Source organism: Cryptomeria japonica, chromosome 5, assembly GCF_030272615.1.
Source record: "Cryptomeria japonica chromosome 5, Sugi_1.0, whole genome shotgun sequence".
Taxonomy (NCBI): domain Eukaryota; kingdom Viridiplantae; phylum Streptophyta; class Pinopsida; order Cupressales; family Cupressaceae; genus Cryptomeria; species Cryptomeria japonica.
In genome coordinates, this window is record NC_081409.1 from 402676281 (window position 1) to 402748369 (window position 72089).

The window sequence follows — 72089 nt, forward strand, 5'->3', positions numbered from 1 at the left end:
TGCCTATCAAATAGCATTAAAGGTTGAAGAAAGATTAAACAAGAGGTTTAAAAATAAGCAAAAAGGGAGAGGACATGGAGGTAATGTAGGAGGAAGAACCTACAAGAATGAAGAGAATCAGCAAAAGGGATTAAAAGGTGAAGAAGGTGGCAATAGGACAACAAGGAATGATGAGGGACAAAGTTCAAGAGACCAAAATTTCAAAGGTAGAGGTAGAGGTTGTAGTTATGGAGGAGGTTCATTCAAAGGCACATGTTTCAAATGTGGAGAAAAAGGGCATTGATCCTACGAGTGCCCACAAGTAGAGGAGAAACCAAGGAGGAAACAAGAGTATCAAGGAAGGGCAGCGAATGTCAATGAAGAGGAAGAGGCACCTTCCTCACAATCTGAAGATGCAGAAGAAGGGGAAACCTTGATGAGAAGAAGAACACTTCTAAATGATATCAGTGAGCCTATGCAAAGGAAAAATTTGTTCAAAACAAGGTGTAAGTGTGAAGGGAAGGTATTTAACATCATTGTGGACAGTGGAAGCACGAACAATCTTGTGTATGAGGAGATGGTAAAGAAGTTAAAACTTGAAAAGATAAAACATCCTAACCCATACCGGATAGCTTGGGTTCAAGACACTCAGAAGTTGCTTGTGAATGAGCAGTGTAATGTGAAGTTCAAGGTTGGAAACTATAGTGATGAAATCCTATGTGATATCATCCCCATGGATGCTTGTCAAATTTTTCTTGGAAGACCATGGAAATATGACAGAAAATCCATACATGATGGGTGTGCCAACACCTATACAATTGTGAAAGATGGAGTGAAGCATAAGTTAAAATCTTTGAAGGAGGAAAATATTCAAATTTGTGGTAATGCTAAAGTTTGTTTAGTTGATGCTAGAAAATTTCTTGATGGTATGAAGCATGAGAAATTTTGTTTTGCTATTATTCCTAAAACTAACAAAGATGTGGGTGACAAAATTCCTACAGAAGTTGTCGATTTATTGTAGGAGTTCTAGGACATAGTGTCTGATAATGCACCAGAGGGACTCCTAGTGCTGAGAAAAATTATCCATCAAATAGATTTGGTTCTAGGAGCCAGTTTGCCAAACAAGGTAGCTCACAAAATGACTCCTACTGAGACAAAAGAGCTCAATAGGCAAGTGGCAAAGTTATTGGAGAAGGGCTTGATTCGAGAGAGCTTGAGTCTGTGTGCAGTGTTTGTGGTGTTATCACCAAAGAAGAACGAAGAATGGAGGACATGCATTGATTCCAGAGCCATCAATAAGATTGCAATCAAGTACCGATTTCCAATCCCAAGGATGGATGATATCATGGATTGTTTGAGTGGAGCTCAGTACTTCACTAAGATTGACTTGAAAAGTGGATACCATTAGATTCGAATCAGAGAAGTAGACGAGTGGAAGACTGCATTCAAGACAAAAGAAGGTTTTTTTGAATGGTTGGTCATTCCTTTTGGACTAACCAATGCACCCAGTACTTTTATGAGGTTAATGAATGAGGTATTGAAAGAAATCTTGGGCAAGTTTGTGATAGTTTACCTTGATGATATTTAGTAAGACTATGGATGAACATTTGATGCATATTCGATTAGCATTTGAAAGGCTTAGAGAAGAAAGATTGTTGATTAATCTCAAGAAATGCAGCTTTGCAAAGAGAGAGTTGGTGTACTTGGGGGTACCTGCAAGAAGTTGTGTCCACTTTTTGGCCAAAAAGTGGAAGTTTTTTCCCATTTTTTCAATTTCATCATGTTTGACCTAAATATTTGAGGCACTTAAAGAATGAATCTTGAAAAAATTCATTAATAGAAAATGTAGTGCTCAAAGTCTACTTTCCAAATATGTAATGTATTTTAATACCCAAATCTTAAAAATGAAGTTTGAATAGGCATTACTAAAACCTATAGTTTAAAAGTCACTTTTCAGAACCATACCATGCCTGTGTATGACAAGTATAATTTGACCTAAATGAAATTATTTTTATACATCATTTTAAAAAAAGATTTGTAGCTCACTCACCTTTGATGAGAATATTTTTTTATAATTTTTTTCTACAAATTTTTTTTTTCATTAATTATTTATTGGGCATAATCATTGTTTTGAAAAGTTCTTGTGTACGGCAAGCATAATTTGACCTAAACTTAACATTTTTGGGTTTTTTTTTTTTAAACTGTATAGAATTGTCTCTAGTTTGATGTCATATAATGTTTTTTTCAAAAAACTTAGAAACAAAAAAGTTATTAAAAAACTAAAAAACCATGTTATTTCAAGTTTATGGACCTCTTTCATTAGTAATTATTTTAAAAATTAAAATATTGATCCATTTTCTTAAAAAAATACATATTTCAAATCTAGACAGTCTCTACTATAATGGGTTTTTATTGTTTAAAAAATTCTGAAAATTTGGTGTTCAGATATATTTTTGAAGTCATTATTTTATATGAAGATTGATTTGGCCTTCAAGTTGTAGGTCAAACTAGGTCCAAGCCAAAGGGTCGGCTCTCCAAGCCATTTCCCAAGCCAAAACCGAAGCTACAACCAAACCAAAGTTTGAAATTTTTAGAAACGGGATCCCGTTTCATTTTTTAAAATAATTAAAAACACATTTAGCAAACGGGATCCCGTTTCCCTTTTTTTTAGTTTTTTTAGTTTTTTTTGTTAATTTTTTGTTATTTTTTATTTTTTTAAAACAAACTATATATACATGAAATACAACATTTAAGTTTAAGTTACATTTCCCTTTGTCTTTTTCCTTTCTTATACTTTAAGTTATATTTCATGTATATATTGGTAGAACGTTTGAGAGTGGTTTCAAATCTCTAGAAGTTATAATACAAATTCTAGATTTTAGAAGGTCTTGAAAATTGTGACGTAATAGGACCTATAATGTCATAATACAACCTATTATTTCATAATAGGTCCCATTGTGACATAATAGGTCATAATGTGTCATAATAGGTCCTGTTGTGACATAATAGGTCTTATTGTGTCATAATGGGTCCTATTATGACATAATATGACCCCTCAAAACGACCTATTATGACATTATACCTCTTACTAGGACCTATTATGACTTAAGACCCCTTAGTAGGACCTATTATGACATAATAGGATCGATTATCACTTAATAGGACATATTATGACATAATAGGTCCTATAATGTCATAAGACCCCTTAAGAGGGCCTGTCATGTCATAATAGGTCCTATTATGTCATAAGACCCCTTAAGAGGATTTATTGTGACATTATACCCCTTAGTATGACCTATTGAAGGGTATTATGTCATAATAGGACTAATTATGACATAATAGGACCTATGATGACATAATAGGTCATATTATGTCATCATAGGTCCTATTATGATATCATAGGTCATATTATGTCATAAAAGCCCTTAAGAGGACCTATTATGACTTTATACCCCTTAGTAGGACTTGTTAAGGGTCATTATGTCATAACGGAACCTATTGTGACATAATAGGACCTATAATGTCATAATAGGACCTATTGTGACATAATAGGTCCTATTATGACATAATAGGTCATTTTGTGACATAATAGGTCATTTTGTGTCATAATAGGTCCTATTGTGACATAATAGGTCATTTTATGTCATAATAGGTCCTATTATGTCATAAGACCCCTTAAGAGGACTTATTATGACATTATACCTCTTACTAGGGCCTATTATGACATAAGACCCCTTAGTAGGTCCTCTTAAGGGGTCTTATGACATAATAGGTCCTATTATGTCATAATAGGTCCTATAATGTCATAAGACCCCTTAAGAGGACATGTCATGTCATAATTGGTCCTATTATGTCATAAGACCCCTTAAGAGGACCTATTATAACAGTATGCCCCTTAGTAGGACCTATTAAAGGGTATTATGTCATAAAAAGACTAATTATAACATAATAGGATCTATGATAATGTAATAGGTCCTATTATGTCATCGTAGGTCCTTTTATGACATCATAGGTCATATTATGTCATAAAACCCCTTTAAAAGGACCTATTATGACTTTATACCCCTTACTAGGACCTATTAAGGGGTATTATGTCATTATAGGACCTATTATGACATAATAGGACCTATAATGTCATAATACGACCTATTATATCATAATAGGTCCCATTGTGACATAATAGGTCCTATTATGACATAATACAACCTATTATGTCATAAGACCCCTTAAGAGGACCTATTATGACATTATACCTCTTACTAGGACCTATTATGACATAAGACCCCTTAGTAGGACCTATTATGACATATGTAGAGAAAGATGAGTTGGTTGGAAGAGAGAGATGGTACATTTAGAGAGAGTTGAGGGGCATTATGTCATAAAATGACCTATTGTGACATAATAGGACCAATAATGTCATAATATATAGGTCACATTGTGACATAATAGGTCCTATTGGGACATAATAGGTCATGTTATGTCATAATAGGTCCTATTGTGACATAATACGACCTATTATGACATAAGACCCCTTAAGAGGACCTATTATGGCATTATACCTCTTACTAGGACCTATTATGTCATAATAGGTCCTATAATGTCATAATAGGTCCTATAATGTCATAAGACCCCTTAAGAGGACCTGTCATGTCATAATAGGTCCTATTATGTCATAAGACCCCTTAAGAGAACCTATTATGACATTATACCCCTTAGTAGGACCTGTTAAAGGGTATTATGTTATAATAGGAATAATAATGACATAATAGGATCTATGATGATGTAATAGGTCCTATTATGACATCATAGGTCAGATTATGTCATAAAACCCCTTAAGATGACCAATTATGACTTTATACCCCTTACTAGGACTTGTTAAGGGGTATTATGTCATAATATGACCTATTGTGACATAATAGGATGTATAATGTCATAATACGACCTATTATGTCATAATAGGTCTCATTGTGACATAATAGGTCCTATTATGACATAATACGACCTATTATGTCACAATACGACCTATCATATCACAATAGGTCCTATTATGTCATAATAGGTCCTATTATGTCATAAGACCCCTTAAGAGGACCTATTATGACATTATACCCCTTAGTAGGACCTGTTAAAAGGTATTATGTCATAATAGGACTAATAATGACATAATAGGATCTATGATGATGTAATAGGTCCTATTATGTCATCATAGGTCCTATTATGACATCGAAGGTCATATTATGTCATAAAACCCCTTAAGAGGACCTATTATGACTTTATACCCCTTACTAAAACTTGTTAAGAGGTATTATGTCATAATAGGACCTATTGTGACATAATAGGACCTATGATGTCATAATATGACCTATTATTTCATAATATGTCCCATTGTGACATAATAGGTCCTATTATGTCATAATACGACCTATTATGTCATAATAGGTCCTATTATGTCATAATAGGTCTTATTATGTCATAAGACCCCTTAAGATGACCTATTATGACATTATACCTCTTACTATGACCTATTATAACATAAGACCCCTTAGTAGGACCTATTATGACATATGTAGAGAAAGATAAGTTGGTTGGGAGAGAGATGCTACTTTCAGAGAGAGTTAAGGGGTATTATGTCATAACAGGACCTATTGTGACATAATAGGACCTAAAATGTCATAATACGACCTATTATGTCATAATAGGTCACATTGTGATATAATAGGTCCTATTGTGACATAATAGGTCCTATTGTGACATAATGTGACCTATTATGTCATAATAGGTCCTATTATGTCATAAGACCCCTTAAGAGGACCTATTATGATATTATACCTCTTTCTATGACCTATTATGACATAAGACCCCTTAGTAGGATCGATTATCACATATTAGGATCGATTATCACATAATAGGATCGATTATCACATAATAGGACCTATTATGACATAATAGGTCCTATAATGTCATAAGACCCCTTAAGAGGACCTGTCATGTCATAATAGGTCCTATTATGTCATAAGACCCCTTAAGAGGACCTATTATGACATTATACCTCTTAGTAGGACTTGTTAAAGGGTATTATGTCATAATAGGACTAATAATGATATAATAGGATCTCTGATGATGTAATAGGTCCTATTATGTCATCATAGCTCCTATTATGACATCATAGGTCAGATTATGTCATAAAACCCCTTAAGAGGACCTATTATGACTTTATACCCCTTACTAGGACTTGTTAAGGGGTATTATGTCATAATAGGACCTATAATGTCATAATGCGACCTATTATGTCATTATAGGTCCCATTGTGACATAATAGGTCTTATTATGACATAATACAACCTATTATGTCATAATATGACCTATTATGTCATAAGACCCCTTAAGAGGACCTATTATGACATTATACCTCTTACTAGGACCTATTATGACATAAGACCCCTTAGTAGGACCTATTATGACATATGTAGAGAAAGATAAGTTGGTTGTGAGAGAGAGATGGTAAATTAAGAGAGAGGTAGAGATGCATATATAGAGAAATATAGGTAGGTATGGGGTAAGGGGAGGTGTATAGAGAAAGCGGAGATAAAGAATAAAGAGTTAAGGACGTGAGAGAGAGGTAGAGACATAGTTTTAGATTTTGGGAGAAAGGGGACAAAGTGAGATAGAGAGGTAGAGAGGGGATAGAAGGGACATAAAATTAGAGAGGGAATGAGGGAAGGGTGAAGAGATAGAGGGAGAGAGAGATGTTGGTAGGGAGGGAGTAAAAGGTGTGTAGAGAGATAGATAGTATATGTAGAGAAATAAAGGTAGGTGGGGAGTAAGGGGAAGTGTAGAGAGAGATGAGATAGATAGTAGAGAGTTAAGTATGTGAGAGAGAGGTAGAGATAAGTCTATATTTTGGGAGAGAAAGGAGAGAGTGAAATAGAGAGGTAGAGAAGAGATAGAGGGGAGATAAAAGTAGAGAGGGAAGGAGGGAGGGTTAGAGAGAGAGAGAGAGAGAGATCTCAAGTGGAAGAGAGATGTATGTGGAGAAAGATAAGTTGGTAGGGAGAGTAACAAAGGTACGTAGATGTCGTCTACATCTACAGTTGTCGTCGTCGTTGCCCTAAGGTCGTCCACTGCTAGTGATTCCGTCCAATCCCCTGGTTCCCCTAGTGCGACTGGTGTGAATGGGAGCTCTGCGGGGGTTTCCTCTATGGAAGGTGATACGGTGCATCCAGTGCCCTCTGTTGTTGATCAGGGTATCCGTGGCTTGGGGCCTATGGCTGTTTTTGTTTGCAAACCTCTGGTTTTCAAGGTGTTTGTCGATACTTATATGGAGATCATCCACACTTCCTTTGTGTTTGAAGCTCATGGTCTGATCTGCAGGTTTCGGGGTTTTTTGCCAAGCCTTCCTCAGCTACACACTTGGATTTCCCAAAGATGGGAACCGATCATAAAAGGTTCAGTTAACATTTTTCCTTCAGCCAAGGGTTTTTTCATTGCTAAATTTGAATATATAGAGGACAAATCGAAAATCTTAGGGATTAATCCTTTCAGCTGGGAGGACAAATATGTTTTGATGGTTAAACCCTGGTTCTCAGGCTTTAACCCATCTACTGATTCATTTAATGAGATTCCTATTTGGGTTAGGCTCCCTAACCTTCCCCTTCATCTATGGACGAACTCTCTGCTAGAGGAAGTGGGGGAGGCTTTAGGCAAATTCCTAATGATTGATAAGGAATCTTACCAAATTTATCATTCTACTTATGCTCGTATTTTGGTTAACATTGATGTCTCTAAAGGGCTTCCAACTGAGTTAGAGATTGAATCTTCCTTGTGATATTGGGTCCAACCACTCGACTTTGAAGGTATCCCCTTTAGATGTCGAAAGTGCTTCCAGACTGGACATGTTGCTGCAGGGTGTGAAACAAATAAAAAGAAAAAAAGATCTGCTTCTTGGTGGAAGGGTGCATCGTCTGAACACTATTTTGTTAAAAAGAAAAGCTTCTCCCAAGTGGTGGCACAGGTTCCTCAGACTGAGGGTACGCCTCTTATTTCTGGTGTTGCCTTGCCTCAGGAATGTGTGGATGTCTGCGGTGGCATCCCGAGTGATCATTTGAAAAGTGATGGATCTTCCTCTTCGATGGATGACCCTCCCGTATCTCAGATTGTGGTTGTCTTTGCCTCTCTGGATGTTGGCTTTGTTCCTCCTAATGATGGGAGATCCTCTATTCTGGACCCATCCTCTTGGCAAAAGGTTGCTGCTAGGGTTGAGGAGGGATGGATTACTGTTAAAAGTAAAAAATCTAAATTGTCCCAGTCCTCTTTTGATATGACCCTTTGATCCCATAAGGGTAGGTCAAATTCTTGATCCTTCCTGGTTGGGTTAGGGCTGCTGGTTTTTTACAACCTGTAGGTTTTTGGTGGGGGTTGATGCTATTCCCTTTCTTTTGATTGGCTGGGCCAAATCTCTTTTGTGTTCTGTTTCTTTGAGTGGTCTTTCAAGTTTATCTTTCGGTTCGGGTTGCAGGTCCTTCTAAAACCTGTCTTGTAAAGGGTTTCTGGTCCCTTAAAAACTTGTTTTTCCTTAATCAAAAACAAAGGTATGTAGAGAGAGAGAGGTATATATGTATAAAAATAGAGATAGCTAGGGAGTGAGGGGAGGTGTAGAGAGAGAGGAGACAGATAGTAGAGAGTTATGGAGATGAGAGAGAAAAAGTAAGATATAGAGGTAGAGAGGGGATAGATGAAGAGTGCTATGGAGAGAGATGAATCTAGAGCTCAAGAAAGATAAAGAGAGTTAGAAAATGTTGATAGGAGCCTATTGATTACTGAAATTTGACTAAGTATAAAAATTTATAAGATCTTCTAAAATCTAGAATTTGCAAAAATCACTCCTCAAGATTTGAAATCACTTTCAAACATCTTGCCAATATAGATATGGAGGGAGATGAGTCTAGAGCTCAAGGAAGATTAAGAGATTGAGATAAAAAGAGTTAGAACTGTTGATTACTGAAATTTGATTGTCTAAAAATTTATAAGATCTTCTAAAATCTAGAATTTGCATTATAACTCCTAGAGATCTAAAACCACTCTCAAACATCATGCCAATATATACTTGAAATATAACTTAAAGTATCAGAAAGGAAAAAAAAGACAAAGAGAAATGTGACTTAAAATTATATTTTATATTTTATGTATATATAGTTTGCATTTTTTATTAAAAAAAAATTAAAAAAAAAGGAAACAGGATCCCATTTTGTTTTTGAAACGGGATCTCGTTTCTTAGATCTAGGCTCGGGATCCCGACGCTAAACGAGATCCCATTTTAAATTTTGGCTCGGGATCCTAATGTGAAACGGGATCCCGTTTCGTTTCTCATGCGCTCCGTGCGATTTGCCATTATTTTTTTTAGTGTAAAACTTTCACACTAAGTGGACACAACTTTGTGCACTTACCCTTGGGTTTTGTTGTATTAGGTGATGGTATCATAATGGATCCTGAGAAGGTGAAGGTTATCCTAGAATGGCCAACACCAAAAACCGCAACAGAGGTGAGATCATTTCATGGTCTAGCTAGTTTTTATAGAAAGTTTATTATAGCTTTCAGTTGTATATGTTCACCACTAACTGAAACAATGAGGGGAGATAAGAAGGAGTTCAAGTGGACAACAGGGGCAGCAAGAGATTTGAGTTATTGAAGGCAAATGTGACAAAGCAACTAGTGTTAGCACTCCCAGATTTTAACAAGGTGTTTCAGGTAGATTGTGATGCAAGTGGAAATGCTATTGGGGTTGTTTTAAGCCAAGAAAGTAAACCCATTGCCTATTTTAGTGAGAAATTGAATGATGCAAATAAAAAGTACTTTGTTTATGATCGAGGATTTTATGCCATAGTTCAAGCACTTAAGAAATGGAGGCATTATCTTTTACCCAAGGAGTTTGTTTTGTACACTGATCATCAAGCACTACAATATTTAAGTAGTCAAGTTAAATTGAATCAAAGGCACATGAAATGGGTATAGTTTTTACAGAGCTATACATTTGTTTTAAAGCATAGAAGTGGGAAATCTAACAAGGTTGCAAATGCTTTAAGTAGGAGGCAAAATCTGTTGATTGAAATGTAGGTTTAAGCTGTTGGTTCTTATGAGCTCAAGGAGTTATATGAAGAAGATCCTGATTTTAGAGAGGCGTGGAAGGCTTGTAAGGAGCCTATTGCAACAAATAGAACAAGGTGGTTGGTTTATTTGATCCAAGATGGTATGTTGTTCCGCGGTAATCAATGATGCATTCCTAGGAGCTCTATGAGATTGAATTTGATTAAGGAAAAACATAGTGGAGGTCTTGCAGGACATTTTGGTTTTGATAAGACCATAGCACTTGTTGGAGAAAAGTATTCTTGGCCTCAAATGCAGCAAGATGTAAAGAAATGTGTTCAAATTTGCAGGATTTGTCAAGTAGAAAAGGGTGTTAGTCAAAACACTGGATTGTATCACCCACTATCTATACCTGAGAGGCCATGGGAGGAGCTTAGCACGGATTTTGTTCTTGGATTACCAAGAACACAGAGGGGTTATGATTCCATCTTTGTGGTTGTTGATAGGTTTTCCAAAATGGCACATTTTATACCATGTAAAAAGACTAATAATGTTGTCCATGTTGCATAATTGTTCTTCAAATAAATAGTGAGGCTCCATGGTCTACCAAGGAGCATAGTTTCAGACAGAGATACAAAGTTTGTTGGCTACTTATGGAGAACATTATGGAAGAAGATGAAGACTGACTTAAAGTTTAGTTCAACGTACCATCCACAGACAAATGGACAAAATGAAGTTGTAAACAGAATCTTGGGTAATCTGCTGAGAAGTCTAGTTGGTGGCGGGCCAAAGGCGTGGGATTTGATCCTACCACAAACTGAATTTGCATACAACTTCATCAATAGAAGTACAGGAAGGTCACAATTTCATATTGTTTATGGCAGCAATCCAAATGTTGTTTCATATCTGAAAAAGTTGGAGAGAAGTGATAGAAATAGTGTGAAAGCGGAGGACTTTGTTAAACATATGAAGAACCTACATGATGAGGTAAGAAAGCATATTGATAAAATGAATTTTCAGTTATAAGTCTAAAGCTGATTTGAAGAGAAGACATAAGGAATTTTAGGTTGGAGATGATGTTATGGTTCATTTGAGGAAGGAAAGATTTCTAGTGGGTACTTACAATAAGCTCAAAATGAGGAAATTTGGTCCATGTAAGATAGTAATTAAACATGATTCAAGTAATGCATATGAAGTAGAGTTACCTAAAGGATTCAATATATCTCATATTTTTAATATTTCAGATTTAACAAAGTATTATGAAGGTGAATTTCAGGGAGACATCACAGAGTCATAGTTGAGTATTCCAGAACCCACTTCAGAAAGGTGTGAAATTGAGACAATTTTGGATAGCAGAGTGAGGAGGAGCACAAGAAACAAGAAATATTTTGAGTATTTGGTAAAATGGGTTGGAAGGCCTATGGAGGAATCATCTTGGTTATTAGAAGCAGAGGTTGAGGACCTTGGTTTTTCCCTTGATGAGTGACAAGGTCACTTTTCTTTCTTCCATGTGAGTCTGATGTAGGGGCATCCACGTGGATGGATTCCCAGTTTGAAAATTAAAAGTATTATTACATTTTCGACAAATGATATCGGGAAATATGCCACTTGCTGCTATTCCATCCATTGGTGCTCCTTGGCGTTAGAGTTTTAAATGGTGATGCTTGGTAGTGGGGTTCTCGTAAGAGACTAATTTTAGTGAATATGTAATGGGTTGCAGGTAACGGAAAGAGATGATGGTTAGCTTTCATTGGAAGTTTTGGTGGTGGTTCTAGAATGAGGATTGTAGCATTGAAGGCAACAGTTTTGAGCTAGACAGAGGGGGGTTGTTTTGGGGGAGAGGGTAGTATCTTTGGGAGTTTTATTTTCTCAATTTGGGGTGGGGTGAGTGTAGGGTTCTATTTTCTAGAACAAATAGGAAGAAATTCCAGATTTTGGAAAGGAAAGAGTTTTGGAAAGGGGAAGAATGATAGAGTTGTTTTTGGAGGTTTTTGGTTGTGAGGGTAGAAAATAAGGCATACTAGTTGTAGGTCTAAGGATAGCTTTAGATTTGGGTCAAGTGCTTGTTTTGGGAAGCCAAGAGGCTGATCCCTTTTGTTATGTAAACTCATTCATACTGCGATAAGTATTTCTAATATTGTTGCATTATTTGGTGTCCCAAAATTTGTTTTCTTTTCTGTTTTGTTTTGAATCAGATTTGCAAAGGTATTGAAGGTTGTTGCAAGTATTGGTGTGAAGGATTCACTATGTTGTGGCATCAAATAATCAATAGCTACAATATACTTACAGAGCATAAGCTTTAACAAGAGTATCACCAGCAAGAGATCTAGAGCAATGTTGGTAGCATAGCAATACTAGTAAAACTCACTATGAAACCTCAATTTCAAGCACCTAATAAATAGAAGCAATACATGAAACCGTCATATGATAATTAGGAAACCATGACCTAGAACTACTTAAATGTGTCACCTAATTCCTAATAAAAAATTTAATATGAATCCACATGTTAAAAATGGCACATTCCTTTCATTTACCATAAGCTTGCCATAATCCATTCAACAATTGGGGTGTTTGATTTTGGCTTTATTATCTCCATTCACAGATGGCCTTGTGACATATAATAACATGCATCAAAAGTTGGCTGAGAAATATAACTCTCATACAACTCCCTTATACACCATATATGCTTTTACATATCTAATGTGGGAGGCTCAATTTCCAAAGGCCGTAACTTTTGATTTGGGAACTTGATTGAGCATCTCCCTTTTTTTTCAAATTGGAGATTTTGAAGAGGTCTGTCATTATAAGTGGCTTGCTTCAATTAAGGTCCATTTCAATATTTTTTAGACAAAAATCGACCACTAGAGCTCTACAAATTCTTTTTTTTTATTTGTAATACTAAAATGCAAAGTTGAGACATTTTAACAATGGTGTAATATAATATAAAAATCTTGATACATATAACTTTCCTAGATACATATTATTTGGCACTCACCCTTTGCTTTTGCAAATATCTTTATTTCACTTATCAAAGGGTGGAGCTTGTGGTCAAACTTAGCAATTTTGTTTGTTAGTTGAATCTCAAGGGAGGGCTTACCATCATTGATTCATTACTATAGTCCTATGTTACCATGGTTAAAGATTTGATTGTGTTCTTTTTTCATTGTTTTCCTTGTACAATGAGCCCCAGGATAATGAAATAAAATAAGACCTCATGGGGACCTTTAGTTGGTCAAGGGTCTCAAACACTTCAAGAGTTCACCTAGGTTCAGTAGGCTAGTTTATCTTTTTCTTGTTGGTTGTCCTCTTTTGTAGCCACAACTTTTAGTGCAGTAGGTACCATTCATGTACTCTAAGGAAGGAATGATAAATCAAAAGAGTTGGAAGATGAAATGTGGAGAGACGCTTGTAATAATTGGCTTATTGAATAATAAACAAAATTGAGGTACGGTGCTCCCTAATGGTTTTGCACAAAGTGTGACACTAATTGAGAAACAGTTATTGTTTAAGATGATCATTTTAGTTTTGATTTATTATACTTCCATTTTCCGGAACAATAATACATGTGGTTTTTGTAGGGAAGAATGAGCCTTTTTTGTATTTTGATAGCCATATAAATTATGACAAGTGTACTTTCTTGATTAAGCTCCTTTCTAGTAGTGAGCTTCTTTTCTTTGTTTATTGTCAATGAATTTTTTTTTTTTCTTGAAGGTTGGAATAAGGCAAAAATATGCTTTAATAAAGCCTTTCAAGTTGACTTAAAATGATGAAAAACAATAATTTTGAAGAGTTTTTTAATTTGTTTTCCTTCCAAAATGAGGCATGGGATTTTGGACATCCATGTTTGGGTTGCAACATATAAAACTTGTAACAATTATCTCATACTATGTCAATTTATCTAGTGAAGCACTTTGTGTTCAAGATACTTCTATGAACAAAACCCATAAAAGATTGCAAACAATGCATAAAAACCCATTGGTTGCAAGTATCAAAAGTCAAACTCTTTAGTGCATGAGGGTGATCTCATTCAAAGGTTAAACAAAACTTATGGAGTACTACAATTTAGTTAGTTTGATTTTATGTTTGTTAGCAAGTTTAGAATTGTTATGTATTACTAATGTACAAGGCTGCTTGTTCAATTAAGTGACTATCATAACAATCATATTTAATGCAAAAATCATATTCATATCATTATATTAAGTTGCAAGCATTTCAATGTTTTCGGTGCAATTTTGGTGTTGACTAGTTACTAATGTGCCAAATTTGTTAAGTTGTAAGTAATTTGAACAATTTGATTTATGCAAGTTTTATGTCAAACTAGTAGCTCAAACATTGGCGAAATTGATGAAATTTGTGGACATTTCAATTTAAGTTAGAAGTAATTACACATGTTAAATATCATAATTTGCATCAAATCTTGTTGTTGTTATTTAATTTATTTAATTTGGTAAGACATTTCATCGGGGATATTACAAAAAATCTAGGGGTTAAGCTCACAAAACCAAGACCACAAGCACAAGGGAAAATCATACCCTTTTGAGCAAAATAATCCTTATTTTTAAACCTTATTGCCAAGGAGGAGCACAAGGGAAAGCAAAGTTAAAGGTAAAATGGATCTACCAATTGCCAAAGCAACTAGACCCACAATAGAAGCATACTTGCAAGAAGAAGAGCATAAAATATGCATGAATAACCTAACTTCCACAAGAGAAGCAACAACCAATCACCACAACACCAATAGAAGAGCCACGGCCAACACAAACAGCAAGGCGAGTAAGATTAAACATATCCACAACCACAAAAATTATTTAAGCAAAGAAACACGTAAGAGAAGGCTCACCACAAATGCCAATGGAAGTGAGAGAGATCGTGGTCACACAACGGCTAAGCGAATCCTCAAAAGGAACATCAAGAAAACCATCGACAATATGCCCACAAATTACAAAATTGTCAAACCTAAAAATGTTCGAAACACCCAATAATAGGTCAAAAGGGGCAACAAAGGGAAGCAAACCCAACTGAACAAACATGACCCCAACAACAAATTAAACATGAATAGAAAATGGAGCATCAAAGCTCATTTCAAAATAGATCAGACTCACTTTTATTATGTTTTGTAATTAGAATTAATATTTATATCTTAACTCGCACTTCAAACTCAACATATCAATTAATATACCTTTCCTAATTGAAACTAAAAGTAAATGTCAAAATGGCTTATATAAATGATCTGTAATTGTTAATAGATTTTAAAAACTATTTATACATAAAACAATCAAATTCGTCACCAAATAAGTTCAAGGCCAAAATATTTGGACGATTAATGCAATTGCAGATATGACATAACTGATAACTAATAAACACAGTTGTACAATCCTTGAAACCAACATATAATTCGTTGAATTCATTAACCAAGCCATTAAACTTTCTGTAGATAAAAGACGCTTCTCTCCATTACATGGAAAAGATAATGTACTCACAACTAAAGTGATATTGTGAGTTTTGATGTTCAAACAAGTAATGATCAAATATAAAATACAAATCAATAAAACTACAAGGTGTAGCAGATAATTCACACGGTAAAGTTCCCAATGATACTTCAGTTCTCCAAGAAAGTCATACATTATCGTCTTCGTAGAGTCCTTGTCTGAGAGGTGACCTGGTAATCAACAATTTAAGAAATCTTTTAGTTCTGTTCTTCAATCTTAAAAATCAGATATACTCAACTTTCAATGATTTCAGCCTTTAAAGAGGAAAGCATTTATATGACAAAAGTAAAGGAACATTCAGAAAAGTTCCCTCTACAAACCGTTTCTTTCTGTTGTCGAGCCTTGTGAGAACTCCTTGTATGAGGGATCTGCTTGGTATTATTTTCTTTCTCTTCATCTAGGACTGATCCTTCTGACTCTTCAGCCGGGAGTTTAAGCTGTACTGCTTTCTTACGTCGAGGTAATCCTGTCACAATACAAAGCCATGAGATTAGCAGGAACGTCTCTTCTCAAAGCAATCAATGATATCAATTCTATAAATGGCCATTTCCATACTCAAGCACAATTGTCCAAATTAAGCCCAGGATTTTTCCAGTACCTTTGATACCTGCGTCCCCTAAGTCGATTTTCAAAGGAGTGGTTTCAGCTTTCTGTTCATTATCAGATACAGGTTTATAATTGGATACAATCTCACCTATATTGTCATGTGAAATACTTGATATACTTGAGTTGTCATCAGGAAGCTCTATCCCAGGCTGAACAACATTAGCTTCAGCTGGTCGGATACCCGGGAATTCGCCCGCTTCCTTCGTTACGGGCTCCTCCAGCTTGGGATTCCTTCTCGATTGCTGAAGAATACAAATTCTCTCAATAAAGTGAAACAAGGCATTCAAATGAATCCAGTTCCCTAAAAGAAAAACTAGAAATTCATCTGAACTCACCTTTTTCATAGGTTTTCCGTTCCTACAGCTTTTGGTAGCAGATGGAGATATGTCATTTTCCAAATGGCTTTCACCATTCGTACTTCTAGAGGCGGCAGCATCTCCAGGCTCGGATATGATTGATTCGTGGCTTTCAACATCCTCTGAAACATCTGCAAAACTTATTAGCATCAGTATTCCAGGAACAGAATGCTCCTTTTGTGCATAAGCCAATTGCAAAGGATGTCTTTTCCATGCAGAAGATTTTGGATATGCATAGTAATGTCCTGTGAAAAAGCCTATACCAAAAGTTCAGAGATTCAAAGCGCCATGCACAAGTGTTCTTGAAAAGGTGAAAGTAAAAAGAAACGTAAATAGACTATTATAATTCATATCTTACCTCCCCCTGTGCTTTCCTCTGATGTATTCTTGGAACTACCAATATCCTCCTTATTAACCTCATCGTCCTGAGACTCTATTTTTCTCTCACAACTTGTTTCGTCTGAATTTGGCTTTTCCATTTCCACCTGACCAGATAATTTTTGCTGATGCGCCATAGCATTTTGTGCCGTTATTTCCAGCTCTTTTCTCTCTTCATGACTCTTGACAAGCTTCACTTCAAAGTCCTCTACAAAAGACTTCACTTCAGGTTTTGCAAACTTTTTGGCCTGACAACCAGTGTTAGAGATTCCAAGCCCTTTTAGTATTCATTCCAAAAATGGCCACAAAAAAAGCACGAAACAAAGAAAGCTTTGTGCATTGCTTACCTTATTGGATATACTTTTGAAGTAATCAATAACAGCATCCTCGGATAAAGCGTGTTCATAGTTTTTGAACAAATCTGCTAGCTTCTTGAACCCTTTTTCAGTGTAAGTGAGTTGAGAAAGACAGTAAGCAATATCAACCCATTGCTTTTTATCTAGAAAATATGAAATCCAAGGATTTATGTCAGAGTTGAAGCACACATATTGTAAAATCAATTGAATGACATGACGAACATTATTGACAATAATGCCTATAACATAGGTACTACTACAGGAGAAGAAATAGAACTGGCAAAAGTTAAACTAGCAAATAATCCCCACTACAAATAACTGATCAACATTGGAACAATGTAAAAAATACACCCAACATTCAAGACGGCAAGCAGTAAACACTAGAGTAGAAAAGGAAAGAGAAGAAAAGGTCAAAAACAATTGTGCCTGTTATTCCAGAGAACCGATGACAGAGCTTCTCAATTAGACCTTCCATTTGTTTATCCTGTCATGCAAAAGAATTAAAGTGGTAATGACATGTATCATGATAAGCACTAATTCCCAAATGAAAAAACAGGCATCACAAGCCTTTTGTTTCTACTTGCATTGATTATAAATTCTGAATATTCCAATAGAATATAAATAAAGGCGAGATGGACTACAACAACAGAATACGTTTTGACATGTTAATTGTGGTATTAATCAAATCAATCTTCAAAGACTTTCTTCCATATTCAAGTTACTGTTGCTCATCAGACTTAATCAAGCTGAAATATATATTTCCAAGAATTAAGTATAATTTCATAAGGATTAATCATACGAACCTTCTTTATAGAATCAATCAAGAACTGCATAATATTGCAGAAAGTTTCTTCTGATAGGTTTTGGCATGAAAGTCGACTGAGAATGTCAGGTAAAAGATTGTAAATTGGGTTGCTTCCTGCAATCAAAAACAAAGAATAGTTTGGATATATGTAGGCAGCATGAATTTGAATGTGATAATATAGAAGAAATAAATGATGGATTATAAATGAAATCAAAACAAAAGGTGCCTCACCCTTCTTTGACAATTCATGGAAAAAAAGTTTCACAAGATTAGAGATACGAGGGTCTTCATCCTCCAGCCGAAGAGCCATTTCGCTTATGTACCCTTTGACCTACAAAATCATCACTTTTCCCTTAGTGGGCTTGCTCAATTTCTTTTATAAAATTAACTAGATAATCAGACATGATCTACATTAAAATACCTTCATCATATCATTTAATATGAGGTGTGACAAAACTAGCACTGCATTCTTTCGCACAGATATTGACGGATCACTAAGACGAGCATACATATGCTCGGTCCAAGGTTCTAAATGGTTAGGAAACCGTACTGCCAGATCACCCAGAGCAATGACGCAATTTGATCGAACAGTTTCCGACACAGCATTTTGGGCAACAGTGAATAGTAACTGTAGATTCGCGTCGCTGCAAAATTTTGAACATTCAATTTTCGTTTTTCAGTCTTTAAGTTGATACTTCTGCAAAAACAACAATTAGTTGGCATACTTCCAAGAGTAATAAAAAACATATGTACAGGAACTGGACAAAATACCAGAAATCGGGGTCAACAACCATTAGCTTGCAAAGAGCTAGCATAGCTGACGCCTGCAGTCTTGGAAACTACAATGTGAAAGTGCGCGTATAAGTTGATACCCTCACATACAGACAATACTTAAATTTTCTAAAACCACTGAAATCTTAAGGCATGAATCGTTCATTATGAAGAAAGAATACAAGCAGCCCTACCTTCTGCAACAGAGCAAAATCTTTACAAATCTTTGCAATAATAGGAGCACATATTCCGATTATAAACTTTTGGTTTTGTCCGCCTGTAATAATTTCCTTCTCTGCTTTCTCTGCAAGGGAATCAAGCCTTGCATCTTCAGATGCAGAAACGCCCAATTCAGCATTGATATTGCATTCCTGGTATGTCACTGGCAGTTAGCATATAATGTACTTTTGTATAACTCGCAAACCAGTAGACAAAAAATGCATAATGAGACAATGAAGTTATCCCCGCCTAGACCTACGGGAGTTGAACTTAAACACTCACCTCTGTTGCTTTTTCGGAAGACTGTGACAAATCAGCATCAGTTTCGGATGCTTGTGACTCAGCTGCTGCTCTCTGTTTGTCTGCTTTCTGTTTTCTAACTTTTCGCACGGAGGATTCTATATAAACCAAGTGTTTCAAGGCTACATGACTCACAATGAACAGAAATCTACTTAACTTGGTAACGCCCACTGATGAAGAACAGTGGGGAAGAGATGCCTCATCCACCTGATTCTCACTATCCGGGGCCAATTGTTCAAATGTCTCATTTTGTCCAAAAACACTTGCATGAAACCTTCTTATGATGTCAGCCAAAAACATTTCTGGCTTCGGATGCAGTACATAGATAGCATTTATGGCCTGCTCAGCTGCAGAATACCAGCTCTGTTCAGTAAGCCCTTGGCCAATTAGTAAACTTTTTAAGGAATTGAAAACTCGGCTATGACGTGATATGAGACTTCCTCGATCTTCTTCAGAGAGTCTTTGAAGAGCAATGCAGGCTGTCCTTGCAAGCAATGGATCCTCCTTTGCCCATCGTCCAAACCCAATGTCAATAATATTCAACAAATGTGAACTCAGGACCTTTGGAGACGATTTTGCAGCCATGCATAGCACTGATAAAGCTCCACGACTTAGCTCTGCAGATACTCCATTCACATTAAATGTGAAAAAATCCCACAAAGCAGATATCTGTGAGAAATAAAAAAGAATAAATGTCTTAAATAGCAATAAATGAATATTGCAAAATCAGTTATAAATGATGCTCCTTTCTTGATTCCCGCATGCTAAAGGAGAAAATGGGCAGCTATCGAGCACGTAGTATTGTACCATGAATGCAAACTTTGCCTAGGTCCGGCCAGAGTCATTGCAGTTGAGAAGAATGAACTATCTATAAATAAAAGAAACTCCTTTATGGCCCAACCTTACAAACCCAAGAAAACTAGCGCATCTCCTTACAAGCATTACATCAAATAAAGAAAAGTATGCACATTAGAACATAAATAAGGACCGACCAATAAAAACTACGATCTTGCTTCTAGATGACCAGTCAAATATTTAGAGTAGAGTTAATATTATACGTACTGTTCCAGAAGGAATGTCTCCTTTCGAAACCAGTATGCCAATTATATATTCAAGTGCTGCAATATCTCCAACGCTTGCATCTATCGTGATATTTATCAGATTTGATGCAGTTTCCATTGAGTTTTTCTTTATGTATATTGTAATGAAGGCACCCTCAACAGCCTCATAGATAGCTTTCTCTTGAGAGAAGACCTACAGGGCAATCAACCAACTTCTGTCAATGACCTTTGATTTGGCAATTCAATAGAACCTCGCATCTAACATAGATAATAACATTTTTAAAACAAAGCAAATCTATAGGAGGATTGAAATCTTTCAATAAAGTGAATTTAACCATAATATATTGAATATCATGTAAACAAGCATAATGGTTAAAATTTAAACCAAGGGTAGCATTTTGCGAAGACATGAGTCCGCTCCATCCACCAGAAATTGTCTGCAACGCATCAAAAATTGAATACTGTGTTCAACATCAGTGGCTGCAGGAGATGCTAATAGTTGCACAAGAACGGGCATTGTTGATGACATGCATTTTGCAAACCGTACACCTGCTTCAAGAGATGCAACCAATGCCCTGGTTTGTTCTAAACTCCCAACATCAGGAGTGTTGTCATCGTTGTCAACCCCATTCTCAACTTGAGACGGACCGCTGTCTTCAACACAGTTTTGTTCTGTCTCCTCATTTTTGTCAGGAGATGGATGTTCTTCAGCTACATTGCCATTCAAATCATTATTGATTTCCCCTTCCTCATTTTCAGAGATCTCAGTCTTGACTACCACATCATTTTCTTCATTATCATGTGATGTACTTGGAGGTGTCATTCCAGTAAGTTTTTGCTTGTATTTCTCTAGTGTTGCTTCAAATGTAGCAGTACGAAGCTGCGGCCCAAATGGATTATACTGCAACAATGTACTCAATAAATTCAATGCACTTTTCCTTACCATTGCAGCTTTGTCTTCGAGTCTACCTGCTGCTATTTCTGACACCTGATTCCATAGCCCAATGGAAACAGAATGTTCTTCACATAGTTCAGCCCAGGTTTGAAGTACACGACTTCTTGTGTATGCAGAAACATCACGACATCTTTCAAGCAAAATATCTAGCATTGCCTGCTTGCTGCGGAGCCTATGTGTACTGCTACAAGATTTCCCATCATTATCTTTAAATGCCTTAGCAATTAACTTACCAAACACTCCTACAAGTGAGCTTCTTATCTTATACGATTCACCACCAAAATGAGGCATCAAAATCCCCACATTTGTTGACATGAGCTTTGGCATTCGATCTGCAAGTTCAACAAGAAATCGGCCTACATTTTCCGCACCACTGGCATCCCTAGCATAATCTTTAGGACTCATCCGTCCTATTTCTCTTATCAACGAAACTGCTAAACTCCCATCATTGTACTTTGCCTCTGCTTGAGCAACTGCATCAGCCATATGCTGTGGCAGAAAATCATACTTGTGAATGAGATGTAAAATGGAAGCAGATGACTGCATTGTGTAGTGATACTTGGTAGCACATGCACCGACGATTTTGCATAGTGCATCTTTTGTCTCCTTGTTTTTCAAAAGAGACGGTTTTTCGAACAGAGAAAATGCACCTCTAGATTAAAGAAACATATAATGCTTATTAGCAAAGTCCATAATCAACAAACACAATAAGAATAAATAAAGTTGTCAGTCAGATTTTTTAATGACCAAAAAATTACCAAAATATCAATATCAAAAGTTGCAAGGATTTACTTTGCTACAAAAGCAAGGAAGTTTTCTTCTGGATCAGACTGTCCATAAAGCTGTTTAATGTTGGTTTCCACAGCTGTAGCCAATATTGAGATAATTTTCGAGCAGTGAACTTCCCAATTCCATTCTTGGGGAATGTGTTTTTTGCGAGAATTCTTCTCCTATAAATCAACAGGATTTCCAGAAGTAAGCTGTCATGAGTATATTTCAATAGAGTACAAAGAGCATAAAGGATATAGGCTTTCCTCACTATATATTTATAAACAGTTACTATCAAACTACATATCTGAATTATTCTCTACATAAAAGCCATTTCCAACTTATGGACATATCAATACATTTTTAATTACTTTGAATTGATTCTGTTTGAACTCAGTAGGCAACTCCGGATTATATCAGTTAAAAGCATGTCATCGTTTTTCATCATTTTAAATCAACTTGAAAAGCTTTGTAAAAGCAGATTTTTATTCATATTTCAACATTCAGGATATATATATATATATATATATATTAAATTCATTAATAGTAAATGAAGAAAACAAGTTCATTCTTAAAAAGAAGCTTTAAATAATCAAGTAGTATACCTTATCATAATTTTTATAGCTATTAAAACCGAACTATCAATTATATAAAACAAAATAATCTAATTCTTCCCTACCAAAAACACATGTTTGTTCCTGAAAATAAAGCATAACAAATCAAAAGTAAAATTATCATCTTAAACAATTATTGCTTCCCAATTAGTGTCTCACTTTGTGCAAACCCATTAGTGAGCACTGTATCTCACTTTTGTTGTGTAATGTCCCTATTTTCGAATAGAATTTAATAATTAATAATAATAATAAAATTAAAAAATTAAATTAAAATTAAAATATAAAAAAAATATATCTAAATATAATTAAAATTTAATTAAGTTAATGAAGGGCCAAAAAATATGAAATGAAAAGTTGTGACTTCCTCGAAGGGAGAAGATTACCTCATTTGAGTGAGGAGAGGGGTGGAATAAAAAGTGTAGAACAAATTTAATAAGAAGTGCAAATCTAATTGTGAAAGGTTGTGTCCTTTCAAAAGACAGAAATAATGAAGACTTACACTCTTTCAAAGAATGCTAATGGTAAAAAGGTGTGTTTCTTGTCGAAAGACATACATGATGAGGTGTGACCCCTCCCTCTCATTGAGATATAAAGAAAAGGAATCAAAAGCATCTAGAGAGATCACCGTCGATTAGATCATATCAGAACTGCTATTAAGTTACAGGCAGTAACACCCTTGTTCTTGGTATGCGTGGGGACTGTCATGTCCCAGTCTTGATGCCATGTCACCCTCTATCAATGTAGAAGAAGTACGACAGCTTGGAATAAAGTAGCAATTCACTTTGGAAGACTAGTGACTTGTCAATGCAATGCTCGGGGATAACATTAAGATAAAATAGCGATTCTAAGATGGCGATGATGATTAGAATTAATAGAATTAACAACTGGTTTAAGGCAGCGATTTTTAAAGAGTAGTTAATTAAATAAATGAAGAAGCACGTGGAAGAGATATCATTCCTTGAAGAGAAAGGGAATCGCTTAAGGGTCACAACCCTCCAACAAGGTTGAGGGATATTTAAGAGTTAGAAAAGCATCATCCAAGGGGCATCGAACAACAAATAATAGGAAGACAATCAAATAAGAAAAGAAATCTCATTGCAGAGATATCATGAGTAATCAGCAAGCTTTGTTAATTACACAGTGCTAGATTCTTTTAAAGCTTTCGTGCAATCTGCCATCCCATTATGGGGGGAATAAGAAAGTAATATCAGATCGAATGGTCCTTGAGGAAGGGAACAGGAAAAAGAGATCGAATCTGCAGCTACTGTTAGGATAAGACAATATTCTGGAGTGGAGTTATGTGCATAACTTTGTTAATATTCTCAGCATATTATTATGGATAGCAAATCGTCTTCAAGACTATTCACTGCATATTATCTCCTGCACATACTATGTAATCTATTATGATTATATTAGGTAGGGGAACTGCTGTATAAGGCACCCTACACTACATGATTATATCAGGTAGAGGAACTGTTGTACAAGGGCACCCTACATGGATCATATTGATTAGGGGAATTGTTATATAAGACACCCTACATGATCATATTGAGTAGGGGAACTGTTATAAGACACCCTACATGATCATAATGAGGAAGGGAACAGTTAAATAAGACACCCTATATGATCATAATGAGTAGGTGAACTGTTGTATAAGACACCCTACATGATTATGCTTGAACAGTTAATCAAGACACCCTATCAACCCTGCATAATAGCACACGGTGTTGAGGTTGTCTCAATCATAAGATTATGTTTCTATCCCTGATTCTGAATCTCTTTTATGCTTTATTTAGTTATTTATGTATATAGTCGTTTATATGACCATTTCTTTATGTAATTGGTAGTATCTTTCTGACCCTGTTTTTCTCTGGTTGATTACAGCAAAGGCTAAGGTACTTCCCTAAACCCTTAACCTAAGAACATGAAACCATAATTAAAGTATTTTAAGGCACTTTATAAATAGGGGACATCACATGTTGATTATTCAATGTCTAAACCAATTATTATAAACATCTCTGAACATTTCATCTCCTAACTCTTTTGATTCAATATTGCTTCCTTGGAGTACATGAATGCTACCTAATGCACTACAAGCTATGGCTACACAAGAGGACAGCCAACAAGAAAAGGATAAACTGGTGTACAGAACCTAGATGAACACCTGGAGTACCGAGACTATTGTTAGTGTAACAACTTCTGTTACCTCCATAATTAACGGATCTGACTCCAGTCCTCTCCTTTGTTTATGGTGATAAACTGAAGATTGCATTCTCCGGTGGACTTACGGTGATTTTATGTTTGCATGCTCATATGTAAGCCTAACCGAGGTGAACAGCAATTGTTTACTCCACCTCTTTCACCGCTAGCTTAGATCAATGCGGTTGTTATGCTTTGCTTCTACCGTAAATTCTCCAATCATGTGGTGGATATTATTTGTGTAAATATGCATTTGCATAATGTAATACACAATGAATTACTAGAGTTTTTTTTTTCTGTTCTTTGTTCTGTTTTCTCTTGCAAGTTTTGTTTTCTCATTTCTAACTAGATCCAATCATGTGGTGGATATTATTTGTATAAATATGCATTTGCATAATGTAATACACAATGAATTACTAGAGTTTCTTTTCCTCTGTTCTTTTTCTTTTCCTCTGTTCTTTGTTCTGTTTTCTCTTGCAAGTTTTGTTTTCTCATTTCTAACTAGATCCGTATTCTGTTATGCAGAAAATTTCACAACTATCTCAATGTCAATCATAAAATGATTAGGTTTCTGATGAGAATTTTGTCACAATGTCGATCATAAAATGATTAGGTTTCTGATGAGAATTTTGCGGGTGTTATTTAGAGTTTTTAAAATTCCAACCATGTTTTATAGCATTCGTGTTTACCTTTTTGCATAAAGATCACTTTGAATGTGTTTACTTATGTTTGCAAGTGAAGTAAGAGAGATAATTACTGTATTAGAGAACGGTCAAGTTTTTGCAATGGATTTTTCTAAATTGGTGAAATCTGTCTTGCAATATTCTTTATGAATTTCTTTGGAGCTTTCTATAAACCTTTGCTGAGTAAGTGTACAACAGAAGTCTGTGAAATCCTCTGTTTAGATTAAGTATTTACAATTTACAAGGTCTTTTGTGTAAATCTCCAAAAGCCTTGCTTAGCTAAGTCTAATCAATAGACTAGGACAAGAATGCCTTTATAACAGTGGCTTCTGACAGTTATACTCAAGCTCGAAAATTCACTTCCTTCATATAAAGCACACATAATTTCTTTATTAAATAAAATGTGCTTACCTTTCCATTGTTTCTACGCGGCACAGGCTGCTCAGGTTGCGCTTCTTCAATGAAAACAATTGTCTGAAGAAAATAAGTGTAAATTTTAAGCACATTTCGACAGGAGCTTATCCGATCCTGCAGAGATGGGCCGTCGGAAGCAGAATGAGAGGAAAGCGTCGTTATATTAAGAAGCAGCACGCTAAAATTCGATCTGAGGCTTTCAATAAAGTATCCCTTGGCCGAGGGTTGGAGAAATTGGAATCCCTTAACAAGAGAGTATGTTTGATCAAATAGTTGCTGCTCCTCCACACAAAACAGATCCCTATCGGCCAAGTCAAATGCCACCCCTGAAAAACACAGAGCACGCTATATAACCCAAAACCTAACTGAAAATCACTATACAGTGGAGAATAAACTAAAGATGATCCATGGTGCGATCAAAAAGAGCATCAATTAACGGGAATTTGTTTATCCCCACTGTATGTTATCGAAGGCCGTCCAGCAAAGCGAATTTACAGATTAAAAATGCTGGAATGAAGTACGCTTTGAATGCTTATTTAACAACCCTCTTTTGTCAAGAGAAGTTGAAATTTTTCAAAACAATATTAGAAACTGAGAAAGTATAAAAGACAAACCCTTGACGAGCTCGTCTATTTCTGAAGGTGAAAGCGCGTCCAATTTAACAACATCTTGAGCGTAAAGGCGCTCTTCTTCGTCCGGAACATCTTCCAAATCTTTGAGAGTATCAGGAATCACAAAGCGAGGAGCCATGGCTCTTCTCTGACAATTCTTGTTCAGGATGATACAGGGGTTTTGGTTTGGTTTGTTTCTTCAAATTTTTTTCCCTCCCTGCGGACTTCAAATGTGTATTCAGCTCGATTTGAATGAGTGGCCATTGGTTGTACGGCTGCGCGCCTTGAGGCTGTGATTTGAATTTTTAAGTTTCTTTTTTGTTTTTATACCAAATTTTTGCTTTTGACCCTGGTTTGGAAAAGAGATAGATTTGTGTTTGTGAACCTTACAAAAATTGGGACAATGTTGTAAGCTCACATGGATTGGAGTATTTATTTCAATTAAATAAACGTAATTGATAAAGTATAAACTAATTTACATAAATGAGGAGCTAGTATTGATAATTCATTTAAAATAAATATGATAATTAAATGATAGGATAGATGACTTTATCTTTAAAAGTGACGATGGATATTGATGTGTGTTTAAGGTTTTGTAAAATTTTGTAAAATCTTTGTAAGTTAATCTTATTTTCCTTTGTCTAAGAGTTAGTGTGAAGTTTTCTTTTGTTTATCAGCATTTTTTGTTTCTATCAAAATCTTTATACTTGGTTTGAATGGAGGAGTTAAAATTGTCTATGTCGACGTGTTGGAGTGGTTTTAAAACTGCTATGGTTTCTTGAAATGGAATCAAGTGCCAATGTGAAATGTTGATAAGGAAGGGGCAATTAACACATCAAAAATTTAAGGTTGTTTGTGAATTGTTTGCTTTTGCGAACAAGCAAAAGAAAGATTAGTTAAGTGTTTTTGTTGTCAATGCATTGAGGAGGTTCTAAAACCTGTGTCAACTATCAACAAGGTTTTCATAGCCTTTTTGGAGCCCAATGAACTTTTTATGACTTTAAAAGAAAGTGAAGTGTTTAGATAAATGTTGAAACCTCGAGGTAGTTTTAAAACCCCTCCAACTTCTCAAAAGTGGACCAACTACCAACATATGGGAGTTGTTCATTATAAGGTGTCAATTCTTTAGCATGGTTCTAGGACCACCCAAAGTTTCAAACATGGGCTTTGTTCCCAATCGGGTTCTAGGTGGTGACACAAATGTTCTATAAAGCTTTTGAAAGAGTTATAGCTAGGTGGCTAGGTTCCAACAAGTACAAAGTTGATGAAAGAGATTTGAAGCTATCAAAGTTTTCCTAGGAACATGAAACCTCCAATAAGGCTTTTGAGCTCCATGTGTGCCTTTGATAAAAGATAAATAAGATGAGTTTTACATGTGGAGGAATTGTTAGTTAGTTTTGAAACAATAGTGGAGTTCGCATCGAGTTGTTGGGGGCTAACAATGAGGAAACAATGGAGCATAGTTTGAAATGGAATAAGGGTAGTTGTCGATTGTTTACGATGGTTCATAAACCATCTCCAAGTCTTGATATAGTTTTGAATACTCAAAGTGCAAGGAAACATTGGGCGAAGGCTTGTTATGATTTGCCCATTCTAATATCAAAAGAAGTATTAATAGAAGGTGATATCTCTTAAGGGTGTTTGATAATGAAGTATATGTTTTTTCAAAAGGTTTTAGGTCCCAAATGCAATGGCACTGCTATTACTCACCTACATTCTCACCATTGGTGTAGGGGAGGTCTTCCAACTACCTACATTAAATCCATTGCTCCTCTTAATTTCCTCTATAGCTCCAACAATTGCTTTTTAATCTGAGACATCCATTTTGGGCGAGGGTGCTTTCAGACCATGGATTTTCACAATGCTATTTAATGTTGCAAATTAGTGTTGGAAGCCTAGTTATGTGTAAGGTAAGTTTTGTCATTTAGAAGAGTGTTGGTTATTGGGTGGTCTCTAAATGCTAAAGAGCTTCCAATGTGTTATGAGGTAACCAAAAAGGTTATTCCAATTTGATTGTTGGAGTATAAGCATGTGGAATCAAAGGAGATTATTATTGTGAGTGGTTTTTTATTTAGAACGTCTCTATGCCATTAGGTGTATGTCTATGAGAGTTTCTTAGCTATAATTAGGAGTTTTTTGGATCTTATCACATTTGTTTGCATGAATGTAATGTTGGGTTAGATAATCATATCAAAAACCTTGCAAGCCTTGTAATGATCTTTTTCACCTTATATTTCAATGGACATAGTTATATTTGTAAGGAAGTTAAGTAGCGGAATACACTAACCTTGAGAGGAGGGTAATGCAAAAACTTTTATAGATCATCACAACAATTACAGAAAACAAAAATAGACATAACAACATTCAAACCACAACACAATGATTTGTGTGGGGAAAACCCTTTTGGGAGAAAAACCCCACACTCCAAAAGCTGCCCAATATATTATTCAACAATCAAAACAAATTACAATATACTTGTAGAGAAAACTCTTCACAGGAGTACCACTAATCAGAGATTTGGAGGTAACTCAATAGCCATAAGACTCTTCACGCAACCTCTATCTCACGCACCTCATATATAGGAGATACAATACAAGAAATCGTCAAACGGTATTACAAAACCATACCCTACGGTGTGATAAAACACACATCAACACGTGTCCCTCCCTTTTACAACTCATTTATGTGTCTAATACAAATTATATTTCCTATTTTAGGAGTACAAACTTTTGGAGGCCATAACTTGTGAACAGTGTGTTCGATTGATGGACCATTTGAAGCATCAGAAAGCTCGCAAAGTGCTCTATTGCCTCATAAACACTATGCCATTTACGCCCACTTTTCAGGGCGTTTCAAAGGGTCCAAAGTCCCCAAAATTAAGTATAAACCTTTAATCGTACCTCTCCAAAATGAAAACTTTAATATCTTCAAAACTAGTTGTGATCTTGTGACGAAACTTTACCGACATGCTTATCTAACCTAACCAACCATAAGCTTCTAGGAGAATTTTGCAACATTTTGTGCTTAAATGAAAACTTACTATAAATAGTAACCTCATGTAAATGCAAGGTTGAGACACCAATTTCCCAACAATATTTTGGATAGTTGAGCATGCTACATCTAAAATCTCAGAATATTTTTTGTATACAAATACTTAGCTCATTATTCTTTTGGTTTCAATTTATTCTTTGACTATGTTTCCCAAGGAGTAGGCACTAATCTAGAGCTATTTTACTAATGTCACATCATAAAAAAAATCATAAACATCTACCAGTATTGTAACAATTATTGAACACACCAGATACTGAGAGGGAGGCAATGAATCAATATCTTCACAAATTTAAACAATAAATTCTATTTTAATCAACGAGGAAACAATGGAAGATTGACATTTGATTATTTTAATCAAAATTTGGTTGAAGAATGTGTAAATAATTAATTAGTTTGATAAACCTAATATGTCTAATTAATAATCATAAGGGAGATTTTAGAGGAATTAAATAAAATTTGGTCTATTTATTAAATTTATGAGAGAAAGTTGGGGAAATGATTGAATTAATCAAATAAGTGATTTATTTAATTAAGGTAGGAAAACTAGAAGAAAATATTGAGTGAGTTAAATTAATTAAATATATAAGGGTAATTTATTTGAATAATATTGGAAGAAATGTTGCATCGGTTAACTACATAGTTAGAATGCATTTTATCATATTAGAAGGATGATCAAATGAATTAATTAAATAAACCTTGTTTGTTTAATTAATATTGGAAATGAATTTGTGGGGTAGACCTATTGTGATGAGGTGGAAATATGTTGAGAAAGAGGTGAAGAAAACTTGCAATATTAACTTATGTATGTGATAGCAATTCTAAAATGAGAATACCAAATTTGAAATATGTATGTGATTGCACATTCAACAAAAATAAAAGAATCAGGGAACCATAAAGATGCAAAATTTACCTGGAGAAACCCTTTCAGGGAAAAAAAATCCACACTAAAAAGACCACAAGTACATATTATTGATCTTCACCTCAAAAACATCCTATTACCTACAAGAACCCAACATAGTACTACCATTTCATGGATCCAAATTCTAAAAAATTGTGAGAGGGAAAATCATTGTGGTATCCCAAAACAAGAGGCAAGAAACCACTTGAGAAAACCCACATATAGGATAATAGATAGCCAATAGACATGATAATAAAATAATATATTTCAAATGGCTCCAACATGGGTTCCTAACCCATAGCAAAACTCTTCCACTTCTTAGATGCTCCATTACTCCTTGATGACTCTTCAAATCACCCAATAAACAACCTTTCATCTTCCAAATTTGGGCACCTAACTCATGATTCAAGTCACATTCCCAAAATGGATGCCTAGGAGGTGAATTTGCCCATTTTCTCTTATCTCAATCATTGACAGATATTCACCTCTTAAAGATGCAATCACAATTTGTCACGTAATACAATTGTTTAATATTTTTCCTCTCGTGTCTCCAAGAACGTGTTGCCAATATGTGTTGTCATTGATGTCAACTTGATGTCCGACAATATGTTTTGTCATTAAGGAGATGAATAGAATATGTATTGTGGTCATTGATGAACCAGATGATTTGTTTCTAGTATATTTGAGAGCAGTTGTGTCTCTAACACAGATGGTGTCTTGGGATCAGCATGAAAGACGATCCATGAGCTCAATAGTTATATCCATGTCATTACATTAGTCTGAAAGTCCATTGTAAATTGTATATGGTTACTCGTTGTTACTTATGTTGTATCCTTTGGTTGTGGGATTTTATTACATGTTTTAGGAGGTTGTTTCCTGACATTTGATCGGATTCATACCTATGATGTTGTGAAAATTCGTCAAAGTATTGAGCAATGTATCTTCCCAAGTTTGTCACTTGATATTGTGGTCTACATTCTACCGTATTACATGATTTGGTTATGCAATTTTGGAATTAAGTTGAGTGGTGTGTAAGGTACCTACTTCTAGGATTTCATGAGACAATACCCTCTACAACAAAATTTACAAGTGTTTGTTATTCGAGATACAATTTGACAATGTAACATGTCTTTGTTGAGTCATTCTTATATGGTGATTGGTATACTCCTATAGATTTGGTAGTATGTTAAGGATGGTGTAAGGGTTAAAAAATGCTAGTTTTAGATGAGTTGATGCTTTGCAGTGCAATATTCATTATGTTAATGTGACGCAGTTTGACCTGTTTACACTGTGTTTATCAATTCAATAAACTTACCTTTTGTGTCTACCTTTTGGTGATTTATTTATTCAGAAGATGATTGCATAGAGGTTGTAGATGATTTGTATTGTTTTATTTTTGGTCCAAGTAATGATTTTGGTATCTCCTTGATGGTGTAAAGGGTATTAGTTAACAGTTTTGACAACAATATTGATATTTCGGTCGACAAGTTGAGTTCTTTCAATTACGATTGACCCTGACCTACTCTAATTGCTTTGAAGGATGTGAGAAGATGTGTTTAAGGTTCAACTATGCCTTAGATTGATCTATAACCTAATCTTGGTGTGTGATATATATGTTTAAAGTCGACCTATATTTGGTCACACACTTCATTTGATGGGTCTTGTGGATGTCAACCTAATTAATGTTTTGGTGTGTTGCAAAGGGTATATAAGAAAGGATAAATTATTTGTGAGCATGTGGTTGAATTGTGTGGTGTATAAAAAAACGGTGATAAGTTAGTTAAATATGAAATGTCCAAAATTAATGCGACAAGGTAATTGTGCTACAAAGAGGACTACAACTTCAACATATGTTAGATGCTTCTACTATAGCAGTTTGTATTACATCTTTCATTGTAATATTCATGTATCTTGTTAGGAGATAATGTGTCTTCTTAGCAAATCTTTTCTATCTTGCCTTGGGGTAGTAAACCTCAACTTGCAAGTCCTTCTGGGAGCAGTTAGCTTCCTTGGGAGTATACCTAAAATAAATTGTAATTTTTGCTTCATATAGTGCGAGTTAACTCTCACCATGGTTTTTCCCTCCTTGGGTTTTTCACATAAAATATAAGTGTTCTGGTGTGATGAATGCTTTGTTTTTGTTCTTTGCTTCTACAAATTTATTTTGATATTTAAATGGTTAAAGAATGCATAAGTTTTAGTTAATGTTGATTCACTTCTCTTCCCACCTCAACATTTAGGTGTGTTCAATAGTTGGTATTAGAGAAGGTTTCCTAAGATAACAATCTAACAACTGAGGTAGATCCTACATTTGAATACAAAGAACAATGTTGAAAAGTAAAATTCTTCTGAAAGCAAATTTAGTAGCAATGGAACCTAATGGTAGTTGGGATATTGATCCAACTAATTATGAGGTAGATTTTAAAGGAGAACTTTGGTTTGCTATTGATGATCTAGATGCTACAAGGTTTGAATGTGAAGAATACAAAACTGAATTAAACAAGGCAAAAGTGATGATTGTTAGATTGAAAGCTCAGCTTATAGAAAACAAGGAATGAAAAGACAAACTCAAAATAGTACAAGATGAAATAGTCTTCTTTCCTTCCTTAACTTGAAGATCCAAGTTGAGGAAGGAAAGAATACTATTGATTGTTTGGAGACCAAGCTTCATGATAAATTTGTTTAATGTACCAAGCTCGAGGTTGAGATTGTTTCCTTGATAAAAGGATTGGAGGATACAAAATAACAAATAAAGAAAGGTTTAAAACTCAAAGGTGGTACTGACCTACTTGATGAGATGCTCATCTATTAGAAACCACAAAAGAACAAGGGTGGACTTGGTTTTGAGAAGGGATAAAGTTCTAAGATTGAAAACAAGTATGAAAAATGAAAGAAAGTGATACAAGATGAATCCAAGATGGCAGAAGGAGATAAGAACAATTTCACTCAAGTACGGAATAGGAAGAAGAACTTCAAAAGGACAACATCGAATCAAACTGCTCAAACCAGTTATTCTCAAGATTTCAATGGTAATCGCTTCTTTTGCAGTATGATTAGACATAAGGTTGTTGAATGTAGAAGTAGAATGAGCATGAATTCATTTATCTCTCCAAGGCTTGAACCATTTAATGGTCATTGCTATACTTGCAATAAATTTGGTCATAAAGCTAATGAATGTAAAAGTAGAGTAGTGAGGAACAATTTCATAAGTAAACGCAATACTATGACTGGCCAATCTTTCTATGGCTACTAATAAACATGCAACAAGTCTGGTCACAAGGCTATTGAGTGTAGATCTAATATGAGAAGAAGTGGAAATGGTCCATGACATGCTACAACTTGTTATAACACCAACAAACCCAGACATATTACTAAATTTTGCAAAGAGAAATACTATCATACCTATTGTTCCATAAAAGAAGGTTGATTTGGTTCAGATGAGAATGAGATGGACAAAATTTGAAAGAAGGAAGGAAGTGAGGTGAAGGATGGATTTTTACCTCAAGGTGGTGCAGATGGCTCTTCCAAAAACTAAAGAGAAGTGATATTGGTCCAGGTGAAGTTATATATTTGTAGTCTTCTCAACCCCCTGTGAAGCAAAGTTGTTGAAATCTTCAACATATTGGTTAATGGCAACATAGACTTGTGTGGCTAGTGACATTGAGTTGTTTGGTGAAATTTTTGGAGGGATACTTTCCTTGCAAAGTTTTGCTAAGTGTTTGACAAAAACTTGTTATGATAGGATGATGTAAAGATATTAAGTTCCAATGAGCATTCAAGTGGCAGATAGTAGAGTATTTATGTGAAACCTGATCAACTTTAGACCTCATTCAAAACATTCAATAGTGATAAGAAGTTGAGGAGGGAAGGAAATTTGCAAGAGTGCATGTGTGCAAACCCTAACTAACAGATTTCCAAGTATTTTTAAGTTCTTTCTACAAAAACCTAAGTTTAAAACGTTAATCATGGCCACACCTAAGGTGATCAATATTGTGGACAAGCCAAGGCCAAAATTCAAGAAACACTCCTAAAAATCCATTGAGATAGATAAGGATGGTGCCTTTTCTCACATCCCTATCAATGTGCTACATATTGAAGATGCTTGCATCTACATCCATTCTCCTCCAGATCAATACAACCATCTAAAGATGGAAGAATTTAGAAGCAACAAATTATTGGATGACCATATCCAACTAAAATTGGAATATACAAGTGCGAAAGCAAAAAGATTAGATGTTTGGAAGAGTTTCCCCAACTTCACCCTTGAAGACAAGTGGATAAGAATTATTCTGAGTCTAATTCATGAAGAATTTATATATGTCAATCAACCTTTTAGAATCACAAAAGAAGATATTAAGGATATTATTGGGTTGTGCTCCGTTGGAGCAATATCAACACTAAATATGGTGAAGAATGTTGAAGTTATAAAACTTATCGAAGAAAAAAAATCAAGAGAACCCTAACAACAAATGATATATAACTGACCCAAGGGTCCATTCTGCAACCATGGGGATATCATACAAGGTGTATTATACAAACTGAGAAGGGTCTTCTACCACCACTCCAATCTATATTTCAAATCAAATGGTAAAGGAAGGTATGGACTATGATCTCTATGAACTATGCAACTGCAATTAATGGAGAACTTGAACAGATTTAGGGAGACTTGATATAACTTCTAGTATGGGTCTTTGATTATTTATCTTATGTTGTAATTTATGAATGAATTACTTGGTGTAAGGAATGTGGTTTGGAGAAATGATATCCCTATAGATTTCCAAATTAGGGATCACATGCACAGTTTTTTGAATACCAAAACACATGATACAATGTACAATGGCTTCTTCAAAATTATTCAAAAGGAGATGGAATAATGATTTTGAAGTAGTGGAGAGTTATAAGAATGTTATTACTTTCATGGTTGATAAAGATAGTTGTTATATAGAAGTAGTTAAACCTATAATAGTTTGGATTCCTAAATTACCCTACGAGGTCTCCAAACTTGAATGGATTGCCTATGATGGCATCTTGGTCGGAAATCCTAAGGACCCGAATGGAAAAAGATTTAGGACTTATGATGAGATTACTCAAAGGAAAGACAAGAAGAAAGCAAAAGAATTAGGCATTAAAAGGAATTTAAAAGGAATTTGACACATTCGAATATCCTTTGGAAGTGGCACAATTCTCAACTGTCACTTCATAATCTCCACAAGGACCGATAAGAATTGGCAAGTCAACTATGCCACTACTACTGCACCTTCCAAGCCTTCCAGACCTGTTCAAACACTATAAAGCAAGAAGAGATTTTCCACTGAAGTACTTGTAGAATATAAAGGATGTTAAGAAGATGAAGAAAAGACTAAAACAACAAGCAAAAAGAGGAAAGAATAACCTAGTGAATGCAGATAGTGATGATGAGGAATAAAAAGGAAAAGAAAAGGAAGCCTTTATACTAAAGACGAGGAAAGAGAACTAGGCAAGGTGAAGAAAAAGGTGGTCCTAAAGAAAAGGGAAAAGTGAAGAAAATAAAGGAAATCAAGAACGTTACAAGAATATGAGCCTTTACAATTGGGTGCCACATTTAATGTAATTGTCAGATATGGTGCATTGAAATAGATAACAAAACTTTATGAATACATGCCTCCTACAGACAAAGCCACAATTGAGAAATTTATAGTGATGTATTCAATGACCTTCAATATGACTGTGAATGAGATTCTTGATCAACTTCCACTAAGCCTTGTAGATGTATTGAGTGTTGAAAGATAAAAAAGTAGCTTTGGAAGAAGCTAAGACGAGGAAACAAGCCTTGAGAAAAAATGGAGCATCTATTACACATGGAGAAAGATTCCATCTATCACAGATGCAAGCATAGGAGTTCTGAACTAACAAAAGGATAAATACCCTATTGGGGAAAAACCAAGATGATATACAAAGAATAGAGAGAGAGACAAAAAAAGACAACTAGGATTCTTGAAGAGGTGAAGAAGACTAAATTGATTATCGAAGAACATGCTCCTCTAGGTGACACTGATTTGGAAAATATTCCCAACATACAAGACATTAATGTGTTTATTTTTTTCTGATCCATTGACTAAGATAATGTTGGAAAGAGACATTGTACAAATCATCTGGTGATGTCATTTATGACAACTATATTCAAAGATCCTATCTGCAGTGTGTGATCTGATCCTACCAGAAGTCAGAATGAAGATTTGGTTAAGTTCGGTGAGTTAGAACAGTGCATCTAACAGAATGCAGTATTTTGGTTGGCATTTCATTTCGGTTGAATATTTTATGTTGCGGAGCTAGAGAAAGATGATCAGATGTCTGGAGTACCTTATTCCAAAATCTTAGACTCTAGTGATGATTATCGTGTGAGACAGAAGATTTGATGTATAGGTTTTTGGGTTGAACAATGTGGTATGACCATTTTGAATAGTTGATCATTGTGTGGAATTGATGGAGTAATTTTGGTAAATTTTTTTGTGATCGAGGATGTTTAACCAATATTTTGGAAGTGTGTGGACACACATATGCATTGGAGTTTGGATTGAGCTGACTATGTATGCACATTTCATTATTTGGATAGTGTTCTTGAAGTCGACATGTAGAAGACCTAATTTCATGTTGCAGATATAAAAGACCGATGGATGTGATCATTTTTTATATTGGTGGATGTGTGGAAAGTGTTTGTGATCGGTTATATGCAGTTTCACATGAGCAAGTGAAGGATTTGTGCTCTGAAATATTACAGAATAGTGGAATAGAGCAGTATGAGTTGAAGTGTGTGCAATATGTATAATGAGCTTAACTGGAACTATAATTTGGCATTGGTAGATGCTATTCATTAGTTCATTCCTCTCTTATGATCTTTGTAATTTTTTGTAAGGCAGTGAGCCTTCCCAAGGGTTGTAGCCCTCCTTGCTTTATAAATTGAGCAATGAGCTTTGGGCAGTGTGCCCAAATGTATGTGCATTCCCTTGTAATACTTTTAACATAGTATAATTATCTTTTGGGTCTCATCCCCATCGTGATTTTTCCCTTAATCAAGTTTTCCATGTATAAAATCTTGGTGCTATGGTGTTGCTGTTAATTGCTCTATGTTTCTACATCTTTCCTTTGTTCATTTGCATTAAATGGTTGAAAGAACAAGTCAATAATGTTAAAAAATGCAGAACACTAATTCACCCCCCACTATTAGTGTTCCTTGATTTTAATAATTGGTATCAGAGCCTAGTTCCTCAAAAGAAGCCTAATAGCTTGAAGAGGATCCGGGAAGGTGAATCAATGGATTCTGATAGTCTTCAACATCAACTTATTGTGGTACTTGAGGATCTTGATCACTCCTAAGCTAAGGTCCGACAGATGAAAGTGAATCTTAAGGATGCTAAGAACTTCATCCAGTCATTGAAAGATTAGTTGAACAAGTCAAGAGAGAAGAGAAAGAAAGTTGTTGATAAGCTAAAGGAGAAAGAAAGCCAAATCATTGATGACCAAGCCTTGAAAGAGAAGACAAAAGAATGTGAGAAACTTGTCAAAGATAATGTAGTTCAGAAGAATGCAATAGAATCCATTGTGATCAAATTGACAAAGGGATTGAGGAAAGGAAGAAGAACGAGGAGAATTTTGCTCAGTTATTGAAAGATAAATCTGATGAATGTTGTAGACTTGATTGTGAGAATGTCTAATTGAAGCTTGACTTGCAAGAATCCAGATAACACGAGGACGAGCTTGGAAAGAAGATCCTTCTTCTTAGATATGATATTGAAGCTGCAAATAAATACAAGGAGAAATTCAGGATCAGTTATGCCAAACTTAATGAGATGCTTGAAGGTTAGAAGAGTGAAGATGACAAGCAAGGACTTGGATTTGAGAAAGGTGAAAGCTCTGGATCTAGTCAAATTAATCCTAAGTCACAACATCAGAGGATCAAAGCTAAAAGGTCTTTGATAAGGCAACCTAATGCCCATAAATTCAATGGTAACTATGTTGTTTGCAATAAATTTGGTCATATGGCTAGTCAATGCAAAAATAGAATGAATCAAAATGGTCCATATTTCTTCGGTCAGTGTTTCAAATGCAATAAGTATGGACATAAGTTAAATGAATGCAAAAGTATGATGAATAACTTTCCAAATAGAAGGAATATCAGATGTTATGCATGTGGTAGGTTTGTACATGGTGCTAACCAGTGCAGATAAGGAGGAAACCAAGGGAACTTCAGGGCTGGACAAAGAAATGTGGTGTGCTACAATTGCAACAAATTTGGTCACATTGCAAGATTTTGCAAAAGCATAAATATATATAGGAATGGTTCGATAGACAAGAATAAGAATGTGTAGGTAGATTAAAAGGGGAAAGTGAAAGTGGAAGAGATCAAAGATTAGATGAAGAAGACATGGGTTAAGAAGAGTGATTCGGATGCTGGGAACGGGTTTGCACCTGATTCTGATGCTAGAAATTCCTCTGGGAATTGAGTTAAGGCCTCTAGCCTAAGGGGAGTTTCCATGATAATCTTATGCACCCCCTATAGAAAATAATACCTAAATTTGGCAAGTTGGCAAATGTTGTGTTAGGGTGTTGCAAATGATATGAGATGATCTCTGGAAGAATCTGTGCAATAATGAAGATCCGCAGATGATTCCTTGTGAGTTGTTTGTAAAAGCCGTGTATCTAGAAGGTTTAGGGCTATACACATTTATTGCACCCTAAAAGTCAAACAAGTGAAGGCTAAAAATCCATTTTGCCATTCATTTTTCACTTTGAATTCCAAAGAAGAAGAGAGCGCTCTGTGAAAAGATTATCCAATAAGATCACAGCGTGAAAGAGAACTCTCAAGCGAAAAACCTAATCCGATCGTATTTTTTTGTGAAACCTTTCCAGTTTGCAGTTTGTAATTTTTGAAATGTCTACTTCTAGAACTGCAACCCCACTAGTCATAGATATCATTGAGAGAGCTTGTCCAGATTTTAAGAAACACCCATTTATTTCCATGGAAGATGATCTAAAGAGTGCATTTTCATCAGTTCCACATGGTGTTTTGCACATAGAGGATATTAGGGTTTACACTCACTACAACATTGAGGAATTGGGAAGCTCTCATCTATTGAATCTCTACAATAAGCAGTTGATTGATGGGATTTTCAAGCTAAAACCAGAATTCCTAGTGTTGGAGGATAAGGATTTTGTGCACTTTGCCAAATTTTTTATGTTTGATGAAAACAAATGGGTTTGGTATGTTCTTAGTAGAATGCATGATGAGTTCATATGGTTAAACAAGCCCTTCAAGATCACTAAAAATGCTATTAGGATCATAACAGGGTTGTGTTCATCCAAAGAGTTGCCCTCATTGAAGTCAGTAAAGAACCAAATTGTCACAGACACAACCAATTAGAGGTTCGACAAAAGAGCCATGACAATCAATGACATTATTGGAGCATGATGTCATATTTGATTCAATGGTGATTGGGCATAAGATTTACTACTCTAGTAGAGAAAATTATGTATTCGAAACATGAATATATGCAACTTATGAGATGATCCAGGGGAATAAGAAGTATGACCTATGTGAGTTGCTCCAGAGTGAGCTAGTGAAGAACTTGGCCAAAATCAAGCAAGACAAGGAACATCCATTCAAATACATAACTCTGATCTTGTGTCTATTTTTCTACTTCATGAATGAATATTTAGTTGTTGGTCAAGTCCAATGGGCTTATGATAGACATGTGGGAGTATAAATTTGAGAACTGCTAAACAATGTCGATGATACTAAGGACCGAAAAGTTGTTTTATGGGGTTATTTCAAGAACTTTCATAGTAAAATGCATGAAAGGGAGAGAATCCCTAAATCAGTCATTGAGAAGTATCAGGAAACCATTTGCTTCATGGTGGATACTGACCAATGCTTGATGGAGGCTATTGAACCCATGACTGTTTGGATCATGCCCATGGGGTATGAGGTAGATGAGCAAATACTTGAGCTATATGCCCAACACTTGTTAAGCAAGTCGATAGATCCCTCAGAAGAAAGATTTGGTACTTATGCTGAGAAGAGCTTGAAGCTGCACAAGAAATTCAAGAAGCCAAAAATCCAGAGGAAAGTAAGAAAGGAAGTAGAGGCATATGCAGGAAGCATTGGGATCACCAAGGAGGTTGTCCGGGAAGCAAGAAAAAGGAACATCTTATCTACGGAGGAGCCTGTCAAGAAATCCAAATCAAAAGTATCTGCTCACAAGCCAAAGCAAACCAAGAGCTCTGCACCCTCCTTCGAATTTGCTAAGCCAGTAAAATCTCCAGCCAAGTCATCTGGTGGTGAAGAAAAGAGGAAGAAAGTAAGGTTTGTGACTATGAAAGATGATGAGGAGACTGAGTCTGATGAAGAGGTGAAGAAAATGAAGACCAAAGGCACCAAAGCCACAAAAATATCTAAGGACAAGCCCTCCGGTGGAGAAAAACCAAGCAAGAAGCCAAAAATAAATTCCACCCAATTCAGGATGACAATTAAAGAGGTGGAAGAAGCATTAACAGTTCAAGGTAATCTAAAGCCTCTTTCTGATTTTTATGACAAGTTTGATGATGATGGGAAAAGAACTCTAGAGGAAGCTACAATTAAATATTTGAACATCTATAGAAGGGCGCTTATAGAAATAATGTCAGAGATTCCAAAAGGTTTATATGATATTTTGGAAATGAGAAGACAAACTACTAAAGCTGAAGATGAAAGATTGAAGGAATGTGTAATAGTCAGCATATGTTTGGTAATAGCAGTAGAAGAAATAAAAAGAATACTCAAGGAAGCCCATCAACATTTTAGAAGTAAAACTAGGATAAATAAGATTATGATTGGGAAAGTAGATGAAGTGATAAAGGATAATGAGGCAATCCTGAAGCCAATTTTGGAAAGGAATCAGTATGATGTTGTCTCATCTGCTCCAGCATCATAAAAAGAGCAGCCCGAAGAGGATCAAGCTAATGTAAGTGTTCCCTCTGTCTCGATAAAGGAAGATGTATTTAAAGAGACGAGTTGGATAAAGGAGAAGAGACAGGTAATGATAATGAGGGTGAGGATATACATAATCCTCCAAATCAACCCATGGATATAACACCCTCTATTGAGACACAAGCTCCAGTTGTTGATGATGTAGAACTTAAAGAGGTCAAGACAGAAATGGATGCAGAAGATAGAAAGGTTGAAGCAAGAGACACTGCAGATAATGTAAAATATTTTATTGAAAAGGACAAGCAAAGTTTCGATGATCCGACATTGTCCTAAGGTCCAATTAACTTAGTTTCTCTCTCTCTCATCTAGAAGCTAAAGCTAGCATCACTTGCACAGACTAAGGCAATAAAGGAGATCTTAAAGTCTCACATAGAGGACAATGAGATCGCGAGTCTTGCATTTGGTATCTTAGAGAAAATAATGCCATTTCAAAAGGATACATCTGATTCCCCTTTTGACCAACTTAAAAGATTGATCAATTCGGTGAGTACTCATTTTGAGTCATTAGAGAAGTTAGTTGAGGTCGAGGTCTACAGTGAATTTAATGCTAAGAGGCAAGAATGATTGTCGATTATAAAGTTACATTAGATACTTGTATTAAGAGCATTGAAGGTGCATTATCCAAAGGTGGTAACATTTAAAAATCATATCTATCATTGTCAAAGTTCACTGAGGATATTGAGAAGTAGTCTAAGGAGCATGAAAAACAATTAGCCAATATATCTTAGTCAATTGATCCTTTGTCAATTTTTGTGAGCAGTCAAGAAGATCGGGTAATATATTTATTTGAAAAAATTAAGAGTTTGAGCCATGACAAGGAAAATATTGTTGACAGAGTTGGTGAACTTTGGAGTCACATCACTCCCAAGTTTGACACATTGCTCAGTGCCCTTAAAGGATGCTTGGGATGCTTAGGCTGTTGGTGAACTCTCAGATCTTAAATTAGCAAAGATTCAAGCATACCTATTTAGTGGTCTCATATATGTTCTCAAGTGTCTTAAGAAGGGCTGGAATAGCCATTTGGGCTCATTGAAAAACACTTTTGTAGATATCTTCAAGTTTTTGTAAGGCAGTAAAGTCTATGCACATATGTGGTCTGTATATAAAATTTTAGCTTGAATTTTGACATCCAGATCCCTACCTTTTCCATTGATGTCAAAGGGGGAGTGTAGAGTAGTGAAAAATGTTGCATTCATCTTAGGGGGAGTTTCAAAATTTTGAGATTTTGAGTTTTGCAATGTATATATTGGTACTGATTCCAACACTTAGTCATTTTTCACTAAGTGTCGCCATCAATGCCAAAGGGGGAGATTGTTGGAAAGAGACACTATACAGATATGATGCAAAGTTGGCAGAGGTATGGTGGTATAAGATAATACCCAAACAAGTATAGATGAATTTGTAAAATATAAGGGAAATACAAGGTAGGAAATGATAGATCCCCTTAAGCCTACAAACAACCCAAATGGTTCAAATGGGCCAATTATGAAACAAGACCTTCCCAAATGAAAATGATGGTTTAGAAGGTGCAATTAGGTCTATTATGAAAGGTTCAAACTAGTTTTGGCCTTTTGTTCAATACCCAAATGCTCAAACCCAATTTCCTCCTACTAGCCCTAGAGCCCCTGTTAGCCCTGCAGCGAGAGAAATTCAATGATAAATCTACAAAATTCCAAGACACTAGACAAATGAAATGGATATTTGGATACCCTTTTTTCTTTTCTGTAACATAATTAGAGCATTTAGCAAGTTGTTTTGGAACGTATCTGCTATTTTTAGACTGTCCTTCATTTTCAAGCAACTAGAATGGTGGATTAACAAAGCAACTACAAGAAATATTACTGCTGGGTACTTCTAACCTCAAAAAAGTCTTAGTACATGCTAAATTATGAAGGAATCCACAATAAATTTCAATTTGTGAGGCCTCTAACCCCAAAAGCCCCAAATTTTCATCAAAAAGCCCTAAAATCAAGGGTTTCTCCAATCTCACACTTCCACACACTTATGGAATCGATTGGCTATTGTTTCACCTTTAGATAGCCAAAATACAACTATACAAATCATAAAATATACCCCTCCAATGGGTAGATCTCTCCAACCCTCACCCTACCTAGCCTCTTCACTAGGCTTTCCAAGCAAACAATGGTGATCACCTCCCTTAAACCCTATTATCTGCACATTTAGTTGTTAGGAAATATAATAAATGTCATTTTATAGCCACTCCATGAGATTCAGAGTCATATCATTCATGGAATTACCATAATATTAAAATTTATCAAAACTGTTAAGGAAAAAGTGACAAAATTTTGGGACAGTCAGCAATAAACCAATTTTATAATCTAGTAGTAACTTCAAAGCATTCATAGAGGTATTCAATGTTGAAATAAATTCACTACAAATGTATCATATGAATTATACCAAATAAAACCCTCACTCAAGCATAAAAATCAGAAGAAAAAAAATGCTTCCAAACTGAGTTTTTATTTGTTTTCCAAAACAGTCTGTACACTCCAGGCATTCAATCTGCCTTACAAAGCATGTCTATGGCTTTAAATATCCTCTCCAAGTTTTTTCAGCCACCATATGGTTGGTTACAAAGTTTAATTAACACTAAAATAATTAAAACTTGTTTTTCCCTCCTAATTCTTCCTAACCGTTGCCTTTTTAAAATTTTGAATTTGCACTTTGGAAAATGCATTACAACTTTGACAAAAATATTAAAAACAAAAGGATTTTCATTCCTTATTGCATTTCAAATGAAACTAAACCCTCCTAAATCCATTTTTGAGTGTTTTGACCCAATATCCAACATTTGACAACATTTTACAACTTTCAGGACAATTTGACAATTTTTTGCATTTTTTTAGTTTCAAAAGCCATTATTGGCTTTAGGATCTCGTAATTGATTTTATTGAATTTGTTTGATGTTGGAAACTCCTCCTTGGTCTCAAAGGTCTTCAAATTTGAATTTGTTTGCCTTGGTGCACCTGCACCATACTCCCCATGAATGAAAGTCTTCTTGTCCCAAGAAGTCATCCATGCCTTGCCTTTATGTTTGCTTGCTTGCATCTGATTCTTAGGAACTAGATAGTCCCCAAATGTGACTTGTTTCCTCCTATGAACACCTGAATTCATACACCAATCATTAGAAACAAAAAAATTATTATTTGGCTGCCCCAAACCAATGGTACTCATGGCTGATATTTGCTTCATGGCTGCCCCTTTTCCTATATCTTGAGGCATCTGCATTTTCCCCAACTTGCTATCCTTCCTTTGTCCGATGATAGGACACTTGACTGTACCAACTTGTACATGATCAAGATTCCAAAGTCCTTTATGAAATGGACTGTCATAGTGCTCCAAATCTGCACTTTTCTTACCCTGCTCTTTGACTGAAACCTCATTGCCAAAACACATTATAGTGTTGTCTCTTGCCTTCCCCATCAATGGGCTCAATTTTTACTTCCTTCCACCCTTATGAACCACATAGGTGTTTTGATACCCATCACGTATAATCCTTCTAGAGTATTGTCAAGGTCTACCCAGAATCAAATGACCACAACTCATATCCATTACATCACATAAAATACTATCAACATGTTGAGCAATGGAGAAATTAATGACTACCTGATCCTTTACCAACATATTCTGACCTTCAATGACCCATGTAGCAAAATATGGATTAGGATGTGCAAGGGTTTGTAAATTTAACTTTTTGACTACTTCATAAGCAACCAAATTGTGACAAGCCCCTGAATCAACAATCAAATTGCATACCTTGCCATGGATCTTACAATTTGTCCTGAAGATCCTTTCTTTCCATGATGGTTGTACTTTCCCCATGAGTAACAACTCTCCTTCCTCTGGTGGTATCATGATTTCTTCTTCTTGTTCTTCCTTTTTGTCTTCTTCTGTCAAATTAACCCTCCTTTCCTTCTCATCCTCATTCCATTTAGGACATTTGAATGATGGGTGTCCTAGTTCATTACAATTGGAGCATCTAAATGTGCCTCTTCCTTGACCAAATCCTCTTCCTCCTCTCTAATTGTATCCACCCCTTGATTCTGAAAATGATTCCTTGCCCCTGTCCTCATTGCTTTGTCCTTGACCTCTTCCACTTCTTCCTCTATTTGAGTTACCTCCTCTTCCTGACCTTTCTTGTCTCCTCTTCACCTTTTCTTCTGCTCTAATATCCAATTGAAAACATTCACCAATGGTCCTTGGCACTTGTAGACCAATCCCATCTTGCAAATGATACTTCAAGCCATTAACATATCTGGCTACCTTCTCATCTTCTTCCTCATATCCTCCTCTAATACTCAATTTATGAAATTGTTCAGTATAAGACATTACATCCATGTCTTTTTATTTCAAATTTTGTCTCATCCTCTTCACATGTATGCTATAATATGAAGGCAAGAATTGTTCTTTGATCATATTCTTCATCCTTGCCCATTGTGTGATTCTTGTCAAACCTCTAGACATTCTATCACTTTGTAAACTTGTCCACCAAGTCAAAATAGTACTTCTAAGTTTTTTTTTTGCAAACCTTACCCTCTTATCATCCTCCATCTCTTCATACTCAAAGTAGTTCTCCAAGGCATCAAGCCAACCCAACACTTCCTCACTATCCATCTTTCTCTGATAGATAGGTACATCCACATGTCCTTTCCCTGCATTGCTTTGTACTACCTTCAAAAGTCTAACCAACCTCCCCTCCTCAGGGTCCACTTCATCTTCAACCTTCCTATGCTTTGGTCTTTCTGGTTGGTCTTCTCCATCATCTCCATTTTGTTCTTCCCAATTAGGTTCTTCCCTCCTATTGTTCTTTCTTTCTTTCTCATATTGTTCTATCCTTTCTTGCATACTCTCTTTCACTCTTCTCCATGCTCTTTCCTCCCTTTCCTTGCTTTGTTCTCTTTCTCTTCTTTCCCTCTCCAAGGTTTCTTTCAACTCTTCAATTTCCTTAACCAACTGGTTCTCAGGTGCCATCACTCCTTCCTACTTCCTACCAAGACCTTTCTTGCTCTGATACCACTTTGATGTAGAGTTGACAAAGGTATGGTGGTATAAGAAAATGCCCAAATAGGTATAGATGACTTTGTAAAATATAAGGGAAATACAAGGTAGGAAATGATAGATCCCCTTAAGCCTACAAACACCCCAAATGGTTCAAATGGGCCAATTATGAAACAAGAGCTTCCAAAATGAAAATGATGGTTTAGAAGGTGTAATTAGGTCTATTATGAAAGTTTCAAACTATTTTTGGCCTTCTGTTCAATACCCAAATGCTCAAACCCAATTTCCTCCTACTAGCCCTAGAGCCCCTATTAGCCCTGCAACGAGAGAAATTCAATGATAACTCTACAAAATTCCAATACACTAGATAAATAAAATGGATATTTGGATACCCTTTTGGCTTTTCTATAACATACTCAGAGAATTTAGCAAGTTTTTTTGGAACGTATCTGCTGTTTTTAGACTGTCCTTCATTTTCAAGCAACTAGAATGGTGGATTAACAAAGCAACTACAAGAAATATTACTGCTGGGTACTTCTAACCTCAAAAAAGTCTTAGTACATGATAAATTATGAAGGAATCCACAATAAATTTTAGTTTGTGAGGCCTCTAACCCCAAAAGCCCCAAATTTTCATCAAAAAGCCCTAAAATCAAGGGTTTCTCCAATCTCACACTTCCACACACTTCTCGAATCGATTGGTTGTTGTTTCAACTTTATATAAACAAAATACAACTATACAAATCATAAAATATACCCCTCCAATGGGTAGATCTCTCCAACCCTCACCCTACCTAGCCTCTTCACTAGGCTTTCCAAGCAAACAATGGTGATCACCTCCCTTAAACCCTGTTATCTGCACATTTAGTTGTTAGGAAATATAATAAATGTCATTTTATAGCCACTCCATGAGATTCAAAGTCATATCATTCATGGAATGACCATAATATTAAAATTTGTCAAAACTGTTAAGGAAAAAGTGACAAAATTCTGGGACAGTCAGCAATAAACCAATTTTATAATCTAGTAGTGACTTCAAAGCATTCAAAGAGGTATTCAATGTTGAAATAAATGCACTAAAAATATATCATATGAATTATACCAAATAAAACTCTCACTCAAGCATAAAAATCAGAAGAAAAAAAAAATGCTTCCAAGCTGAGTTTTTATTGGTTTTCCAAAACAGTCTGTACACTCCAGGCATTCAATCTACCTTACAAAGCATGTCTATGGCTTTAAATAGCCTCTCCAAGTTTGTTCAACCACCATATGGTTGTTTACAAAGTTTAATTAACACTAAAACAATTAAAACTTGTTTTTCCCTCCTAATTCTTCTTAACCGTTGCCTTTTTGAAATTTTGAATTTGCACTTTGGAAAATGCATTACAACTTTGACAAAAATATTAAAAACAAAAGGATTTTCATTCCTTATTGCATTTCAAATGAAACTAAACCCTCCTAAATCCATTTTTGAGTGTTTTGACCCAATATCCAACATTTGACAACATTTAACAACTTTCAGGACAATTTTACAACTTTTTGCATTTTTTTAGTTTCAAAAGCCATTATTGGCTTTAGGATCTCGTAATTGATTTTATTGAATTTGTTTGATGTTGGAAACTCCTCCTTGGTCTCAAAGGTCTTCAAATTTGAATTTGTTTTCCTTGGTGCACCTGCACCAAGATCATTCAGTGTTGTCATTGATGACAACTCTAGTCAGAGATCCTATCCACAGTGTGTGATCTGATCCTACTAGAAGTTAGAATGAAGATTTGGTTAAGTCCGATGAGTTAGAATAGTGCATCTGACAGAATGCAGTATTTTGGTTGAATATTTTGTGTTGCAGAGCTAAAGGAAGATAATCAAATGTTTGGAGTACCTTATTCCATAATCTTAGCCTTCGGTGATGATTGTCGTGTGAGATAGAAGATTCAATGTATGGGTTTTTGGGTTGAACAGTGTGGTATGACTGTTTTGAGTAGTTGATCGTTGTGTAGAATTGATGGAGTAATTTTGGTGATTGTTTTTGTGATCGAGGATGTTTATCCAACATTTGGGATGTGTGTGTATAATTATTTTTGGTCTGCATATGCATTGGAGTTTGGATTGAGCCAACTATGTATGCATGTTTCATTATTTTGATAGTGTTCTTGAAGCGGACATGTAGAAGACCTAATTTCATGTTGCAAATATAAAAGACCAATGAATATGAACATTTTTTATATCGGTGGATGCGTGGAAAGTGTTTGTGATCAATTGGGTGCAATTTTACGTGCGCAAATGAAGGATTTGTGCTCCAGAATATTGCAGATCAATGGAACAAAGGAGTATGAGTTGAAGTGTGTGCAGTATGTATAATGTGTTGGATATTGCTACTGCTAGGATATGTTGTTGTCATCGATGTCAATATATTCTTGTATTCTGGTATTGCAGAGAGTTGGTTTGGTTGTTTCAGTTAGTATGTTTTTGATGTGCTGGTGAGGATTTGTGATTTCAGTAATGAAGTATCTCTAGTTGATTCGGTGTTGGTTTCATGATTCTATGTGGTAATTTGATCGAGTTATGGATTCCAGTATGAGGATTGGTTTTTAGTGTTCAGTGTTGCAATGTTCTATTATTTGATCTAATGTGCTCTTGAATGATTATATCTTGAGTTGTAGATTTGGGACAGTGTTTCAGATATTCATGTGTATGTTCAATTCAGATGATTTGTTATTTGGTGCTTCGCGAGTTATCTTTCTAGTCCCAGCTGTTGTTGTTGAGTGTTCTTGAGTACAAGTGTGTTGATTGATGAAGATTTGATTAAGTGGTGTTGGTGCAGCTATTGTGGATGGTTCTAATGTGCTTGTTGGTATTTCCTAATCATGTCCTATTTATTTTGTTGGTCTGAATTGATCATTGTGTGTGTTATTGAGGATCTTATGCATCTGGTGATGTTTCATGTTATGCAACATTTTAGGTGGTGTAGCATGTTGTGGATGATCTTGGAAGGATTTATGGTGGTGTTGCATGTTCGTGGATTTGATTTGGGTCCATGCTATGCATCATGTGATGTATTTTTGTAATTGTCTTAAGGGTTGTGCCAACCTTGTAGTCAAGGTTGATGATTTGTATAAATAGGTGTCATATTCATGTAATTTGGATATCAGTGTGGTGTTTGCATTATCAGAGAGTGGTGTATGTGTGAACAAGTGAATTCATCTTTTAGTGAGAAGTGTAGAGCAAAGAGTGTTGCAGAGCAAGAAAATGTGCTTAACCAGAATTGTCATTAGGCATTTGGAGATGCTATTATTTTAGTTCATGTAATCTGGATTGTTGTCTGATCTTTGTAAAATAATGAGCTTTCCTTGGATTGTTGCCCTTTCTTGATTTCATAAGTGAGCTCTAGGCAGTGTGTCTGAATGAATGTGCATTCCCCATTGTTATATTTTCATATATTACTAAGAGTATAATTTTATTGTGGGTAGGTTCCCACCATGGTTTTTCCCTTAACTGGGTTTTCCACATCAAAATCTTGGTGTTATGTGTGTGATTATTGTTCTTATCTTTGTTCTTGTTGCAATTGATCAAATATGAAGTTGTGCTTAAATTGTCAGATCCAGTCAAAATTGATTCACCCTCCCCCCTCTTAGTTACCTTCATCATTGTTGCCAACAATTGGTATCAAAGCTAGATCCTCCAAAAGAAGCTTTACCGCTTGAGGAGATTCAGGATGACAACCTATGTTTTCAAGAAAGAGAGTCTGAGATTTGATGGAAGTCATTACATTGTATGGAAGGACGAGATGGAGTGTCACTTGAAGTGTCTTGGAGATGATTATTGAAAGATTACAAATAATACCTACAATGTTTGTCAGAATGGTACGGTTACTGCAAGTGAGATCAAGGATGCTGAACATAACATAAGAGCTAAAGAAGCATTGTTGAGTGCCCTGACCGATCAAAGATGAATAATGTGATGGGATTGTAGACTACACATGAGACCTTGTATGAAGGAGATAAATATGTCAAATTTGCTAAACTGTAGAGTTTGAAAGGAAAGTATGAGATGTTGAAGATGGGAGAAGATGATAACGTATCATCCTTTATGGCTAAAGTGAATGAACTATTCATGAACATCAGATGTGCCAGTGGAACTCTTGAAGAAGATGAGATTGTTGCTAAAGTGTTGAGATCCTTGCCTCTTTCTTACAAACTTGAAGTTGTTGTCATTGATGAGATCCAGATTGTGACCACTGTGACAAGAGACATGTTGGTTGGTAAACTTGTTGCTTTTGAGTTGAGTGAATTTGGAGAATCACATGGTAAATCTGAAACTGCATTATAATTATGACCCGAGAGAAAGTTCATCTAGGGTTTCTAGATATGAAAGAGAAATGAGAGAGATGGAAGAACATGAAAGAGAGATGGAAGAGCTTGAAGTGCTTATTGCTCAGAGATTGCCTAAGGGAGCCGATAAGTATGATGAGAATTTACCTTTAAAATGTTTCTCTTGTAATAAGATGGGACATTTTGCTTCTAGGTGCCCTGAAAGAATGTCAAAGTATGATAAGCATGATAGATACGAGAAGCATGGCAAGTATAATAAGCCCTATAAGCTTAACCAGAAGTACAAATATCAGAAGAAATGTTATTATGTTGTTGATGAAGGTGTGACAAATGAAGAGTCTGAGAATGGGAATTCAAAAGATGAATTTGTATTTATTGCTATCAAGGAAGATAATCCAATACAAGTGGATTCTACAAGCTGAATTGTTGAGGATAAATTGAAGAGAAATATGAATGGGTAATTGACAATGGTTGTTAGCACTGTTATATACACATTCAACCGGGTGCATATGAAAGGTGATCTTGGTAAGACTCCTTATGAGTTATGGTTTGGTCATGTTCCTACAGTTAGATATTTTAAAAAAATTGGAAGCAAATGTTATATCAAAAGAGATGAGTATATAGGAAAGTTTGATGCAAGACGTGATGAAGGAATCTTCTTGGGTTATTCTACTAAGAGCAAGGCCTACCAGTGTTACAATGAGAGGTTGAGAAAGATAGTGGAAAGTGAAAATGTGAAGGTTGATGAATGCCATGGAAAGTAGATTAGAGTATGTGGATATGAGTTTGAGTTTGATGATTAGGACATTATTTCAAAGCAAGTACATACTGGGAGCCTAAAACAGAATGATTTGGTAGAGACAGTCAATCTAGATATTGTTGTTGCCGATGAAGAAGTTCAAGAACCTGAGAATCAAAATAATTAGAAGACTTCGAGGTATGTGAGATTAAATCATTTAGAAAATCAGATTATTGGTGATAAAAATAAATGTGTGATGACTAGGAGAAGGATTGTCGCTGAAGAGATATGTTTGATTTCCAACACTGAACCTAAAGATGTTGTCGAATCTTGTAAAGATGAGAATTGGATAAAAGCTATGGAAGAAGAGTTGAATCATATTGAGAAGAACAATACACGTGAACTTGTTCCGAGGCCAAAAGACAAGATTGTGATTGGTACAAAATGGGTATTCAAAAATAAATTGAATGAAGCCAATGAAGTGGTTAGAAATAAAGAAAGATTGGCATGTAAAGGATGCTCACAAATGGAAGGAATTGATTATGAGGAGACTTTTGCTCTAGTACCTAGAATTGAAGTTGTTAGACTACTTCTTGCATATGTTGCTTATAAGAATTTGAAGGTATATCAGATGGATGTGAAGTCAGCCTTTTTGAATGGTGATTTGGAAGAGGAAGTCTACATTAAGCAACCAGATGGGTTTTCATTACCAGATAAAGGAGACATGGTATACAGATTGAAGAAAGCACTGCATGGACTTAAACAAGCCCCTAGAGATTGGTATGCTAGATTGGACAGGTATTTGATGAAGTTGGGATTCTGTAAAGGTACTGCTAATAGTAATTTATACTTTAAGGTTAATAATAATAACATTTTGATTGTTGAAGTTTTTGTTGATGATATTATTTTTGGAGGAGATGATGATTTGAGTATGAGGTTTGTTGAGGATATGCAAAAAGAGTTTGAGATGTCTATGATAGGGGAGATGAAATTCTTCTTAGGGTTGCAGATCACACAGATTGATAAAGGCATTTTCATTTCTCAATCAAAGTATGTGAAGGAATTTTATTGAAGAAGTTTGGGTTAGATAACTCCAAACCTGTTGGAACTCCTATGGTGGTTGGATGCAAGTTATTTAAGCATGATGAATCTCCAAAAGTTAATCAGACCTTGTATAGATCTATGGTTGGTGGACTGCTATACTTGACTCATACTAGACCGAATATTATGCATGTTGTTTGTCTTTGTGCAAGATTTCAAGCTGATCCTAAAGAAAGTCATGTTACTACTGTGAAGAGGATTTTCAAATACTTGAAGGGGGCAATTGACTATGGTGTGTGGTATCCGAAGAATGATGATTTCATGTTATGTGCTTATATTGATGCTGAATGGGTAGGTGATGTTGATGACCGGAAGAGTACCTCTGGTGGTGCATTCTTTTTAGGAAAGAAGTTGGTTTCTTGGGCAAGTAAGAAGCAATATGCTATTTCTCTATCTATTGCAGAAGCTGAATACATTGCTGCTACTAGCAACTGTACTCAGGTAGTTTGGATGAAGTAGATGTTGAAGGACATTAGAGTTGTTTATGATGAGCCTACTGTTATATATTGGAATAATTCAAGTGCTATTAATATTTCCAAGAATCCGGTACTTCACTCTAAAACAAAGAATATATCAATCAAGTTTCATTTTTTGAGGGAGAAAGTCTGTGAGGAAGAAGTCAAATTGGAGTATGCATCTACAAAGGATCATATTGTAGATATCTTTACTAAACCTTTTCTTGCAGATACATTAGTATATCAGAGAGATAAGTTAGGGGTCTCTTCCCCTCCTGATGAGAACTAGATGCATTGAGATGCATCAATCCGGTGGACTTTATAGTCTTATCTTCTTATCCAGATTGATGAGCAAGTGATGCTACTTAGCAATAGTAGTCAATGTGTGGTTCAGTGGTTTGTGTTTGGGGGAGAGAATCATAATTTGCATTCTTAGAGAGGTATATTTTGTTTTCAAAGCCTCTTTGCATTGATGTGAAAGGGGGAGAGAAGCATGTGAAAAATTTCCTTATCTTGGAAGCATTTTGTGCACGATCTTAATGGGAGATTGTTGGTGTTGATTTCTTTCTTTATGTTGATCATTTTTAACATCCATATGTTGCCATCGATACCAAAGAGGGAGATTGTTGGATATTGTTGTTTCTAGGATATGTTGTTGTTATTGATGTCAACATATTCTTGTGTTCATGTGTTCCAATATTATAGAGAGTTGGTTTGGTTGTTTCAATTGGTATGTTGCAGATGTGCTGGTGTGGATTTGTGATTTTAGTAATGAAGTATCTCTAGTTGATTCAATGTTGGTTTCATGATGCTATGTGGTGATTTGATCGAGTTATGGATTTTGGTACGAGGATTGGTTATTGTGTTCTGGTATTTAATTCGTTGCACTCCGAAATGATTATATCTTGAGTTGCATATTTGGGAGAGTGTTTGGGATGTTCATGTGTATCTTTAGTTCAGATGGTTCATGATTTGGTGCTCCGCAAGTTATCTTTCTAGTCCCAGTTGTTGTTGTTGAGTGTTCTTGAGTATCAATGTGTTGATCGATGAAGATTTGATTAAGTGGTGTTGGTGCAACTATTATGGATTGTTCTAACATATTTGTTGGTGTTTCCTAATTGTGTCCTATTTGTTTTGCTAGTCTACATTGATCATTGTGCACGTTATTAAGGATTTTATGGGTCCGGTGATGTTCTTCGTGTTATGCAACATTTTCAATGGTATAGCATGTTGTGGATGATCTTGGCAAGATTTCTAGTGGTGTTGCATGTTCGTGGATTTGATTTGGGCCCGTGCTATGTCGTCATGGTATTGTATTGGTCTGGTGGTTGATCTATGTATCGTGTGATGTAATTTTATAATAATTAAGTCTTAAGGGTTGAGTCGACCTTGTAGTCAAGATTGATGATTTGTATAAATAGGTGTCATATTCATGTAATTTGGATATTGGCGTGGTGTCTGTATTATCAGAGAGAAGTGTATGTGCGAACAAGAGAATTCATCTTTTGGTGAGAAGTGTAGAGAAGAGATTGTTGCAGAGTAGAAAAATGTGCTTAATCAGAACTATCATCAGGCATTTGGAGATGTTATTCTTTCAGTTCATATAATCCAGATTATTGTCCAATCTTTGTAAGGCAGTGAGCCTTCCCTGGGTTGTTTCCCTTTGTTGTTTTGATTAGTGAGCTCTAGGTAGTGTGCCTGAATGCATGTGCATTCCCCATTGCAATTGATGCTCTGCAAAAAGGGCAAGTGTTAGATCAAAACCCGTGGTAGTATAACACACAAACAATAAGAAACAAGTATTAAGGTTAGTGTTATTCAACCAAAGATCAACCTAAGCAGGCATATCAAAAGAGACACCAAGAACAAAGTAAAACATTTAACTACGAATGTAAATGCAAGAAGACATCTCCAAATGCCTTCTACCATACTCTTGGCTCCTTCTCCTTTGTTCCTCTCCTCTCCAAGTTCCAAACTAGTGTAGCTCTCAACAAATTTTTGCACTATGGATGCTTATGGAGGTTTGAGATTGAAGTATTTTCTCTAAATGTGAATAAAAAGCTAATACTATGCTATTGCTACTAAAATGATTTATTTTAACCAAAATGACAAGATATTAGTAGTTTATGCTAAATGCTCTCTAGAATTCACTATAGCTTAAATGCATACAAGTTTTCAGGATTATGGCTAAAAATGCTTGAGGATTTGAAAATGAGGAATGTGAGCTCTATTTATAGGTAAAATGGAGCAATGAATTGTTGAGATTGAGTAATCTCAACAAGGGTTAGGATTGAATGATTTGAGATCCATGCAAGGGCTTTCAACCCAATCCCAGGATGACAAGTGTCAATGTGAGATAGGTTGAGAGGAGAGGGAATAAGCATTAAATGCTTGACATGACCTTGAGAGTTAAGGTCAACGTTGAGTTGAGTGAATAAATTCTTTATTCAAAGAATAGAGCTTTTATCCAATGGATAAACTCTTGTGCAAAGGCAAAAGGGATAAACATGGTCAAAGCGATAAATGCTTGAGGAGACACATGAGTGCAAGTTGAAATAACCATAAATGGTTATGTAAGACCCATTAATGGTCATGTAAGAGCCATTAGTGGTTTTGGATGACTTTGGAGGTTAAATTGTTGAACACACAAAGCATTAAATGCTTTTCAAAGACTTTGAAGTCTTTGAGAAGTGACTCCATGTTGCTTAGGAATGTGACAATAATTAGGGGATGGATTAGGCTAATTAGGAAGGGGTTAGAAGAATCTAGAAGGGGTTTTTAGGATTGCAAGTGGGTTTGGTGGGTGAGGGAAAATAGGATTTTTAATTAAAATAAATAAATTTATTTCAATAAATGTGTGCAAGTTGCATTTGTAGGAAAATGCAAGTGGGGGGGATAAATGATTTAAATAAATGTTTGATTTAATTTATTTAAAAGAGGAATAGGGGATTTAAATGAAATAAATACGATTTATTCATTTAATTGATTTGAATTTGGTTTAATGAATTAATTAAAATAAATTGAATAATTTATTTAATTAATAGGAGAATGTTTGGAGATGAATTAATTAAATATTAATTTAATTAACTGATGGCTAGTGGATTTTTAATCAAATAAATAGGAAATATTCATTTAATTAAATTGGACAGATTTATGTGACTACGTTTGCCCCTCTTTGAGACGGTGCGGTTTATCGCATCATTTCAAATAAAGAAAAATAGGTGTGAATAAATATGCCCCATAAATGTTAATTTAGTGGGTGGTATGCCCCCTCGAGAGATGGGCCGATTTTTTTTGAAAAATTGGGCGATCTCTTGAAAATGAAGGAAAATTGGTAGGGTGGTAGAAGAGAAGAATTGGCAATAATGGTGAAAGAATGGAAGAAAATAGAGTGAATACAGAGAAATATCAAGCCAATGAGTACCCTTAGGTTATGCAGGAGATACTGTGCAAATGTGGTGTTGTGCTTTCGAGTGATGCTATACAATTGATCAAAATTGGTTGGACAATCTGGTGCAATTGGTTTAATTGCCCCGGTTGAGTCAAAGCATGACAGTTGATGTCAGTTGGTCGCTTGGATAGGATAAAGTCTGAGTAAGTGAATCAAAGTGACCTGATGGTGACTTAGACAATTGATGTAATTGTCCGATAAAGTCAAGGTATATGAAGCAAAATACTCGTTGAGACTTAGACAATTGATGTAATTGTCCGATGTGATTGTGTTTGATTGGTTGATCAATTGATAGTGTGTGCGTGGGATGGATGGTTGTGGTGAATCATAGCAGCCCCATTGAGACTAGGTCATTATGATAAATGCCTGATGTAGTCTAGGATTACCATGATCGATTACCTATTGAAACCTGAAGATACTTGATCAGAGTATCTGTTGAGAGTCTAGGTGTGTGTGAGTCGATGTGCCTGTGTCGATAGAGTAACTGGCTTGATTGGGTTGATGGGAAATGATGTAGGGTATGTGACATTGATTATCAAGATGGGGAGGGTGAGGGGGGGGGTTCAATGTTAGATAGAAGAAATGGAGGACCTATGACTCATTCCTATGGAAGAAAAGGAAAATAGAGTATGCACTGTCATTACTATGTATGCATGATATGCAGCTATTTAATAATGTATGGATGGATGGAATGCAACATAATGCAATATATACAGATGAGATGGAATGACGATCCATAGTGCTTTATTTTTCATCATCGAGCTTTAAAATGTTGTAAGAAAATACAAGCAACCTGACACAATGATTCAAGATGACCTGAGTATTCCTTACATGAATTTTGATATAGCAAGTTAATACAAGCAACTTGATATAATGGATCAAGTTGACTTGAGTATTGCTTGCGGAACAGACAAGGATCATCTCCGTTCATGCATGACTTGGATCGTCCTCCTTGATCTTGGGCTGATCATATCTCGAGACAAGTGCATACCTTAATAAGAGACAAAATCCTTTATCCAAATTGGACAAGGTAGGAGGAACCAAAGAAAGAGCATTGTTCATGCAAACAAAACAGTATATACATAAAGAATAAAGAATATGGATCCTTGGTAATGGTTCATACTCATATGGTCGAGGTATACGCTGTAGTCAGCAAGCCGTAGTGATCTATGACTGCATTTTTGCATATGATCATGTAGCTTAGTGAACTTCCCACGTAGACACCATTAGTACATGCCTCAGAACTTCATCGGAACAATCTGCAGAAGACACACAAACAATGATGTAGGAACCCGATACATATAAACGAATGACTTACTTCACAAATCAACCAAGTATTTGATAGCTTAACACAATTTTCTTGTCAAAGAAAATGTCATTTTTGTCTTTGTTTTGGTAAGGAAGGATGCATCCTTGTTGAAGACGGGTTGAGTGTTGACGTTGATTGTTTGGTCGATTGGAGAAGTGATCATCGTGCGAGAATTGTTCACTGTTTGTTTTGTATCTGCTTGGATGAGTATGCTCAATGTGTTGCCATGTTTTTGTTTGATTTTTGATGTTTTCTGATGTTTTTGGATTTTGTGATGATTGTTTTGAATGTTTTTGGTATTTTGGATTGTTTTGAATGTTTTTGGATTTTTGTGAGATAGTTTTCCAATGTTTTTGGATTTTGTGAGACAGTTTTGAATGAAGAACCCAACGAATCATAAGTAATGCATAATCCACTTCCATCAAATAGGTTAAGGGGATTTCCCCTAGTTTAGACATGACTATGAAAAGGTGCGATGCAAGATGCATGAAGCACTATTTTGATTGCAGATTAATAAGAAGCCATGGTGTGGACGGATAGATATGGATGCAGTGAATGTGATCACAACAAATTTGAAAGACAGTGGAGTGATAGCCTTTACGAGTGGCGCCTGTTTGCCAGGTTTTCACCATCACACTTACCCAAGGTGCCACCGGAGTGGTTGTTCACCATTGGGATGCATGATTTTTCTTCACTCTTTTTGGTGTTTTTGTATTTTCTCAGGTAATTTATCTGGATGTTTTTGGTATTTTTGCTAGTATATATGGGAGCCTGATGCTCTATGCAGCTTGTGTATAAAACCGTTTGAGGTGCATGCTGTTGATCAGATCTGCTAGTGGTTCTCCTTCTGAAGTAGCCAACTGATATGCCCCGGACCCAAATACAGCCATGACAACATATGGACCCAGCCAATTTGATTCAAACTTTCCTTGATGTTCTTGATTGGGTTGGTTACGAGGATTTTCTCAAAGAACAAGATCACCTACCTCGAATGTACGAGGTCTAACTCGATGATTATAGCTTATGCTCATGCATTGTTGATAGGCCTTGAGGTGATTGTATGCAGCTTGTCATTTTTCATCAAGTAGCTCTAAGTCTTGGAGACGGGATACTCTGTATGCTTCATCATCGATGAGATTGTGCAAGGAAACCCGTAGTGATGGTATCTCAACCTCAATAGGTAAAATAGTTTCTGCACCATAGACCAATGAGTAGGGAGTTGCGCCTGTAGGGGTTCGAATGCTAGTTCGATATGCCCATAGTGCTAGATTTAATTGAACATGCCAATCATGACCAACATCATTGACTGTCTTCTTTAGGATTCTCAATAGGTTTTTGTTTGACGCTTCGGCCTGACCATTGCCTTGTGGGTAATAGGGAGTGGAAAAGCGGTGTTGGATGTGAAATTTCTCACAGAGTTCACAGACATCTTGATTTTTGAAAGGAAGACCGTTATCTATGATGATGGACATGGGTACATAATACCGACAGATGATGTAATTGAGGATGAATGAGGCGATCTGCTTGTCGGTAACTTGGGTAAGTGGAATAGCTTTGATCCACTTTGTGAAGTATTCGGTGGTGGTAATAATGAATTTGTGGCTATTGGATGAAGATGGATGGATTTTACCCACAAGGTCAAGGCCTCATTGATAAAAGGGCCATGGTGTTGTGATTGGTTGCAATTCCTGTGCTGGTGCATGTATCAGGTCTCCATGAACTTGGCATTTCTTGCACTTTCTGACAAAGTAGTAGGAGTCTTTTTCCATAGATGGCCAATAGTATCCATTGCACAAGAGTTTCTTGGCTAGTGACGGACCACTTGCATGAGTTCCACAAATTCCTTCATGTACCTCTTCCAAGGCCTTTGTTATCTCATCTTGTTCCAGACATCGAAGGAGAGTACCATCAAGACTGCATCGGTATAGGGTTTCGACAATAATGGTATATCAAGCAGTTTGGCGAATGAAGGTTTTACGTTGGTTATTTGATTGGTTAGGAGGAAGGGTGTGATCATGGAGATAGGTATAGAACTCACCGTACCATGGGGATTCAGAACCGATAAGGTGACATATCATCTTGGATTTGGGGATATCATAAGCAGGGATCCAAAGCTGTTCTACCAAGAACTCGTAGCGTGTTGAATTCTGCGAAAGATCTAGGAGAGATGCGATGGTAGCCATAACGTCAGCAACTTGATTCTGATCTCTTGGTATCTGTTCAAAGGTGATAGTAGTAAATGATGCCTTTAATTTGTCCACCATGTTTTTGTATGGCATGAGTTTGTCATCCTTGGTCTGGTATTCATCAGTTGCTTGTCGAATGACCAGTTGGGAGTCGCCATATACTTGTAGTTCTTGTAATTTCCACTGTATGGCTAGCCTAAGTCCTGTGATCAAGGCCTCATACTCTGGTATGTTGTTGGTGCATGGAAATGCGATCCTGTAAGACTTCGGGATGTTGTCACCTTGAGGTTTGATAAATAGAATGCCTGCCCCCGAGCCATGCCTAGTGTATGAACCGTCAAAGTATAGTTTCCATGGTTGTGCTTCTGTGATCATGAATATCTCTTCATTTGGAAAATTGGAAATGAGAGGATGATCGCCTATGAGTGGTGTATCGGTCAACTGATCTGCAATGACTTGTCCTTTGATAGCTTTACAGTCTACATACTTGATGCCAAATTCACTTAGAATCATCACCCATTTGGCCAAGCGGCCTGTCAATGCTGCTTTACTGAGTAAGTATTTGAGTGGATCAATCTTTGCAATGAGTTGTACCTTGTGTGTTAATAGATAGTGCCTCAGTTTAGTGTCTGCCAGGCTCGCTCAATAGGTGTGTAATTGAGTTCATATCCAACCAGTGTGCGAGAGATGTAGTAAACAACACACTCTTTCCCTTCTACATTATGTTGTGCCAATAGTACACCCAATGTTGTACTTGTTGCTGATATATAGAGTAATAGAGGTCTACTTGGATCTGGTGGGATCAACAATGGTGTATTCATGAGATAATTTTTAAGCATCTAGAATGCTTGCTGGCATCTTGCATCCCATTGAAAGCGGATGTTTTTGTGTAGCAGATGTGTAAAAGGGTGACACTTATCTGCCAGTTGTGCAATGAATCTGTGGATGGATTGTAGCCGTCCTTGTAATGTCCTTAGTTGATTGATGTTCTTTGGAGGTGGCATGTCCATAATTGCTTTTACCTTTATTGGGTCAACCTCAATGCCTTTGCTTGAGACAATGTATCCTAGAAGCTTCCTGGAGGTTACTCCAAAGACACATTTCTTTGGGTTGAGTCAAAGATGGTATTGTTCCAGTCTATCAAAGATTTTATCTAATATGTTGAGATGACCTTCTCTGGTGAGTGATTTTGCTAGTAAGTCATCAACATAATCTTCCATCATAGTATGCATCATGTCATGGAAGATGGTGGTCATTGCTCATTGATAGATCACTTCTGCTTTCTTTAGACCGAAAGGCATTACATTCCAGCAATGTGTCCCATGGACATGTGAAGGTTGTCTTATGTTGATCCTTTGGTGCGATTTTTATCTGATTGTATCCTGAAAAGCCATCCATGAGTGAAAGCATGGCATGCCCTGTTGTTAGGTCCACTATGATGTCGATATTTGGGAGGGGGAAGTCATCCTTAGGACATGCCTTATTCAAATCTCTGAAGTTAGTACAAATATAGATGCCCCCATTTGGTTTGCCGACAGGAACAATATTGGATATCCAATCTGCATAATCAATTGGTCTAATGAAACCAACATCTAGGAGTTTCTTAAGTTCTGCTTTGACTAGTACTGCAATCTGAGGATGCATCTTACGAAGCTTCTGCTTAACAGGTTTGGCTCCTTCCACTGCGGTGAGGTGATGCATGACTAAATCAGGATCAAGTCCAGGCATGTCTGCATATGACCATGCGAAGTTAATCTGGCGCTTCTGAAAGAACTCTATGAATTTAGGTTGTTCCTCTAGAGTTAAAAGAGATGCCAGATGTATTAGGTGAGGAGTTTCAGGAGTCCCCACATTGTATTCTTTGGTTTCCTCAATGAGAATCGTTGATCGTTCCCATTGTGTGCTGCAGGGAAGGATGTCAAACCTTTCATCCTCAGGCGCCGCAGAGAGGTTTTCACTATTGGATACGCTCTTTCTTTTTACTTTTGTTGAATCAAATAGTGCCATGGTGTGGTTTTCACTGGAAGATCCATGTTTTATTGTTATATTTTTGCAGCTGAAAGGTTTGGCATCTGCCCCGAAATATGCTATGCTATTAAGTTTAATGGCGAATCCAACTTTGTGATCCTTGCTTGGTAGGTTATCCCTTAATTCCAAAAAGTCAATGATGGCCTCATCGTTTTGGAAGTGGTCAAGACATGGGGGATTAGGTTGGTTCCATTCGATGAGTTCAGGATGAATAATGGGCATTACTTCATCGATTAGGTTAAGTTCATTAGATGTATCAGTGAGGGTTAAGATGTTATGGTGAAGGTCATTGATGGTACTCTCCCTATCAGAATTAGGCGTAGGATGTGACGTAGGATCTGTGGAAGAAGTTTCCATCTCTGGAACCCAAGAGGTTTTTATCTGTGCTTCTTCGTAAATAGGGATGTCTTTGCGAGGTGGAGGTATTTATGTGTCTTCCTCATCTGAAGTATTAAGCTGAATGGAATCAAATTCCCATTCATGTGAGTCGATCTCTGAATCACTTTCCAGCATCTGATTACTATACCATACTGGGATGTCCTTTTTGTTAAACACTGCAGGTGTGATCAGTTGATGTACCTTTGTAGATGAAATGATTGGTGCTGCAGGAAGGATGATGGGGATCAATGAATCCGATACAGGGAGTATTGGTAATGTTGACTCAGCTGCTTCTGCTGATGTTGTAGATACTGCTATGGGTTCTGATATAGTTGTTGCTGCTAATGGTGCTATTGATGTTATTGCTGCTGCTGATGGGATTACTGGTTTGATTGGTGGGATGATTGGCATTGTAGATGGTTGTGTTGGGATTTTGAGCCTTGGTGGGGCAGTTGCGATGATGTTTGATGGTGTTTTGATAATGAAAGGTGTCCTCTTTGCAATAGGCTGATGTAGTGGTTTGCTGGTTTTCCTTTGAATATGAGCTTAGGAAAGATCTCCTTTTCAAAGCCTAGGCCTGTATTATCTTTGGGCTTTAATTCCGACAGCAGTGGTTCATGTCTTCCTTGTTTGCAAGGTCCCAAAGCACTCTGACCATCATAACCCATTCTTTGCATAATGAGGAGGCCTTTGCCATACTGATTCGTGGGAAGTGTAGCTTGTGGCATATCAGTGGTGATGGGATCTTTATAGATCCATTCTGCTAAGTCCTCATCTTTGGTTTCTTCTTCTTGACTCTTCCCAAGGATGAAAGGTGTCAAAGCACATGCTGGTGTGATCAGTGGTTGCTGAAGTAACTATTGCGGTTTGCCATGTGTTCTAGGAGAAATGGGCATTTGTCCCACACAAAAGAGTTGACTTAAGTTGTGTTCCCCAGGACCTTCCTCTGCTATTTTCATCTTAAGATTTTCTTGCTTGGGTATAGTGGTGTCTGAACTGGCAAGAGAGGCTGGACTTATATATGATGTGGAGGAAATGACTTCTCTATTGTTAGGAACGGTAATCTCTAGTTGATGACTGATACTATGACAATATGCAAAGGGATTTGCATCGCCCAGGATTGTGATCTCTACACCATTATGTGGGAACTTGATACATTGATGGTAGGTAGATGGAATGGCTTGCATGGCATGTATCCAAGGTCTACCTAACAATAGATTGTATGGTAGAGGAAGGTCCAGAACCTGACAGATGATGTGTTTCACCACAGGGTCCACTCAGATTGGTAGTACCACAACTCCTTTGGATGAATGCTTTGCATCGTCATAGGCTTTGATTGTGATCTTCTTATGAGGATCCACTGATTCTATTACATATCCCAAAGCGGTGACCAAGTGCAGTGTACAAATATTTAAACCTGCTCCATTGTCGATCAAGACTCGCTTGATCCTATGTTGGTTGATAAAGCCTTCAATGTGTAGTGAAGCGTTATGAGGTTGCTGGAAGGAAGAGTTGTCACTTTCGAAAAAAGTGAGACAAGGTGATGACTTTAGACTTCCAACCATGGCTTGGAATTGATCTATATTTAGGTTTGCAGGGACTGACGCCTCTTGGAGAGCTTGATCCAAGATTGTCTTATGAGATGGAGATAGGCACAATAGCTCTAAAATGGATATAAGCGCAGGCATTTTGTCTAATTGTTCCACAAGATTGTACTACTTTGGTATGGAGGTGGTGCCTTGTGGAGTTGCCTTTATGGTAACCTTGCCGTGACGTGTAACAACATTGCAATTGGAGCTGGGATTTTTGATGGTTATAGTTGCAATTTGTTCACTGGCATCATATAGGTGATTTACAGTATAATTATATGCAACCTGCGTATAATCAGTGGTATCAGTGCCTCTCCTGGAAGTGGAAGGATACCTTTGATCTTGTGATGGAAGTGGATTTTTGAACATCGGATGATCATTGTTTGTTGTTTTTGGGTCATGCCCTTCGATTTCGATTTCACCTTGGTCAATAAGATCCTGAATAAGATCTTTCAATCTGTGACAATTACTTGTCTTGTGTCCTCTCCCTTGATGAAAATCACAATGTTCAGTATCCCTCCACCATGCAGGTTTGACTTGAGGTTCATAGTTTGAAGTTTTAGGTAGAGTTACCAAATTTTGAGAAACCAGTTGTCGCAACACTATTTCGATGGGTTCCCCGAAGGGAGTGTATGTTCGCTTTTGTTTTTGTTGACGAGGTCTGGGTTCATCGTGAGATGTGATGTGGCCTTGATTTGAAGGAACAACTGTGTTAGTCTGAGGTGGGGGATTCTATCCTGCAAATCGAACTACAAGTTGTGCACTTTTGATAGTTATGGCATCCACAACCCCATCGTTGCCGATATTTTTGTTTTTGTTCCAGAAGCTTGGTTTGTCACTATTGAAGCGTGGGCGAGGACCATCCTTTGGTTCATTATATATTTTGATAAGTCCTTTCTTGATGAGAGCTCGTTCACATTTTAAGCCCTCAGTGATCATGTCATTAAAAGAGTCTGTGTCTTTGACATCCAAGTGAAACTCCATTTCTTCGTTTAAGTTGGAAATAAATATTTCCACTAGTTCTTGTTTAGGTAACTGAAGAGAATGTCTGCTAGACATTTGACGCCATTGTTGCAGGAATACTGAGAATAGTTCACCTGGTTTTTGTTTAGTGTTACACAGATCAGCCATGGTGATATCACGTTCAATGTTATGAGAGTAATGTGCCAAGAACTTTTGAACTAGCTCTTCAAAGGTCCTAATGCCACCTGGTAGTCGGGAAAACCATGATGTGGTTGTTCCTCACAAGCTTTGGGGAAAAAGTCGCATTAGGTATGTGTCCTCATATGCCACTTTGAGGAAAGCTGAATGAAATTCTCTGACATGATCGCGAGGATCTCCCTTTCCTCTATATTTTTTGAATTTGGGTGTTTCGAATCCTCGTGGAAAAGGTGGCATATAAAGATTCCTATCAAAGGGATAGGGACAAATGTCATTGAGTGAGAATTGATTAGTTTTCACACCACTATGAAGTTGTTGGGCAAGATTTTCAACTTGTTGCCGCAACATTTGTATTTCATTTGGAGGAGGAGGTGGTGGGTTACCTCGAGGAATGTTATATCTGATGGGATCTCTACCTCTTTCTTCTTCATGGCGACTTTGTCGTTTTGATGCTTGTCTTAATTAGGCAAGATCAAATTCAGAGGGGAGCTTGGCTCCTTCTTGAGCGAGCTTTAAAAAGTGAGCATCCGCATTGCTCCTGAGTATTTCATCACAAATTCTGTTAAAGAGAGGGTTATGCTGGGCCCTTTCTATTGTTGCAGGAGTAGGAGTACTTGGGTTTTTGTCATTCATATTTCCTCCAAGTGCTTCTTGAAATTCATTGATATTTTCCTCCTCTTCTTCTTCAATTTCCATTTCTCGTTGCCTTGACTATAATCGGGTTTGAGCCATTTTGCTTATGAGTCTTTGTTGAAGTTGGGTGAAAATGATGATGAGTTGTTGATGAAATGAAAGATTGATGGTTGATGAATTGTGTTGCATGTGGATCTCTAGCACTTAAAGGTAGATGTGACCAAAATTCTTTCTTTGAATTGCTTTTTTGTTTTTGATAAGGTTTGTTATGATAAGGTTTAGAGAAATATGAGATGTGTTACAGACTTAACTACCTAGTAATGAGAGGATTCACTCATAAACTAGTTTTAAACTGCGTAGATATGTCTCTTAGGATGAGCTTATCCTAGATGTAGAAACAATCTAAAAAGTGATGTGATGTGTTTGATTCAAGCAATATCCAAAAGAGAACTTAGGACAAGATCCTCTTAATGTTTTGAGAGTTGGAATAGATTGACGATGAAGTGATGATGTATGAATGAGATAATGGATGAAATGTTTTAACTTCAATAAAAGCTTTGTGTCACAAATGGAACAAATTCTACCTCTTCCCTTTCGGGCGTTGGTGGCATTTCTCGAGCTATGTTGTATGTGATACAAACGTTTGGGAAGAAGTTGGGATTAATCTTGCTTCCTTGGTTTTTGTGATAACTCAAAGCTCTATATTGCATAAAAGCTCTGTGGTTTAATGATTCTGAATCAAATTCTTTTGTTTTTCCTTGAAGGTAGAGACGCATGTGACATAGAAAAACTCTATGAGAGACAAAGATTTGTCTATTTAGATAGAAGAATTTCCTCCTTTTGATCAAAGCCTTTGAACTCAATGGTCTTCTTTTCAAGTTGATGTTTTGATGAAGATTCTTCTTTCTCAAGATGTGAAGAATGGCCATAAAGTTTTGATACTTTTCTATTTGTTTTTGGTCTTTTGGTTGTTTTTAAAAGATGTTTGGTTGGATGAATACTTGTTTTGATTTTTGGATTTTATGATGTTTCTTTGACAAGAAAACAAAGCAAGCACACAAACACAAGAATGTTGCCTTAAAGGCACAAATGAGTATGGGTCTAGATCAACCCAATCCTTGGACTTTTATGACCCTTTCCTTTAAGTGTATTTTAGGTGCTTGTTTTTTTCAAAGCTCGAAGTCGGCTCAATTTGTACTTGGTCTTTGACTCAAAACAAAAACACTTCAAACACTTTGTATCCCTAAGGTCAAATGGCCAGTTGTAATAAATTCAGCCCACATCTTGATATTTCTTCGACTTTGGTACTACATACCTTATGAATCCCACCGTGGTAGGTAAGGATGTGATATACTAAGTCTTGCGTGAGTATAACAAATAGATGATCTCTATGATGGGGGAGTCACCACTTTTATCAAGCCACGAGTGACTTTTCAAAAAGCTATGTTTCTACTCAAGGAAATATGTATGGTGAGTATCTTGGGAGCAAAACCATCTATGCTCTTGCACTGAATTGTATCTCAAATATTCTCAATCAATAGAACGGGTGGGGTACTACTTAAAGGTGTTTAGTAATGTTCGATGTTTTTGGACATAAGTTCATTCTGTAGTGACTCACTTAAGAGCCTTGTAACTTGTGGTGGGGCCCATTTGTCCTTTCGGCAAGTTACACTGTAGGAACAACTATACCAAGGCTACAGCTTTCACTCTCACCTGATTTCTATAGCGGCTCGAAGGATTTACTGTGCGAGGTCGTTCCCAAGAGTGATGTGTCTCTTGATAGGCCTCTCTTAAAAATATAAACTTTGAGTGTTACTAACACTTTTCTCTTGCACCTAGGACCACAAAAGCCAAGGGAGAGGATAGTGTGTGTTAGAAGTAGGACCACTCGACCAACTCTTTTGTACAAGTGTGCCAAACATGAAATGCACTTGTTCTTTTTAACTTGCCATCGCAATGTGTTTTAACTATTTGGAGATGTTGCTCCAACAATCACAGTGTTCTTTTTAACTCCAAATGCAAAGTTTTGAGTAAACTAGAACTTTGAAAATCCTGGTCAACTTAATTTGAAGCACGTATGCATGAAGGAAAATCGCTTTACAAAAATTGAAACAAGTTGATTGTGAGTTTTGTTTGCACCAAAAGGGAAGTGTGGATTGTGAATTCTTAGTTTGATGCAAGAAAGAAATTTGTTTTGTCTTGTTTTAAGCACCAAATAAAGTGAACCTAACTTGCAAGAAAACAAATTTGTTTTGTTCAATTTTAAAGAACTAAAAACGAATGATCCTAACTTGCAAGGAAATGAAAGTTATTTTTGTCCAATTTTAAAGCACCAAAAACAATTTTTTTTAAATTTTTTAAATTTTTAGGTAAGTTAGCTTTAGACCTGCACAAAAAGCGAACAATTAGTAAAAACCGAACCTATGGTGGGCTTCTACAAGCCTAAGAAATTTTACTTTTTTGGTTACAGAGTCTTTTTTACAACGTTCTGTTACAATAGCTCTACTCTGTGTTTAAACATAAGCGCTATTTAACACAAATGTGCTAATATAAATACAACAGCGCTAAAAGAAAAAAATTGACAGCAATTGCAAAAGCGCCAAAACAATTTCAAAAGCGCGAAAACAAGTTCAAAAGTGCTGAAACAATGTCAATAGCGCCAAACTTGGTACAATAGTGCTATTGTAAGAACAATAGCGCTAGTATAACACGTTGCAATAGCACTACAACACAATCAAAAGCGCTAAAGCGCGACCTGTGTGTCAATTTCAACATTCAAACATGTTAGTTGGTTTTTATTAAAAAAAATTGGGTGTTTGGATTCACGTTGGGTTCACCAAATGATGCTCTGCAAAAAGGGCAAGTGTTAGATCAAAACCTGTGGTAGTATAACACACAAACAACAAGAAACAAGTATTAAGGTTAGTGTTATTCAACCAAAGATCAACCTAAGCAGGCATATCAAAAGAGACACCAAGAACAAAGTAAAACATTTAACTATGAATGTAAATGCAAGAAGACATCTCCAAATGCCTTCTACCATACTCTTGGCTCCTTCTCCTTTGTTCCTCTCCTCTCCAAGTTCCAAACTAGTGTAGCTCTGAGCAACTTTTTGCACTATGGATGCTTATGGAGGTTTGAGATTGAAGTATTTGCTCTAAATGTGAATAAAAAGCTAATATTATGCTATTGATATTAAAATGATTTATTTTAACCAAAATGACAAGATATTAGTAGTTTATGCTAAATGCTCTCTAGAATTCACTATAGCTTAAATGCATACAAGTTTTCAGGATTATGGCTAAGAATGCTTAATGATTTGAAAATGAGGAATGTGAGCTCTATTTATAGGTGAAATGGAGCAATGAATGGTTGAGATTGAGTAATCTCAACAAGGGTCAGGATTGAATGATTTGAGATCCATGTGAGGGCTTTCAACTCGATCCCAGGATGACAAGTGTCAATGTGAGATAGGTTGAGAGGAGAGGGAATACGCATTAAATGCTTGACATGACCTTGGGAGTTAAGGTCAAGGTTGGGTTGAGTGAATAAATTCTTTATTCAAAGAATAAAGCTTTTATCCAATGGATAAACTCTTGTGCAAAGGCAAAAGGGATAAACATGGTCAAAGCAATAAATGCTTGAGGAGACACATGAGTGCAAGTTGAAATAACCATAAATGGTTATGTAAGACCCATTAATGGTCATGTAAGAGCCATTAGTGGTTTTGGAAGACTTTGGAGGTTAAATTGTTGAACACACAAAGCATTAAATGCTTTTCAAAGACTTTGAAGTCTTTGAGAAGTGACTCCATGTTGCTTAGGAATGTGACAATAATTAGGGGATGGATTAGGCTAATTAGGAAGGGGTTAGAAGAATCTAGAAGGGGTTCTTAGGATTTCAAGTGGGTTTGGTGGGTGAGGGAAAATAGGATTTTTAATTAAAATAAATAAATTTATTTCAATAAATGTGTGCAAGTTGCATTTGTAGGAAAATGCAAGTGGGGGGATAAATGATTTAAATAAATGTTTGATTTAATTTATTTAAAAGAGGAATAGGGGATTTAAATGAAATAAATACGATTTATTCATTTAATTGATTTGAATTTGGTTTAATGAATTAATTAAAATAAATTGAATAATTTATTTAATTAATAGGAGAATGTTTGGAGATGAATTAATTAAATATTAATTTAATTAACTGATGGCTAGTGGATTTTTAATCAAATAAATAGGAAATATTCATTTAATTAAATTGGACAGATTTATGTGACTACAGTAATATTTTTACATACTACTGCAGAGTATCATTTTATTGTGGGTAGGTTCCCACCGTGGTTTTTCCCTTAACCAGGTTTTCCACGTCAAAATCTTGGTGTTATGTGTGTTGTTGTTATTGTGCTTATCTTTGTTCTTGCTGCAATTGATTAGATATGAAGTTGTTCTTAAATTGTCAGATCCAGAGAAAACTAATTCACCCCCCCTCTCAGTTTTCCTTTATCATTGTTGCCAACATAATGATATTAACCGAAACTATGATTTGGAATTGGTAGATGCTATTCATTAGTTCATTTCTCTCTTATGATCTTTGTAATTTTTTGTAAGGAAGTGAGCCTTCCCAAGGGTTGTAGCTCTCCTCGCTTTGTAAATTGAGTAGTGAGCTCTGAACAATGTGCCTGAATGCATGTGCATTCCCTTGTAATAATTTTAATAGAGTATAATTATCTTGTAGGTCTCATCCCCACCGTGGTTTTTCCCTTAACTGAGTTTTCCACATATAAAATCTTGGTGTTATGGTGTTATTGCTAATTGCTTTATGTTTTTGCATCTTTCCTTTATTCATTTGCATCAAGTGGCTGAAAGAACAAGTCAATAATGTTAAAAATTGCAAAACACTGATTCACACCCCCCCCCCCCCCTCTTAGTGTTCCTTGACTCCAACAAACAAGTGGTGGTGTTGAGGTGAACAAGGGGTCTCCTCGTCCAGAGGACTATTGTTAATTAATAAGATGTAGAAAAAGAGGGTAAAGAGAATGTCCCTCCTTTGAGGAACACAAACCAAAATGTAGAATAAAACATTCTAGAGGATACTGGGAGCTGAGAAGGTTGATAAGAAGCAAGGGGCTTCTTCTGACAAACAAGATATTGGTGAGGGATCCTCCTTTGATTCTTTCAAAGACCTCTTGGGTCCACGAATGCAATTTGAGCATGTGGTGACACAATATTTGTTATAAATTACAACTCATGAAGGACAAGTTGACCTTGTTAGGAAAATGGTGTCTCAACTTAGCATTTACGTAAGGTTACTATTTATAGTAAGTTTTTGTTTGAGCATGAATTGATCCAAAAATTTCCCCAAAGATTTGGATTGGTTAGATAAGCATTTCAATAATTTTTTATTGCAATATCATGTGTATATTTGAAGATATTAAAGTTTTTTTTTTTTGAAAGTTGCGAATAAAAGTATTGGAGTCAGTTTTGAGGGCCTTAGAGTCTCTAGATTGGCTTGAAAGTGTCTATAATTAGAGTAGTGGATTATAACTTGATAGATAATGTCGCGAGATTTATTGTGCTTCAAATGGTTTATCGATTGGATACTCGATTCAAAAGTTATGGCCTCTGAAAGTTGGGTCTCCTAAAATAAGAAATATAAAAATGTGTTGGACACATAAGTGAATGTAAAAGGGAGTTACATGTGTTTGTGTGTGTATTGACACATCATAGGTCATCTTGTATTGGATAAAAAATGGGTTCCACTCTTGGATGGTTTTAGCTCATTTTTTTGTAATACCGTTTTACGGTTTCATGTATTGTATCTCCTATACACTAGGTGTGTGTGATGGAAGTTGTGTGTAAGAGTCTTATAACTATTGAGTTACATCTGGATCTCATTGGTGATACTTATACGAGAAGCTTTCTCTACAAGTATATAGTAATATTTGGTTAATTTTTGAATAATATATTGGGGAACTTTTGGAGTGTGAGGTTTTTCTTCTGAAAGAGTTTTCCCCACATAAACTAAGTTGTGTTGTTGTATGCATGTTATTTATGTTTATTTTTGTTAAGTTTATGTAACTATTATAAAGATTTATAAAAGTTACATGCATTACTCTCCTCTC

At 36.1% G+C, this 72089-nt stretch overlaps 1 protein-coding gene across 2 annotated transcripts; it reads right to left on the reverse strand.

Annotated features, from left to right (window-relative positions):
- Positions 1–15436: 15436 nt before the first annotated feature.
- LOC131076488 (condensin-1 complex subunit CAP-D2) lies at positions 15437–26940 on the reverse strand. Of its 2 annotated transcripts, none has more exons than XM_058013701.2 (18): positions 26648–26940; positions 26031–26359; positions 22148–22305; positions 20786–22007; positions 20402–20593; positions 19322–20008; positions 19015–19191; positions 18821–18888; positions 18471–18693; positions 18281–18380; positions 18048–18163; positions 17671–17728; positions 17236–17387; positions 16869–17136; positions 16490–16641; positions 16243–16396; positions 15869–16014; positions 15437–15718 (listed from the first exon to the last, which is right to left on the reverse strand). In XM_058013701.2, the coding sequence occupies exons 1-18, from the start codon at positions 26781–26783 to the stop codon at positions 15683–15685; spliced, it is 4374 nt and encodes a 1457-aa protein (XP_057869684.2). In that variant the 5' UTR covers positions 26784–26940; the 3' UTR covers positions 15437–15682. The 2 variants fall into 2 exon arrangements, with proteins under 2 accessions (XP_057869684.2, XP_057869683.2); XM_058013700.2 differs by having other exon boundaries at positions 16147–16396.
- Positions 26941–72089: the final 45149 nt, after the last annotated feature.

Excerpts from the sequence above, each read along its gene's own strand:
- LOC131076488 (XM_058013700.2), bottom strand. The coding sequence starts at position 26,783 with ATGGCTCCTCGCTTTGTGATTCCTGATACTCTCAAAGATTTGGAAGAT. Across the intron at positions 18,694-18,820 it reads GTTGTTGACCCCGATTTCTG|CGACGCGAATCTACAGTTAC; the intron begins GTATTTTGTCCA and ends AAAATTTTGCAG. Across the intron at positions 17,729-18,047 it reads TGATTGATTCTATAAAGAAG|GATAAACAAATGGAAGGTCT; the intron begins GTTCGTATGATT and ends TTTGCATGACAG.